General features: G+C 36.6%; 2 protein-coding genes and 1 pseudogene across 4 annotated transcripts; all 3 read left to right on the forward strand.

Moving 5' to 3' along the window:
• Positions 1 to 5,716: 5,716 nt before the first annotated feature.
• LOC147568661 (putative LRR receptor-like serine/threonine-protein kinase At1g06840) lies at positions 5,717 to 31,104 on the forward strand (annotated as a pseudogene). Its single transcript, XR_015231077.1, has 23 exons — positions 5,717 to 5,922; positions 6,299 to 6,406; positions 7,117 to 7,400; positions 9,057 to 9,153; positions 10,366 to 10,516; positions 17,899 to 17,970; positions 18,088 to 18,159; positions 19,210 to 19,353; positions 19,441 to 19,512; positions 19,634 to 19,705; positions 20,588 to 20,659; positions 21,394 to 21,462; positions 21,574 to 21,642; positions 21,853 to 21,924; positions 22,231 to 22,314; positions 22,420 to 22,488; positions 27,173 to 27,678; positions 28,287 to 28,436; positions 28,533 to 28,816; positions 29,286 to 29,337; positions 29,584 to 29,834; positions 30,268 to 30,402; positions 30,665 to 31,104. The product of XR_015231077.1 is annotated as a putative LRR receptor-like serine/threonine-protein kinase At1g06840 (transcript).
• A 3,290-nt stretch (positions 31,105 to 34,394) lies between these two features.
• Positions 34,395 to 44,672, forward strand: LOC147568662 (putative LRR receptor-like serine/threonine-protein kinase At1g06840). Of its 2 annotated transcripts, none has more exons than XM_086655061.1 (21): positions 34,395 to 34,776; positions 35,296 to 35,404; positions 35,690 to 35,840; positions 35,938 to 36,009; positions 36,149 to 36,220; positions 37,207 to 37,350; positions 37,438 to 37,509; positions 37,619 to 37,690; positions 37,845 to 37,919; positions 38,217 to 38,285; positions 38,670 to 38,738; positions 38,894 to 38,965; positions 39,086 to 39,172; positions 39,349 to 39,417; positions 40,388 to 40,902; positions 41,542 to 41,697; positions 41,829 to 42,112; positions 42,668 to 42,719; positions 42,840 to 43,090; positions 43,291 to 43,425; positions 44,056 to 44,672. In XM_086655061.1, the coding sequence occupies exons 2-21, from the start codon at positions 35,305 to 35,307 to the stop codon at positions 44,464 to 44,466; spliced, it is 2,928 nt and encodes a 975-aa protein (XP_086511187.1). In that variant the 5' UTR covers positions 34,395 to 34,776; positions 35,296 to 35,304; the 3' UTR covers positions 44,467 to 44,672. The 2 variants fall into 2 exon arrangements, with proteins under 2 accessions (XP_086511187.1, XP_086511188.1); XM_086655062.1 differs by having other exon boundaries at positions 34,395 to 34,480.
• Positions 44,673 to 45,765: 1,093 nt separating this feature from the next.
• LOC147568663 (large ribosomal subunit protein uL16-like) lies at positions 45,766 to 48,105 on the forward strand. The gene is made up of 4 exons (XM_086655063.1): positions 45,766 to 46,020; positions 46,847 to 47,348; positions 47,475 to 47,556; positions 47,772 to 48,105. The coding sequence occupies exons 1-4, from the start codon at positions 46,011 to 46,013 to the stop codon at positions 47,841 to 47,843; spliced, it is 666 nt and encodes a 221-aa protein (XP_086511189.1). The 5' UTR covers positions 45,766 to 46,010; the 3' UTR covers positions 47,844 to 48,105.
• The last annotated feature ends 7,217 nt before the right edge of the window (positions 48,106 to 55,322 follow it).

Below are 55,322 nucleotides of genomic sequence, written 5' to 3' on the forward strand. Positions count from 1 at the left end.
ACTTCACCTCCATTGCTTTCAAAACCCAAGCCAGGTCATGAGCACCTTTACATTTATTTGGCAGTATCTGAAACAGTTGTCAGTGTCGTCCTGGTGAGAGAACAAGAAGGTAAGAAACTCCCACTTTACTATGTCAGTAAGTCCTTACTTGACGCCGAGACTCGGTACAGTCAACTAGGGAAGTTGGCATTAGCTCTAGTGACAGCTGCTAGAAAATTGATACCGTACTTCCAATGTCATACACTTGTGGTCGTCACTGCCTTCCCAATAAAGAATGTCTTGCATAAGCCAGATATGTCTGAAAGCTTGACCAAATGGGTGGTCGAGCTAAGTGAGCATGACATCACATACCAACCAAGGACAAAGATCAAACCCCAGGTATTAGCTGACTTCATTGCCGATTTCACTCTTGACTCTCTAGTGCAGGCCCAGAATTAATTGCTCTGCCTCACTGAGCCAGATCCTCAAAAGTGGACCTTGTCCGTGGATGGGTCAAGCAATATGAATGGAGTTGGCATAGGTGTCATCTTGACCTCCCCACAGGGGGACATAACCCAGCAAGCAATAAGGTGCAAATTTAAGGCAACTAACAATGAGGTCGAGTACGAAGCTTTAATTACAGGTCTGACCTTGGCAAAAGAATTAGGGATCCAGAACCTTGATGTGAGGTCTGGCTCCCAGTTGGTGGTCAACCAACTTCAAAGTACGTACCAAACCAAAGATGTCAGGATGACAACCTACTTGGATCATGTCAAGGAAATACAAAAGCACTTCCAGAAGGTAAAGTATGAGCAGGTTACCCAGAATTAAAATGGATATGCAGATGCTTTGGCAAACCTTGGATCGTCCATTCAGACCAAGGTAGCACAGGACATACCCCTAGTTTTACTCCAATGACCAGCCGTCTGGAAAACCCCACAATCAGAAGTAGCAGCTACAAGTACCACTGACACCTGGATGACCCATATCATAAAGTACCTGACCATGGCAAGCTTCCCTCAGACAAAAATGAAGCCAGAAGACTAAAAACAAAGGAAGCGAGATTCTGCGTACTCGATGGTCAATTGCTCACGAGATCTTTCTCAAGCCCTTACCTCAAGTGCATTACTCCAGAAGAAGGTAAGTACGTTTTAAAAGAATTACACGAGGGAGAATGTGGGAACCATTCTAACGGTCGTAGTTTAGCCAATAGGGCTCTGACTGTCGGCTACTACTGGCCGACCATGAGGGTTGATTCAATTGATAATGCCAAACGGTGTGATAAATGTCAAAGGTTCGCACAAACTTCTCACCTACCTCCAGAAAAATTAAATTTTATTATGTCACCTTGGTCCTTCATGAAATGGGGCATGGACATAGTGGGGAAACTTCTCACTGCCCCGGGCCAAGGCGTATATATGTTGGCCATGACCGACTATTTTTCTAAGTGGATCGAAGTCGAGACCTTCCACCAGATAAAAGACAAAGAGGTCACGAGTTTTGTGTAGAAGTTTATAATTTGCAGGTTTGGGGTACCCAAGGAGATAGTCACCGACAATGGATCTCAATTAATTAGCTTCGCCTTCCAAGACTTTTGCAAGGACGGAGGTATAAAGCTCAGCTTTTCAACTCCAAGGTATCCTCAACCCAACGGCCAAGCCGAATCATCCAACAAAACAATCATGAACTCCCTAAAGAAGAAACTGGAAAAAGCTAAAGGAACTTGGGTAGACCAACTACCAGCAGTACTATGGGCTTATCGAACAACTGTACGGACGCCAACAGGTGAAACCATTTCTCATTAGTCTATGGTTCTGAAACTGTAATCCCAGATGAAACATGAGTCCCTGCCGCACGGTATTAATGAACCAAAGAAGAAAGCAATTGGGTCGAGCTTAACCACAACCTCGACACAGTTGATGAGCCAAGAGATAGGGCAGACATTAGAAACGTTGTCTACCAACAAAGAGCAGCCTCTCACTATAACAAAATGTCTGAATCAGATCCTTCAAAGTAGGGGATTGGGTACTCCGAAAGGTCTTTCAGAAAACTAAGAAGACAGGATCAGGTGATAGGCCTAAAATATATAGGTCTATTCCCACAAGTGTACAGGGTCAAGTTATAGTAAGTTCGTAAGTCCGTAAATCGTCTCAAGGGATAAGTAACTTCACCTTATATCTTAAATCAACACCTCATTTTGTAATTTTGATTAGATTTTGTGAAACTATTTAAAAAAAGGGATAATAAACTAAGAAGAATGAAAACAAGATGGGAAAGAAATCTAAGATTTTGATTCCACCAAATAAATTGACTCCCTAAAGCGTGCAATTAATTAACTAATCCTTTTTTCAATATAAATCAAAATCTAACATAATGAACTATTTAGATTTCGGAAGATATTCTTCATTAACACATTTCAAAATCATATATTTTAATTGACTATCATATAAAGACTATACTCCTTAACAATCATTTATCATCTAATTATGAAGCATGAAATATTTAATTATGAAGCATGAACAATGAAATGATCATATAATCTATATGAAATGACAATTAATAGACATTAAAGCTCAATAGAAGGATTTATTAATCAATAACATATTTCAAGAAAGATCAAATGTGGTTTCCTCTAAAACCCTAAATACAAGTTAGCTACTTATTAAATTTAGAGACATTTACATTGATAAAACAAATAATTTTTGGGTTCCTAGTCCAAAAATCTACATCTAAACACACATTTAGTCCACCCTAATATTAATATAGGATTTTAAGCCAAAATAATAATTATAATGGATATTTAGTCCAAATTGACTCATCTCTATAGAAAAAATAGATCTCTATCATTTCTATTTAATCATAATGCCCATTATAACCTTTTATATAAGGAAAAACTCACTTTTAAAAATCAATCCCAAAATTTTCTTTTTTTTTCAGATTTTTTCGATTGATTTCAAACTTACTATCTGTTTCGCAATATACACATTATTTAGGTATCGTTTGGCAACCAAAAGTATAAGTACTTTTACTTGTAGTAGAAGTTTTCTACTTTAGAAAAGTAAAAAAAATTCAAAAGTGTATTTGGCAAAAATGTTACTTATAAGTAAAAAAACGTCAAAAAGTTAGTTTGGTAATCCAATTTACTTTTGATAATTTTATTTTTCTTTTACTCATAGAGGTACTTGATTTTAATGAATTTATTTATGATTTCCACGATTACTCTTGTATACGAAGTGGTGGTGATATTGGTGGTAGTGGTGGTGGTGGTGGCGGTGCCTTGAAGGTATGGTTTTGAGATTTGGTGGTGGTTGAGGTATGATGGTGGTCGTTGAGGAATGATGGTGGCAGTGGTGGTGGTAGAGCTATGGTGATGGTAGTGGTGGAGGTATGATGATGGTGATGGTGGTGGAAGTACGATGGTGGTGGAAGTATGGTGGTGGTGGTGCGGTGGTTGAGATACGTGGTGGTGGTGGTGGTGGTGGACATATGGTGGTGGTGGTGGATAAGGTATGTGATTGGTAGTGATGGAGGTATGGTGGTGGATAAGATATGTAGGTGGTAATGATGGAGATTTGGTAGTGGATAAAATATGTGGGTGGTAGTGATGGAGGTATGGTGGTGGTGGTGAAGGTACGGTGGTGGTGGTGGTGGTGGTGAAAGTATGGTGGTGGTGAAGGTACGGTGGTGGTGGAGGTACGAAGGTGGTTGTAGTTAAGGTGCGGTGGAGGGGGTGTTGAAGTGGTGTTAGTGATGGAGGTATGGTGGTGGTGGAGGTGCGAAGATGGTGGTTAAGGTGTGGTAGTGGTGATTGAAGTATGGTGGCTGGGGAGGTGCAATTGTTGTTGAGGTGGTGGTGGAGGTACAATGGAATGGTAGAAGTTTAGTTGTGGTGGTGGAGCGGAGGTAAACGAAGAAAAAAATTTCGTCAAGTAAAATCTATGTATGTGTTGTACATAAGTTACTTTACTTTAAAGTCAGAAGCTAAAAATTTTAACTTCAAAAGAAAGTCAAATTTTAACTTAAGTAAAGTCAGAAATTTTCACGTTACCAAACTAAGTTTTTTTTTTACTTTTTACTTCAATAAGCAAAAAAGTTACTTATTTTAGTGTTGCCAAACACACCTTAGTATCAATTACGTATATCTATATAACAAATGATATAGGTTTTGGTGTCATGTCATAACTTTGGTTTATAAATCTCGATCGTCCAATTTTCTTTTGTAAATCATGACCCTTCATTTTAAAGAGTCTTTGAAATGATAGATATTTAACAGTCAAAATAACTACCCACTCCCTAAAATTTTTCTAACTCTTTTTCTCTCTTTCCTCTTTTCTCCCTCAAACAAATCAATATAATCTCGGTTATTATTTTAAATATATTTTTATTACTTCAATATTTGTATAAGACCAAAATTTGATAATTTTGTATAACATAAATATAGAAATTTCCGTGCCCTACGGGCACGGGCTATACCCTAGTTTCTACAACAAAACACATTTAGTAAGTTAAAGTATGTCTAGATGTCAAAGTTACAGTGTTTTTCTGTTCATTGATTATTGTTTTGTTTCATAAATAACGTGTTATTTATCGCTAAAGTTTCATACTTATTTCATTTTTTTAGGCTACGATTTTGGGGAATAAAAGTTATTCTCCGGGGAATAAAAAATTTAGCAAAAAATATTGAGTTGGGGGCGTATATTTTTTTAGTCAAAAAACCGACTTGATCAAACATTGCTCCCTAATCTTCATCTTCTCCCTATCTCTCCCTCATGTCTCTCTCTCCTATTGCTATCTTTCACTCACTGTATCTCACCATCTCTTTCCTGTTCTCTTACTCTTTCATTTTTTTTCTCTCTCTCTCTCTCTCTCTCTCTCTCTCTCTCTCTCTCTCTCTCTCTCTCTCTCTCTCTCTCTCTCTCTCTCTCTCTCTCTCTCTCTCTCTCTCTCTCTCTCTCTCTCTCTCTCTCTCTCTCTCTCTCTCTCTCTCTCTCTCTCCGTTGACATCAAAGTTGAAAAGATGAAAAATCTCATGGCTTGACCTAGCTACCTTGCAATTTCAGTAATGAAGCTTAAAGTGGGTAATTCAACATCTTCCAAATCCATTTTCTCTGAGAGAACGATCTACTCCACAGAATTCCCCAATTTTTCCTCAGAGATAATCAGGCAAAGACTTCTTTTTCACACATTGAACATTACCTTGAAATAACTCCCCCATGATTCACAAATTCTTGCAAAACAATGGGGGTTTCAGTTCAATCAAAGCATCATGACTCAACAATGGGGGGTTTCATATAGAAAATGATAATCAAAACCATATCAAATACCTCTATAATTCTAACGCATCCATTCAATGGCATCCGGAAAACATATGGATGAAATCCTCGCTCTCAAGGACAAGTTTGAAAGTATCATCTTCAAGCATACAACCAGACAGAACAATGGTCGGGCAGACAACTTAGCTAAATGGAGCAGGCAAAACCATTGTCGACGTTCTTGGCATTCTTTCCAGGATTTCGCTAATCTTTTCCGTTTTAGTGGTCCCTCATTGTATTTTTCATTCAACAAAAAAAAAGTAAAGTAGATTGTGCCCATAAAACTCCTCAGAGAGCAAAATCCTTCATTGGTGAACCAGTCAACCAAATAGCTGAATGTGCATGTTAGAATTCTCGCGTTGGTTAAGATTTTCTTGTTCTTTCGCGCCAACTACTTATAAGCTTCTTGTTGTTTGGCGCCAGAAATCGACAATCTGATTTTAATTTGAGTGACGAAGGAAGTAGCCCTATTTCTAACTTGGAGTGAAATCTGCTACTAACCATATGACGATTTCGCCATTAATGATCTTGGAAACCCTATTTCAACAACATATTAGATCATCTTCAACAGATAATGATCGAAATCAACTTCACAATCTCCTTTTCCTTCTGCTCTTTATGATTTTTATCAGTTGAGTTTTCTTTTTTTCTTTTTGTTTCTTGATTTCTTAATATAACTACTGCTATGGTTGTTTTGAATCAAATTGCGAGCTAGTGACGAACCCATTTAGGGTTTGAACTGCAACCAATTTAGGGTTTGTGAGGTTTTTGTGTTGTCTTTAGAATATCATAGAGATTTTCAGTTTTCTTTCTTATTTTTGGATTTCTTAATATAACTACTGGAATTGTTTTTTATTTATTTTTTAATCAAACTGCTAGCTAATGACAATCCATTTAGGGTTTGAACTGTAACTAATTTAGGGTTTATGAGGTTCTCAAGTTGACCTTAGTATATTTGAGAAATTCAAGTTATCATTTAAAATTACTAGATTTGTTTCGTTTATTAGGGATAAATATGCCAGGGGTGAGATGTGGGATATCAGGAACCACTCTTGCTATTTTCCTCTGTTGCTTTGCTCTGGTTTGGGTAGCTCAGGTGACTGACCCTTCAGAAGGTGAGTTTTAGTACCCTTGCTGATGGAAAATGAATACTCTTTAAATCTCAAGTATTAGATTTAGATATCAGTATAAATTCAGTGTTCCTGGAAAGAAAAATTTACATTAGTTCCACGATTTTAGGGCAAGATAGCAAGGTATCATAAAATACGATTTACTCTTTTTCTTCCAACTGCACCTGAGACTTTCGAAATTACCCAAAAATTTATTTTTTTTTTCTGGATTTATGTCATTGAACTTCAGAGATAAGGTCAGTCCGTCAGTCTAGATTTCTTTTTTTCTCGTGTAGTACTATTAGGTTGAAGAAATGAAAGACATGAGTACAAACACCAACATTAGAAACCTAACATGTAAGATGTCAACCTACTTATGTTTGATGATTTGTGTACATAAAATGTAGTTGATGCATTGCTAGCAATCAAGAGTAGTCTCATTGATCCCTTAAAGCGTCTCCGAAGTTGGGGAAAAGGGGATCCTTGTAATTTCAAGTGGCTAGGAGTTTTATGCTTTGACAAAGCTTGGAATGATGGGTACCTACATGTTGATGTAGTGTAAGATATACCTTTCTTGGCATTTTTCAACATGTAAAGTTCATAGAGAAGTTACTAATTTTAGGTTACAGACTAAACATATTTTTAACGTGTGACAATATTAGCTATTAAAGTAGTCTGTATTTCCATCTAAATCTGTTCTGATTACTTCCCCTAAGGATTAATGGTGCCAATTCGTATCATGGGTTTGAAAAGCTTCAGTTTTGATGAAATGGCCCTGGTGAGAAGCAATTTCAGTGAATTCACTCAGATCGGCCGAGGAGGTTATGGAACAGTTTATAGAGGTATTCTAGTAGATAAAACAGTTGTGGCTATAAAGCGTGCACAAGAAGAATCTCTACAGGGTCAAGAAGAATTCTTCACGGAGATAAAATTGTTGTCACGATTACATCATCGGAACCTAGTTTTTTTGCTTGGATACTGCCACGAAGAATGTGAGCAAGTATGTTCTCTTATATCTGTTCGCGAGTGTTAGATTATTCTTTTTTCCATTTCTATCTTGGTTTATCTTCTTAAATGATGCCTTTCGCTAGGCAATGGGTTAAACTGAGTACATTCTTGTGAAAACCCATGTCCTGATTAATCTCCTTAAGGTTAACAGTTAACTTATTCTTTAGTCTTAGAAGGAGAAAGATTAATATACTGAAGTGGTTGTGCTCCTACAACCGCATGGGGTGGTAAACCCCGGAAGTTTCCTTTACTCGCCTAAGCCATTGTGAGTCCTAAGCTTCTGTGTACATCTTGGTAGACATTAAAATGTATCAAACTGGAAAGGCCTCTACTTCCACAGCGAGAAACCAACATTAGCAATACATAAGAATGATCTTGATCTATGTTGCACGTGCCACATCTGTTAGCTGATGTGAAACCCTCTAAGTGAGTTAAATATTGGGATTTTCCTTGACAAGTAAAATTTCTTTACTAAACGCAGCCACATAAGTCATTCAGTTTTTTCTTCCAAATCAATGAGTAAAACTCCCAAAAAAAGTGTTTCTCTCCTAAGTTAAAGACCGGGTAGTTGGTGGTATCAGTTCATATCAGAGATAGTCACCCGAGCAGGGGAAGTCCCACCCCTTACTATACTCATAATATAAGGCTCTTTCGCGTTCTACTAAAAAAGAAAAATAATTAGTTTTGATTGTTGAACTCCTATTAGAAAGTACATATATAGATAGTCGTATCCATCCTATCATTTTTCAAGGTCTTTTTTTTTTGAAAGTAAGATTGAATATATAGAAAGAGAAAACTATACAGAGAAAAAATTAGGAGGCAAGGTGATCTAGGGGAACAGACTCCTCACATCATCCATGCCTCCCAATTGTTCACTAAATCAGCATAAGTTACATGTTTATATTTCTCATCGAACTTAATCCAGAGTAGGATAGTTCCCTTAATGTCGTCCACATCTACTGAAGTAGATAAATTCTCCTCTCTAAAGACCTTGTGGTTTCTATCCTTCCAGATATTTTCAAGGTCTTTGTACTCTTTCAACAAAAAAGTCTTTGAAAGAAGCTTGAATATTAAACAAAGAAAGAAAACCCAGTAGGAGTTAGTCAAATACTGATTTGATTTTGTTAAATTTTCTCTCAAATTTCATTTTCTCAAACTTTTTCTTCCTTCACCCACAATTATAATTCATCTTGATCTCTTGTTATTTTTATTATTATTCCTTTGATCATCTTTACAGAGTTCAATTACAATTTAGAGGCATCAATAAATTTCAATCGATTTGTTTGTTGAAGATCTGCTGGAGTTCCTCCAAATTATAGGGTCTTCGGAAGTAAGTATCTTGATTTGACTTGTTCAGTTCATTTATGAGGTGTTGATTGAGTAGGGTGTATCAATTTAGTGAGCTTATTGCTCTTCTGAATTGAATTCAATTACTAGTATCGGATGAGATTGTTAGGAGGATAGTAGTTAACTTTTAGATGAACTTGAGCTGTTTAATGAAGGATTTTTTATATTGATTCAAATTTTCAAAAAAAAATGAAGGATTTCCCCAAATTTTCTATTGTTATTTTTATGGTATTGGAGCTAAAATATTTGATAATTTGATAATCTTTTCTTTATTTTCATTGTGGTAATCTTTAATTTGCAGGACACTGAGATGCTGAGAGGAAAAGTCTGTCTTTTAGGATATGTTTTTGCTGTTTCATTTGTCATTGCAGCTTCCCAAACTACTGATCCTTCCGAAGGTAAATTGATATGCCTAATTTGTTTTCAATAGTCTTACTGTAAGAATAAAATAACCATAGTTGAGAGACATCAAATATCGACTTAAATTAAGGACGATAGATATTTGAATCATTGATGACCTATGTATCCCGATATATCATTTGCCTTGTGATATGGAGGTTTAGATGTCGATCTCTAAGAGGAAAGAAGGACATCCCAGGAAAAGTAGTTTTCCGAGAATGTTTGAGTTAAGAACACCGAACAAGCAAATGGGAACCACTGAAAGTAGTTAGCTATCGTGTGAGAAAATCGAGAGACAATTGTTGAATGGGATATGATACAAGCTTTGAGGTATAACTAGGATTCCCTATTGCAAATAGATGCCTGCATTAGGAACAGAGAAACATGCTGGACATATTCTATTTGGATATGAATACTCTACTTTTATACAGTGACAATTTCTATTTGGATGCGAATACTCTACTTTCTATCTCTATTCTGCTAGGAATTCTAAAGGAGATAGACAGGAAAATGATGGGATTTTCAAGGATTCCATTAACTGCCTTAACATAGAAGTGGAAGACATCTTAGGTCTTTTGTTTCATTGGAATAGGAATATTGGGTGCGCAAAACATTTGGCGTATCATGAGTTTATTTCGAGTTGGGATGATATAATGAAGTAGCAAGTCAGAGTTGTAAATCATCCCAATTCTTTTTGTATATTATTTCCCCCCATATTAATTCAAACTTTTCAAAAAAAAGAAAAAGAAAGAAAGTAGATCCATAAACTTTCGGCCGCTGGAAACTGAAGGAACAAATGGTTGGTGGTTTCCTCATCTTGTTTGCAAAGAATACATCGGCTCACTATTGGCATTCCTTTCTTCTTGAGGTTATCCACTGTGGGAAGTTTCTGAAGAACTGCTGCCCACACACTGAAGCTGACTCTAGGCAGGATTGGGCTTCTCCAAATCATCTCGATTATGCCTTGACTCAGAAGATCATCCTTCTGGTTGGATCTCCTATAAAAGTTCCTCACATTGATCGGATCTCCTTCCTTTGTCCTCCAAATAATAAATTCCTTATGTAAAGCCTATACACATGCCTATGTATTATTTCTAGATCTCTTGCATTCATCCTTTGACTTTTGGCCTAAGCAATAACATCTGGCCTCTTCTCGAAAGAAAAAAATACTATGAGATTCTCAAATGATCATTATTATTATTATCTTGCAGTAACTGCATTACGAGCTATTAGAAGTACCTTTATTGACCCTTATGAAAATCTTAAGAGCTGGAACAAGGGGGATCCATGTACGTCAAACTGGATTGGTATCTTGTGCCTTGGCAAAGCAGGACCTGACGGATACATGCACGTACAAATATTGTAAGTTCTTCCAACAGTGTTGTTCTTTTATAACAGTCAGCTTTCATTGGTTAAAGGTTCTGGTAGAGGAGAAATGTGCTTTTATAACACTCAGTCACAACAGCCCCCAATGTACTGGACTCTATCCTAACAGACGTACCTCGTTAGAGGTAGAAGACAAACCCAACAACAAGCAGATAAGGGTAACCCCCCATGAGCAGATAGATAAGTTTAAATTCAGCCCAACTCAATAGAAACTTTGATGCCACCACATTTTAACTTGTAAGTAGACCTTTACTTAAGACATCCCAGATAATGTAGCACAAGGGAACTCTTAAAACAACTGATATAGGAACTTGATTATCTACTAAAATTAACTGGAAAAACATGTAAATGAAGCAAAGGACAAAAATAAATAAATTCAGAAATTTGGTTCAAATCGATCAATAGATGAATACCACATGATAATAACATATTTGTAGGCCTTTATGTCTCGTCCGAAAGAGCACCTCATATTTAGAAACTAAAGAGTCCTTATCGGACCTGAACTTGATCCTAAGGAGTAAGGACTCCAATTTTATCTCTAACAGGTCCAAGTTTGCTCCCAGCCAAATGGATTATAACTAACAAGATATATTTTCTGATAAGCTACAGATCTTTATTAGGTAGATTTGGGCCTTCAAAGTTCCTGCATCACCAAACCTTAAACAAAGATAAGAATTAAAGCTAGCTGATAATAAAGGTAAATGTGAGACTCAAATCAAATATTCCTACCCAAGATACAAATCAAGGGGAATATTCTCATATATCTCCAAGATACAAATACATTAGAATTAGGATTATTTCTATATTTACGTTATTTATGTCCAACGATTGTATTACGTACTCTTCTGTTATAAATAAACATAGAGGTATATGGTTATCCTCAACCTAAATCTTTCATGGTTTGAGAGTTACAAAACTCTAAAGAGTACAGTTTCCATCCTAGTTTCCACTTAACCGGCGGCGGTAGCCGCTACCCTGACTACCGTCCGTCGGACCCATAGTTATTTTTTTTTTTCTCCTTTATTTTTTTAATTAACTTAGTTCATACTTCTTAATAAATTTAGTCAAGGTTTACCGTCGAAGTTTTTTTTGATGTTTTTTCAATAATTTTTAATGGTGGAGATTCTAGTTACCAATATTATAGTATTCGGTCGTGGATTTTAAAGGTTTTTGTTATCAAGAATGAAATTGCATCCACATTGGCAATTCTATTCTGTCTTGGAGTATATAAAAATGATGGATGGATTACTTATAACGGCAAGGGGATCCATGGATGTTTCCAGAGTTAAATGTCCAAGTAAGTTCAAAGTTAATTCAATTTTGGTGCACGATTGATATCCATAAAGGACAGTTTTTGTCGATCGCTAATATCAGCCGTCATTGTTGTCGTCGTTTGGAGTGCAAAGTAGTTGCCTCCCTGTTGGTGTTTTTGTTAGGTTTGTCTTCACAAGGCAGACGTCTCGTGAGCGTCTGAACCCAGAGTAGTTATGCTCACTAAGTGCAACCTTTCTCGTTGTTATTATATCAGGTTTATTCGTTATTACTGTCGTAATATTTCTACCGATCTACACCAAAAATAAAACTTGTTCACAACCAATTTAATGTCTGTCTTAATGAAGAACGTGTCAAAGAATCGTCTTGTCAAGTTACTTCCCAAATTAAACTTTCGGTCTGATCCTCGTTCAATTTGCGGGAAGGTAATAAGGGTAAATGTGGGACTCAAATCAAATATTCCTACCCAAGATACAAATCAAGGAAAATATTCTCATATATATCTCCAAGATACAATTACATTAGAATTAGGATTATTTCTATATTTACGTTATTTATTTTCAATGATTGTATTACTCTTCTATTATAAATAAACATGGAGGTATATAGCTTTCCTTAACCAAAACCGAAATCTTACAGCTGATAATGCTTCTTGAGCTCGATCCCGTCATCTTAGTGTGGGCTCCTGGTGGCATGTCTGCTAGCCCATGTGGCTCTTGGTGACCATTGTTAAATCCCGTTTGTTAATCTTCACATTAGTTGATATGTTTCCCTCAATGCAACAGGCTCCTAGTCTATCTTAGGACAAGAACTAATTATTCAGAACTTTAAAGGTTTCAAGATGTGAACATATATGCGGAAGCTTTATACGGAGGTTCACAGATAACAATAATTCAGGTATTTAACTAAAAATAATATCTTAAATAAAGATAAAATAAAATGATATAAAAGAAATGGGGATAATTTAGAGACGGGTCGGATTCTCCTTGCAATTGACAAGTTGGGGGTCAACCGACAAAGTTTGGCAGTGTACTCCTAATAGATGCCCTCTCTGCAAGAAGGATGAAGAATCGGTGTCCCATTTGTTTGTTCATTGCGAGTCGACCAACAAAGTTTGGCAATACTTTATTTCGAGTCTGATGTTAGCTCAGGTCCCAAATCTGTTGCTGGCTTGGCAAGGTACTAAATTGAAAAAGTTAATCATAAACTTAATTCCTAAAGCCATCATTTGGGCCATTTGGAAGGCCAGGAATGAGGTCATCTTCCGCGAAAAATATCGTTCAACAGAGCATGTCATCTTCTCTGCGAAGTGCTTCCTGTTCCATTGGAGCAGATCCATTCCGGTCGTTAAGATTTATCCTTTTGTGGATATGGTCGAGAATTGGGATGCTTTTATCTTCTTCTTGTAATGTTTTTTCGCTTTCTTAACCCTTAGGGGTTTGTAAATTCGTTTCCCTTTACTTAATTCAATCAAATTATTCAAAAAAAAAACAAGCTGGGGGTCAACCCTCCTTGGCATAAGCCTAAGCTGATACCTAGTTTACATATTTCAACACTAATTATTATTTGAATAACAAGGGAAGATATACTAGTTTTAACCTTAGCTTGCAATCTTGCATCATCATGTTGGATGGTACAAAGTAGTAATCTAGTCGGATGGGACTAAGAACAATGAGTAAAGTTGCATCATTACAAACATTAAAGCAACTGTTTGACTAAGAACAATGAGTAAAGTTGCATCATTATCGGTAAAGTGGTTTTTTCTGACTCTTTACACATCGAAAACGTTTATCATATTCCAAATTTCCAATTTAATTTGATTTCTGTACGACAGGTATGTAAATCGTTACATTGTCTTGCAACTTTCTCACCTTCTCAGTGCGTCTTTACGGACGCCTTGACAACTCGTCTGCTTGGACAAGCTGATGAGGTTGGCGATCTATATGTTTTACGCCATAAATCTTCAGCACTTACTCTCCATAAGTCGCTTGACCTTTGGCACAGACGATTGGGACATCCTAGTTTGGATCGTCTCAAACACTTATCTCAGGGTTTTGATTTTATTCGCTTTGACCACTCGCATGACTGCACAATTTGTCCTATGGCCAAGCAATCTAAATTGCCTTTTCATAAAAGTACTTCTGTTAGTACTTTTCCTTTTCAATTAGTTCATGCTGACATTTGGGGGACCTTTTCTTGTTCCTTCGCTCACAAATAAGCGATACTTTCTCACCTTAGTTGGTGATTATTCCAGATATACTTGGACATTTCTTTTGCAGTCTAAGTCCGAGACTAAGAAATATTTAGAATATTTCTTCAATTTCACAATTAAACAATATCAAAAGACTATTAAGTCCATTTCTTCTGATTCAGCAACCAACTCTACCTGCCCTATTCAGACTTTTCGTTCCTAAAACGGCACTGAATTTCTCACTAAGGACTTACAGTCTTGGTTTCAGTCGAATGGTATTATCCACCAACGCAGTTGCGTTCATACTCCACAACAAAATGGGGTCGTTGAACGCAAACATAGACACTTGTTGGATGTCGCTCGTGCCTTGCGATTTCAAGCTAATCTCCCCCTCAGTTTTTGGGGTGAGTGTTTAAAAACGGCAACTTAATTAATCAGATGCCAACTCTTATTCTATCACTTAAGTCACCTTATAAGGTTTTATATGATACTCCACCAGACTACTCGACCCTCCGTGTTTTCGGGTATCTGTGTTTTGCTAATAATGTCAAAGCTACTACTAAATTTGATATGCGAGCTAAACCAGAAATCTTTAGCGGGTACCCTTTTGGAAAGAAGGGTTACACCATTTATGACCTAGAGAGTAAAACCCTCTATGACTCTCGAAATGTAACATTTTTTGAAAACAAATTTTCTTTTGCGTCGGTTACTGCCGTTTCATCTGACTCGCACATTTTTACTCCTTTGAATATTTTGGATGACCCTGTGCCTTCTCGCAACACTTTCCAGTCTCCGTCGCGACACAATTTTTTTCCACCTCCACCTTTGGTCGAGTCTTCGCCCTCACCTTCGATTAATTCTCCTCGTTTGCCTTTATTGAGTCAGCGCCTCCTATTTCGGTTGAGCCTCTGACTTCATCTGACTCCAGCGAGGATTTATCTTCACCATCTCCTGTAGAGGTGCCTATGGCTTCTTTTGATAATGCATCTTCCCCAGACTTTTCTGCTTCCGCTTTTCCTCGACCTTCTGCCACTAATGACATTTCACCACTTGACTCCCCTGCCGAGGAACCTGATAATACTACACGACCCGTTCGTGCTAGGATTCCGCCTGCTTATTTGGCTGACTATATTGAATATTCTTTCTAGTTCAAAAACGACATCTTTGCACACTCCTTATCCACTGGTCGACTATATCAGTTTCGACCATTTTAGTCCTTCCCATAAGGCTTTTCTCACTTCCGTCATCACCACGGAAGAATCCAAATCTTACAAAATCGCCTCTGCATCTCCAGAATGGCGTGAGGCGATGACTAAAGAGATTTCAGCCCTCGAGACTAATAATACTTGGTCTCTGACTTCGTTGCCACCTGGCAAGAAACCCATTGGTTGTAAGTGGGTTTACAAAATTAAATATCGTTCGGATGGATCCATCGAACGTTAGAAGGCACGCCTCGTCGCCAAAGGGTATACCCAAGTTGAAGGTGTCGACTATCATGCTACTTTTGCTCCAGTTGCCAAATTGATAACTGTTCGTGTCCTCTTATCACTTGCATGTATCCAAGGATGGTTGTTGCATCAGTTAAATGTCAATAATGTTTTCCTCCAAGGAGACTTGGAAGAAGAAGTCTATATGACCATTCCTCCAGGTTTTAGCAGCAAAGGTGACACTAGAGTTTGTCGCTTGAACAAATCATTATATGGTTTGAAACAAGCTTCTAGGCAATGGTTTGCTAAATTTTCCTTTGGTTTAAAAGCCGAAGGTTTTTCTCAATAGGAAATTTGGCCAAAAATCCCTAAAAAATATGAGTTTTGGTTAAAAAAGATTTATCAACTTTTTATAGGCTTCAGCTCCCTATGGCATTTCTGTAAATAATCTAATATAGAGAAAAGACGAAACTGACCTTATTGCAAACTAGATTGCAAACCAGTTTGCAAACGAGAGTGCAAACCAGTTTGCAAACGAGATTGCAAATCAGTTTGCAAAGCTCTGCAAACTAGATTGCAAGCTTTGCAAGACAAATCAAATTTCAAAGTAGTGCAAACTAGTTTGCAAAACCAGATTGCAAAGCTCCGCAAACCAGATTGCAAAGTCATTGCAAGGCGAACCAGAATTCAAAGCAACGCAAACGGAATTGCAAAGCTCTGCAAACCAGATTGCGAATCAGTGCAAACCAGATTGCAAATCAGTGCAAACCAGATTGCAAAACAGTGCAAACCAGTTTGCAAAGCTCTGTAAATTAGATTGCAAATCAGTGCAAACCAGTTTGCAAAGCTTCGCAATTTAAGATTCTAAGGGCAATTTCGGCATTATAAATGGGGGTGCTTTTAGAATTGTCCTTCAAGACTATTTCCAAACTTTTATGGGGCCTAAAAGGACAAAAAGATAATTTGTCTTTTTGACAAAAAAAAAACATGAAACCCAATTTCCTCTTTCTCAATCTTCGTCCGACCATTCTCTTTTCAGTTATTTTAATGATCCGACTGCTATCTATTCTTGTCTATGTAGATGACATCATCATTACAGGCAATGATAACAAGGAAATTGACTCCCTTCGACAACGTCTCGAGAAACGATTTTCTCTTAAAAATCTCGGACGACTTTAATATTTTTTTAGGCCTAGAAGTATCTAGGTCCCCTAAGGGTATTTTCCTCTGTCAACGGAAATACACCTTAGACATTATCCGTGATTCTGGACTTCTCGAAGCCAAACCGAGTGTATTTCCTATGGAACAACATTTGACATTGTTACTTACAAATGGTACACCTTTAGACGACCCCACTTCTTTCCGAAGTCTGATTGGTTGACTTCTTTATGTCACTGTAACGAGGCCTGATATCGTCTTTTCAGTGAATTATTTAAGTCAATTTATGCAGCATCCCCGTTCAACGCATATGGATGCTGCGACTCGAGTGCTAAGATATTTAAAGGGGACTCGATCATGGGATCCTCCTTTCATCTTCTAGCTCTTTGGCACTTTCGGGTTTTGCTGACTCTGATTGGGCCAGCTGCCCCATTACACGTCGTTCTATCTCACAATGCTTGGTGCGAGTCCGTTGTCTTGGAAATCCAAGAAACAACCGACTGTCTCCCGATCATCTGCTGAGGCAGAATATCGTACTCTTGCTTTTCTTACAGGCGAGCTCCAATGGTTAAAATACCTTTTTCAGGACCTTCGGATTTCCATTCCAGAACCTTTTTTAGGTCTTCTGTGACAATAAGGCGGCTTTCCCTATAGCTGTAATTAGAATTACCATTCTTATATTTCTAAATAGGTTATTTTCCCTTCTTGTAAAAGTCTATAAGTACATAACCAATTATCAATAAAGAACACCTTTGATTCATCTCTAATTGTGCTGGACTTATAATTTTACACAAACATTAAAGCAACTGTTTTCCTTTAGATTAGAAATGATGCAGTGGCTAAAACCTAAGCTTCTGTGATCTTTTGTATAATTAGGACGCTGTAAAAGAACATTGTAACTTTTTTTGCCACAATCTTAGGTTACACTAATAACACCCAGGTAACATTGTATGTCCTTTATCTTATTTTAAATGGAAATACAATAGTGCACCCTATGGGAGAGACCTGTTGGAACAGGCCTAACATATGGAACATGTGAAGATCCCCTGGTTTTGAGCACTTCTGCGCCATTGACTGCTTTGCTGCCTTTAGGTGCCATCTCACTACCATCATATCCAAATAAAATTCACAATATATTTTGCAGTAAGCACAAAAATATTGTGTATATTTGTTCTTTAGAAGTCAATACTTCATATTGTTATTTGTGATGCTAACCATTACAGTCATATTATCTCCCTATAGAACAATAAAACTTTGGTTTGTAGTTTTTATCATGCCCAAATACTAATAGGCTAAATTTTCTTTTTCAGAGAGCTATTAAGCTTGAATCTTTCTGGAATTTTGGCACCTGAGTTTGGTAAACTATCTCAAATTGAAGTACTGTGAGTATTTAATTGGTAAAACTGCAAGAGTAGTTTGTTTCACCAATATTATTACGCCTAGCAATTTGCATTTTCATCACCTGCTAATTCCTATATCTGTTCATATTTGCCCTGAAGAGATTTAATGTGGAATCACATCACTGGCAGTATACCGAAGGAGATTGGAAATTTAGTATCACTGCGAGTCCTGTAAGTTGAATTTACACTGTATCTGGTAAAGATCAATTTTCCTATATAATGCTCCAATACCAGCCAAGAAAATTATATTGCTAAATTATGTTAGATGCATAAACTACTTTTCTTTTCTTTACTTGATGTATCTGCATCTGTTCAGTGGTGTCGCCTTTATAAATATCTTGAGCCATCGACCCATGAAGTTAATTTGGAGAAGTACTTTTTCTTTGGGTAGTCTCTTGTTATTTTTTTTTAAATTCTCTAGCACGGATTAGGTTTACATATTTGGAACTGACCATTTATTGATTAGGTATTTTCTCGTTTTTTTCGTCAGGTGAACCAATAGTTTTATGATTATGTCAGCACTCTAGATGCTTGCTTGACAAACCATTCCTCATATTCACTGATGTAGTACTTGCACACAAGGATCACACAGAATTCCCTTGATACAATGGATAAACAATCATAAACATAAGTCTGAGTTAACTGAACCGACTAAATATTACCAACAGAACCAATTATAAGAAGAATGCCGACATTCTTCCTGTCCATTTATGTTTTAAAAAGCATTCAAGGTGTACGCCTCGAGGTACGCCTCAAGGCGAGGCGACCACCTGATGTCTCGAGGCGTACGTATTTGAACCCGAGAATAAAACGTGTGCATCTAAAGTCACCTGTTATTTTTGAGTTGTTTGTCAACATAAAAACATTAGTATTTTGTTTATTAAACACTAGACGTTATATTATGGTAGTAAAGTAGAAAAACTATGTTATTTTTGTTACATAATTGATGTCATTTTCCTTGAAAAAGAAATAGTTTACGCCTTTTACGCATTAAGGCGTATGCCTCGAGGCGCCGCCCCGCCTTGAGGCGTAAAAACTTATTTTAGAGCACACACATAACAAAAACTAAAATTGATGGTATACATGGAGCACTTTGTAGCTAAAAATATTGTTAACGTGTATGCTTATTTTGCATTCTTGAGGGGTAGCTGGTTCGTTTTCATGTTGTAGTTTGCTTACCTTTTTATATATTAGATGCTGACTAGTCATTTTCTTGCACAGGCTTTTGAATGGAAATAAGCTCTCAGGTTCATTGCCAGACGAGATTGGCTACCTTGCTAACATACAACGTCTCCAAGTAGATCTGAACCAAATATCAGGACCAATACCCAAATCATTTGCAAACTTAACGAGCATGGCGCATCTGTAGGTGTCTTTTCAATCATTTTGCTCTAACTTCACAGTTTCCTACCATCTTGTCCATAATGTGTTTTGTCCTCATACTAATTTCAGCGGAATGACAAATAACTCACTTACTGGGCAAATTCCACCTGAACTTTTCAAACTACCCAACATCCTTCACATGTAAGGTCAACATATTACTATGCCTGCTGTATATTCGCCGATTTCAGTTGCTCTGAAATTTTTGTATCTGGTTGGGGTATGTTGTGATTCGATCATGCTTTTTGTTGTTGGATGTTCTTAGGTTCCTGGACAGCAACAACTTAACTGGGTATCTTCCGCCGGAGTTCTCGGAAACTTCAAGCTTGAGAATACTGTATGTTACTCCTTTAAAATGATAATATGCTTATTTATTTTGATATAACTTGATCTCTTCTCTTAGTCATAGTTGTTAATTTCCTTTGTGTTTCTAAGTATGTATCTTAACATTTATTGAACAAGTTGAAGACTAACTTTTTTTTGCTTGATTTGTTTTTCATCTTCTTTATCTAATAGAAATACCGAAACACAGGTAGATGAGTGTATTTACATAGAAGCCTACTAGTTAAGCTTTTCCATAGCGAACACAAATTTCTGCAAGATACCTGTTTGAGAGAGTAATGAGAAATTTCTGCAAGATCTAGAGAGCTTCAAATCAGGGACAGAGATGGCTTTACCTTGGCTAAAAATGAATTACAGTTTTGTTCTATCAAAGCTTTAAAATCTTGTTTTAAGCTTAACGTATTAATTTGTTGGAAGTCTGAGATGTCTTCCATGACATACACATGTTGAGACAACCAAGTCTACTTCATTGTGGTCAACCTCTATGTTGAGACAACCATATCTGCCTCATTGTGTATTTAAACGGTTCGAGTAACCTGCCTTTTTGCAATAGTATAACGATTACGTTGTTTGAAAAGACACAAACGTAGGTTGGGCTTTTGTTATGTATCATTGTATCAACCGGAGTACTGTTTGCAGTTTGCTACAAATCTTTGGCTTGAAAGCTCTAGCAGCTTCGTTTATATTTGTATGTAATTAAAACAGATGTCTTCCCACTACCATTATAACCGACATCCGTTGATTTTTCAGCTTCTATATGCCAATCATTTGATCTAGGCACTTGCATATCCGTTGACTAATTTGATGCTTAGATTGTTGAAAAGTTCATAATGATTTTCTCACTGATGTTTTGCTATCTCTTGTGTTGTCTGTGCAGACAACTTGATAATAATAATTTTGTTGGTGGTGAAGTTCCAGCTTCTTATGGTAGTACAAAACTACTGAAATTGTATATCAACTTCTCCTAAACCATTTACCTTTCGTGTTTCTTATTTTTATAGGAGGATCAGTTGTTCCTTTTAGTCTTACTCCATGTTTCCATTGGTAACTTTGTTAGACAAGTATGGAAATCTGTTCGTCTTACAAGAAAATACCAAGTGTGTAACTTTGGCAAGTACAATAATTAGTGCTCCCTATCTCCATTTGCCGGATAATTCAACAGCTTTAAGTCTTATGAAATTCTTTCATCATTATTAACCACTCATGAGCAAGTTCACAGAGTTGCTAATATCTGGCACCAATTTATTGCAATCTAGAGCTATTTGTTTGTGCACGCCAAGAAGCAACACTTTAAAATGATTGCCCACTATCTAGAGTCCTCAAGTGCTTAATATCTCAATACCCGATGATGCAAAAGCATCCCAAGTATTTTCTTGAAATTGTCCATTAGTAAACAATGAGAGAGAAAAGTCTAAGCTCTCCTTTGTTTGTTGTGAGGGGTTGAACATGATGTATGTTGACTATGTTCCTCTACTCTTTGGGGTTTGGCATAGTAGATCTTCTGGTAATGTGACAATTGGGTAAATGACTAAAAGGATTATTGGGTGCCAATTGCTAAATACTCTGCTTGTACGTTTACTTAAAAAGCTCGTACTAGAAGGGAACTATCCTCCCATAGATTATTCAACTGGGTGCTCTTCCTTCAAGAAACTATCTCACAATGTTATACTGGTACTTTAACAGGAGCCTGAGGAACTGCAGCTTACGGGGATCAGTTCCTGACCTAAGTGGGACTCCAAATCTTTACTATTTGTAAGTTCTATACTATTCTCCATTTCAACATATCCAAATGTTATGTTTTTTAATTCCTGAATCCTGATAACTACACACTGTAGTAACATGTTAAAATGATTCGTTTTACAGAGACCTTAGCTGGAATCAGCTTTCGGGATCCATTCCATCAAGCAAGCTTTCTGACAATTTAACAACCATGTGAGACATTTATTAAACAAAACGTTGTTGAATGATAAACAGTCAGGTCTCCTTTGCCATTATATCATCGATAGCGGTTTTGACTTCTTGAAGTACTGACAGACTAATGGAATTTGACCAATAAAAAAAAAGAGTTGATTCGTGTGATTTAAACTTTATTGGAAGTCAATTTCGGTCAAGAATTTATATTTAATCAGATTTCTTCTGCAGAGATATTTCGAACAACAATCTCAATGGATCGATTCCTACAAGTTTCTCAGAACTTCCTTATCTTCAGAAACTGTGAGATCTTTCTTCTGTTATATGGTTGTCTAGGCATCTATTGTAAATCTGTTACGACTTTGCATTCTTGGATTGAATGAAACTTAGGCTACTCGCCCATTGTATACGCTAAAAAGCAAAATTCGGAACAACCAAAATAGTGAGATGAACAAATACGGTGCCTAGTACGTGACAGTAATGTTCTTATTGGTGCTCCGTTGAGGAATATGAAACTGTATATTGGTTCAATCTAACGAGATAAGGACTGCGACTAGTAGTTGTGAAATTGTTGCACTGTCTGCAAAATGATATTCTTTCTTTCTGTAGGTTGCTAGAGAATAATTTTTTAAGTGGCTCCATTCCTACTGTTTGGCAGAACATGAGCTTCAGTGCATCTGCAGAACTTATTCTGTAAGATTTGTAAACAAATTTATTCAAGTGGTTTCGTAATAATTCATAAGCCGTCTAGAAGAATCCATGGTTCTGAACCCGTCTTTGTGCTCCATGAATATGCAGGGATTTCAGGAACAATTCACTCTCAACCATTACGGAAGGTCTCAAACCACCTAGAAATGTCACGTTAAGGTAAACTTGTATTACATTTACGAAGGAGTATCAGTGATATCCTTTTTATGATTACTTAAGTTAAGAGTTCATGCGCTGTTTTGTGTCGTGGGTTCTGTTTATTTTGCTATTTCATAGCCTAATAGTCCAGAGGCCCCAGTTTGGTTAAAACAAGAGTTGACAAAGGCCATCAAGTTTCTCATGCGTAATGGGCTTCTCTCTGTCCCTGCTGCTACTTGAATCACCTAACAACAACCTTTTATGAAGACGACTAAAAGAACAGTTGTATGGTTACATAACTCACATTATTTAAATTGATGGAACCTGGTCTGTGCTTTCTAGAATTCTGATTATTTTCCTTTTTACAGCCTTAATTTGACATCACAATATGATTGCTGAATATTGATGAGTATCTGCATACGGTTTTGAAGTTTCTCTTTATATAAAGTTTTTTCTAATTATCCATTACTTCTACGTAAATTTAGATTGTCTCCGTTGGCGTGGGCCCGTTTGGATTCATTCCTTGATTGGGCCCATTACCATCTTGTAATTAATTGAGAGTGAGCCTCACCCACTTTCTACTAGTCAAGACTATCTTGTCTTCTAGTTAGCACATGGGTGGGGCCCACCTCTAGAGAGAAAATGACATTCAAAGCTTTCTTTCTCTAGACAATTATCCCACATCTTCCAACTAGAGAAACTAAAGATCCTTCATAATAAGTTGCTTGACAAGTCATAGTAAAGCACATGGTGGAGTAAAGCAGGTTCCCACACACGTGCTCAGACATGCGAGGCAATTGGGCTTTTGGCCATTTGGTTCTTTGGGCACTTGGGCTACTTGGGCCTTTGGGCTACTTGAGCCTTTAGCACTTGGGCTACTTGGCCCTTTGGGCCGTGAGCCCGTGAACTCAGGTGCTTGGGAGCTTAAAGTGAAATTACTCTTTTGCCACGAAGAGTAGTTTCACTTTGACTAAAACTCGATTATGACTAAGTCGGTGGGATTAACCCAATCAGTCTTTGAGTTTATCTCAAACTGATTTCGTGGGTTTAATCTAAGAGTTTATCTCCTTACTTCTTTACCAATTTTCCTAGTCGGTTAGGGTTTCTCTAAAGCTATTTATACTGGCCGAAATCGAGAGAGAAAATACAACTCAATTTTCAGCTATCTTCCTCTCCTTGTCTGCTTAAGCTTTGAGTTCTGCAATCTCCATTACTATCTCTGTCAGTGCAGTCAGAGGCAGTAAAGTTGTGGTCAATCCTTGGTGAGTGAACGGAAACAGTAATTTGCACCAAGGTTACTCTGAAATCACTTTCAAGGCAATGGCCTCCATACCACGACACAGTGAAGAAAGTTATTACCGGTTTGTCTAATCCATTGATTTACCCAATATTTCCAATAATTTGAAAGTGATTTTCTGATCAATGGTTGTTGTTAATATCAAAACCCTATCGGATATGTCTAAGATGATCCCTCTTGACGGAACTAACTACAAGACATGGTCACAGAAGCTACTTATCTTCTTCAACTCGAAGTAGATATATTCTGTTCGAAACTTTATCTACTGGTTCTACAATCGACATTACCTCTATCAAGGATAGGTCTGCTGCTTCGAATGGTGATGTTGTCAAACAACAGAAAGACAACAAAATCATCTTCTGAATTACATGGATAACAAGTTATTCGACTTGTTTGTCAACTACAAGTCTGCTAAGGATATCTGGGATACCCTTGAAAAGAAATACGGAGCTGATGATGCTGGAAGAAAGAAATACATCGTAGGGAAGTGGTTGCAGTTCCAAATCAGCGATGAATCTTCAATCATGGATCAGGTTCATGTGTATGAGAACTTGGTTGCTGAAATACTTGCTGAAGGAATGAAGATGTGCGAAATTCTTCAAGCTAATGTTATGTTGGAGAAGTTTCCTCAATCCTGGAGTGACTACAGAAACCATCTGAAGCACAAGAAGGACATGTCCCTTCAGGAGCTAATCGTCACATGAGGACTGAAGAGGCAAATCGCCTCAAGGATAAGTTTGCTAACCTCTCTTTAAATTCTTCTGATGCTAACTTAGTTGAGCTTTTCCTTCTGGAAAGAAAGACAGGTCAAAGATTACTAAGAAGAAGAAGAAGAAGTCTAGTAAAAACAGAAGAACAAGATAGGAGGAGTTAAGTCCAACTCTACGATCCAGAAATTGAAGGGTCTATGCTATGTCTGTGGAAAAAACAGGACATAAAGCATACCAATGCAACCAGAGGAAGGACCAAAACTCAAACTCTGTTGTTGTGTTGAACATTGTTGAATCTGAAGAGATCATTGTTGCAGTAGCTGAGACCTGTTTGGTGGACTGCAAACATAAATGGGTGTATATTCTTTTGCATTATCACTCCACAAAGTACGAAGGGACACACTAAGCTGTTTCTTAATTTTTGCACAAAACACAGGAGATAATTCTAAATAATTTTTCATTGAATATATCCAAGTTACGCGGGAACAATCATCCAGAAAGGTAACAAAATAACGAATCCAGGGTTAGACAAAATAGGAGAAGGACCCCAAATATCAGAATGAACTAACTCAAAAAGAGTTGTTGCTCATTTATTGGCTCGGGATAAGAACTAAGACGATGATGTTTCCGCAAACTGACACGACTCACAATCTAAAGAAGATACCTTACTGCATTGCGGACAAATTGTCTTGAGTAAAGGAAGAGAGGGATGACCCAACTAACAATGAGCCTCAAATGGAGGAGTTATGCTTGAGTAAGCAGCAGAAGTTGGTAGCAATGTACCTAGAACGTAGAGACCTCCAGCTTCATGTCCTTTACCAATAATCTTCTTCTTCATAATATCCTGGAACAAACAATGATCAGGAAAAAACAATATGCAACAATTAAGTTTACGAGTAGTGACTGCGGACTGCCTGATATCAGATTAAAGGATAAATGCGGTAGATATAAGACAGACGACAAGGGGAGCAAAAGAAAAAGGTTGATGGTGCCACCGTGCCAGACCCACAAACACAAGATTGTGACCCATCAGCTAAAGTAACAGTTGAAGTGTGTGGTTGAAAAGTAAAAAAGAGATTATAATTACTTGTCATATGATCTGTGGCACCAGAATCAATGACCCATTTGGAGGATGAAGAATGAAGACATGTGTTTGGGTTTACCTAAATCAGCAATAGCAATGACTTAAGGAGGTGAAGACTTAAGTGACTCTTGATACTCTGTAAACCTGGAAAATTCATCACTTGAAACAAGAAATAGATTTGTCATAATTCTCATTAAAGAATGCAACATCGGCCATGTATTTTTGCTGATTTTATAGTGAAGCTTTCGACATTCAAATTTAGTATGGCCTGGTTTGTGACAATAGTTGCAGACGATGTTTCCAGATTCCTTCTTTTGATTTTCAGATTCTTGTGAGCCTCCTGCATTGGTTCCATTACTTGATCTCACGGATGCATAGTTACTACTTTTACTTACCAAAGCACCACTAAGCGGAGCAGGTGGAGTACTTTCCGTGCGAAGAACGCGGCTGAAAACATTTTGTAAAGATGTCATCTCAAATCCAGAGAGAATTTGTGAGTTTGCAGACTCAAAGTCAGAAGAGAGACCAGCAAGAAAACTCATGATAGCCACCTTCTCACGTTGTCTTTGTTGAACCTTCACATCAGGGCTAAAAGGCAACAACATATTAAGTTCCTCATATGTCTTGTTGAATGCCATAAAATAGTTTATGACTGATCTTGTTTCTCTGCATGATAAAGGCTTTACAAACCTCATGTATACGATAGAGATTCCCTTTCCGGGGGTACAAATAGTCCATTAGTTCTTTAACAAATTCGCAATGATTGATTAAGCCAATTACCTCACTATCAATGGAATTCCAAATTTGAAGAAACAAACGAGCGTCCTCTCAGAGCCATGTTTGTCTTGAACTCCCTTTCTCCATTGAATCCTCACTTAGAGGATCATCATCGAATGCTTATCTTTGTTTATACTACGAAGATAAAGACGAACAGTTTTACTCCAATCCATATAGTTGGAACCATTTAGCTTGTGATTTGTGATTTTTGACAGCACCGGCACTACATCCATTACAATAGAAGACTTATTTGTATCCATAACAGTGAAATAAAGTGAGAGGGCAACCAACACAACAAAGAAAGAAAGAGGGTGATATACGAAAACAATCTCAACTAGGCAGCAAATGAAAGATCGATGATTGGGCAGCAGGGAAAAACAATAACAACAGCAATATATAGCCTGATGTTTTGAAAGAAGACCCTAACTCTTGAAATAACTTGAAGAAATATTGCTAAACCCTAATGCTCTGAAAATAAACTTCGATGTTCTGGAAAAAAAGGGGAAAAATACCTTGATGCTCTAAGACCATGTTAGTAAGAACTTTGTATTTCTTCTTATTATAATTATCAATCAATATACACATACATATACACCGCTAGGAATCTACCTTAGGAAACACAGCTAGGGCTGTACCTTAGGAAACTATACAACTAGGAAAGACAATCTTAGAAATCTACATAATTAGGAAATAATTAGACAACTAATATGTGACTAATATCTAGCTAATATTTAGTATACAGCTAACAATTAGTATATGCCTCTTTCTCTTGAAAAAAAAACTTACCTAGTATCAGTAGTTTGAATTTGACCACCCCGTTCTACCTTGGTTTTTCAGGCTTCAGGGAAACCCAGTTTGCGACAGTGCCAATTCAAATATAGTACCATTTTGTGGGTCTGTAGCTGGAGGTGTTGATAAGCGTGCAAACATAACTGTCACCTCGCCTAATTGTGCTATTCGAGAATGTCCTTCTGATTACTCTTTTAAATATGCCCCAGTTTCTACAGGGCGCTGCTTTTGTGCAGCACTTCTTAACATTGACTATCAGCTGAAAAGTCCTAGCTTCTCATACTTTCCACCATACGAGAGCTCATTCATTGAGTACATGGCAGAAAATCTCAAATTGGAACCTTTTCAGATCTCTATCTATTCCTATGGCTGGAAGAACGGTCCTAGGCTGTGGATGAACTTGACGATTTATCTATTATTTGATAATCGCTCAATCCAAATAAATGAAAGTGAGGTTAGAGCAATTAGAAACATATTCACAACATGGGCATTTCCTTCTAGCGACCTTCTTGGTCCATACGATCTTCTCAACTATCCTGAATTACATTCCCGTGGTATGTTTCAAAATCTATATGGATATTATTGTTAATAGAGAAATACAGTATTTAGACTGAGAACTTTATTGAAGTAGTTAGTCGCACTATGATATATAATCTAGGCTTCAACCATTTCCTTCTTTCATTTTTAATGTCGTTAATGAATTTCTGAAAAGCACTTCATGTCAGAGATCGTAGCATTTTGAGGTGATAGTGTGTCCTTTGAATGACGTCTAGGATGTAACTGGCTTCGTGATAGAGTTTATTATTTCTTGAAAATACAATAAGATTGTCATGTAAAGCAAATTGAAGATATCACATCTTTTAATTAAAAAAAGAAAAAGAAAATACAATAAGATCATGATGTTACTGCTGAACCAAATATAGCTCAACTTATCAGGTAAAAGAATTCATGAAGTAGAATCTTTGTCGGTGGGTGAAATAACTGAAAAATTGAAGGAAAACCTTGCATGTTCTTAAGACGAAGTTTATTACTCGTTCTTATATTCCATAGAAAAATGTTCTGTGCATATAAGGACTTGAGTTAAATCTAAAAGCTTTGCTTTCCTTGTTGTCAAGTAAAAGCTGTCTTTCGCTGTTCATTATTAATGATTTTAGTGAAGCAGATTCCTCCAAGGTGGCTATAAGCAAAGGTGCATTGGCTGGCATTTTATTAGGGGCCATTGCTGGTACAGTAACAGTTACTGCAATCATTTCAATCCTTATTACCAGAAGATTATATAAGCATAAGTACTTGGTGTTAAGAAAACAACCATGTAAGTACCAACAACTACAACTGTATAAGATTCATGTGTACTCATTCTAGAAACCTCAACAGGTGGCTAAATGAAGTCCTTTTTTCTATTTTGCAGCTCCGAAAGTCTCCATCAAAACTGACGGTGTGAAAGACTTCAGTTTCAAAGAACTGATATTAGCCACAAACAGTTTCCACAGCTCAGGGGAAGTTGGCCAAGGGGGATACGGAAAGGTCTATAAAGGCATTTTAGCCAACAAGACTACTGTAGCCGTAAAACGTGCACAAGTTGGATCCTTCCAGGGAGAAAGAGAATTTCTTACGGAGATAGAATTGTTATCAAGGTTACATCACCGAAATCTGGTTGGGTTGGTTGGATACTGTGATGAACAAGGAGAGCAGGTACATTCTCTTGCTGTCTTGCATATCTTTACACTTAAGTGCTTCTGCATGGTCCACATTGAATGTAACACTTATATTGCTGGACTCATTGATCTTGATTCTTGACAATTTCTTAGTGCTGATCAAGATATTAGGTCCTTTTAATTACTGGATATTTTGTTTAAAGAAAATGTTAAATTTTCCAGATATAGTGTTAACCTAGAATGGTGTTTGTAAAATGCATTGGGTATGTTAAGATGAAAATCTAGGGTTTTACTTAAATGGCCGTTTTCTGTACATATTCCTAGGAAATTGGAGTGATGTTATTGTGGTGTAACGTTGTAACTAATAGTTGTTGTTCTGTGGCTCATGAATGATTCCTTAATTGAATGAAAACACTTCCAATTTTCTTCTTTTAGTAATGTGTCATTTCCATCTAGTATCGACTATAAATAATGAGCATCTGGTAATGTTATTGCTTCATTTTCAGATGCTGATTTACGAATTCATGCCAAACGGATCTTTGCGGGATTGCATTTCTGGTAATTCTGTTTACTTTGTTATGCTGTTCTCTTTTTCCAGGTTCTGTTATTTCCTTTTTGATAGGATTTCGAAGGGAAAAAGCCAATCTGCGAAGTTGTGTAAAGTCTTATGTACCAATTAATACACAAGATAGTGAATTTTCTTGTTATTCTTCTAAAAGCTTATTTGATCTTTTCACTTGGAGCACATAAACACATTGTTTGAGTTCTTCTCACTCTAAACAGATACCTCTTCTGTTGTGGCAGTTAAGTCAAAAGAAAGCCTGAACTTCTCCACAAGGTTACGTATTGCACTTGGTTCAGCTAAAGGGATTCTATACCTTCATACAGAGGCAGACCCACCAATATTCCATCGGGATATCAAAGCCAGTAACATACTTCTGGATTCCAAATTTACTGCTAAAGTTGCTGATTTTGGTCTCTCACGGCTTGCACCAGTTCCAAATGATGAAGGGGTTTTACCTGGTCATGTATCAACAGTTGTGAAGGGCACCCCGGTAAAGATGATTTGCTATAAGTTCTCTAAATGCTAGTAACCTTTTTCTGAAATTATATTATCAAAGAACAGAGTTAGGTTGAAAACCCATTTTCCTGTTGGTCTTGATTGAAACTTATAAAACAAGTCAAGATCTTCTTTTACGCTTTGGCTCCTGTTCAAACCATACAAACCAAGCACAAATCTTACATGCTATGTGCGAACTTGTGCAAACCCTGTTCTGTGCAAACCTTTCATAGGAGCTGAGGCCTAAAAGGACTGATGCATCAAAAAATGGCGGAGGGAGTTGAGGCCAATTTTTTCTATCTAGAATCTGTTGTTGGAACTTTTTATTTTCCTTTTTGTTCTTCACTTCCTTGGACATTAAAATATCTATATTTAGAGTTGCCTTTAAACTGTTTATATCTGAGAACCTATTAATGCATGTCATACAGGGCTATCTTGATCCAGAATACTTTTTAACTCGTAAGATGACAGACAAGAGTGATGTTTATAGCTTAGGAGTTGTATTTATGGAGCTTTTGACAGGGATGCCACCAATATCATCTGGTAAAAACGTCGTTCGTGAGGTAGTTACTTCCTATCTTTATCATTTAGTGTCTACTATTCCTATTACAGTCAAATATAACAAGATTCGACCCTACATTATTCTCGAAACCAGAAAAGGTCCCTATTTCTAGGTTACCCTTATATTGTCGAAGTTGTTGAATCACAGAATTCCTGAACTTATTTATTTGCCCACTGAAGAGATGTTTTATACTTGTGTTTCAGATTCAATATTTTTATTATCCATTATCATTTTCTCATTGTCATTTTTACTTTTTAATCCAGGTTAATTCAGCTTATAAGTCAGGTACTTTGTTCTCAATTATAGACAGCAAAATGGGTTCTTACCCAGCAGAATGCCTGGCAGAATTTATCGCACTAGCTATAAAGTGTTGCAAGGACAATCCACAGGACCGCCCCTCGATGTTGGAGATAGTTAGAGATCTAGAAAAGATGCTTTCAACAATTCAAGAATCTAGCAACACCTCGATAGAATCTGAATCTGATTATTCTAGGAAGCCGACGTTAGCAGCCTCTTCATCAGCATCATATGGAATGATATCGTATTCTGATATATACGGTCGTTAGTGGAGTTCTTCCAAATATTACGCCACGATGACACCTTTCACGGATATGGTCGTTAGTGGAGTTCTTAAATGATCACATGTAATTTATGGTATGGTCGTCACAGGTCGACTCATAGTGGCGGTGAAATCTGTCGTTTATTGACTTGTGTTAAAGACTAAAAATAAAATAAAGGTATGAAAGGACTTTCATGCCCCAAGCATATAACCTTGAGGGTCTTTCTATGGCCTTTAAGACCTAAAATATCTTTAATGATGGTAGTTACTATCTTATTCAATTCATGGATATATTCATGAAGAATCCATACCATATTTCTACTCCGGTGATAAATGAAGACTTTATCTTTCAAATGTATATTTCTATTATACTTAAATATAATTTACAAACACTTTGCTCGTACACTTGTAACTCACAACTTAAACACCATCTAGTTACACTCACAGTCATTTTTGATGAAATACACTCACAGTCATTAGGTATGTATTCTCACTTCTGCACAATTGCTACAAATAAGAGAACCTAGAATGTGTTAGATACGTTATAGTAAACGGTAATTCTATAGAAATAATACCCTCGAAAGAAATTTGTAGAAGATGAAAGTAAATTTGACATTTATAGTTCAACAATATTATAATGCTTATACAGATGAAGTATTATTGTCTTTTTTAGTTGTCTGCTTACCCCAAACCCGTGACATATAATAATGTAACGGGATGAGTTTTAGGTCCAAAATCTCAGGGTCAATGAGTTTAGAATCCAAAGATAATACTAAATAGAAAATAAATCCACTAGGAGTAATTTACATATCTAGCCTCTCTTTTCTCTACTATTACCTAACCTATCCCAGGTTAAATAAAATTACCCATATTAGAAGATATAAATAATTTTTTCAGTTTCATGAAAATAGTTCTTGAATAAGAAGTTTCTATCCCTACAAAAAATTGTCTTTTCCTTTTAAAGGAATGTTTCCCTAATCTTTTGACTAACAAAAAATCGACCATAACTCTCTCTTCTTCAGTTCACCGAGATAAAACCTAAAGAAATTGCAGAGAAAATTCATCCACACTTTTTAGTCTTCACCTGGAGAAAACAAGAAGATAATGGTGCTGAATGGATTATAGATCTTTTTTTTTATCATATTCTCGTTTTTTTTTTTCACGATAGGTTGTTGCACCATGCATGGTTTTGTTGTTCTTATTCTTAAAGCTAAGATATCAATCTTTTTCTTAAAAAAATTCTTTAGATCTTGTCCCATTGTTTCTCTCTCTACAGTCTTGTTTTCTCTAGAAAATTTGCATGAAAATTACTTATACATTTTGCAAATTTTTTGTATTTTCATAGCATTATCTTGATTCTAACAACATATTTACGTTTTATAATATTCTGACTTACCCAAAAAATTCATTTACGTTTTGTAATTTTGAATGAGCGAGTTTCTTTGCAGTCGGCAACGCCCTCAAATTTCTTGTAGCACTTTATTGATTTTGCATAAATTGTGAAAATTTTAACAACATTTTCTGAACTCTAACAAAAAATAATATATTTTACAAACATAACATCGTTACTCTCAAAATGACTTTATCGACAACTGTACAGATTTTTTGTGAAGTTTTACATTTCGACTCTTTTACGTTTTTTTTATTTTATCATTCCATGAATTACAAGCACTTGTTTGAACACTAATATATTTTACAAAGTTATAGGCGAGATTGTGGTTGTATGTGATTTTTCACGTGGATGAACTTGTGGTCGAAGATAACTATAAGCCTTTTTCACACGGGATGTTAATCAAAGATTTATCAATGCAATCGCAAAGGATGAGGGTTGAATCGACTTGGATGTTTCTGGATGAATTGTAGGATAAATGGAAAAAAAAAAGCTTGAAGTTATTAGTTCTTGTAATGAATTATATTGTAATTGATTATGTTTTAATGAGTTTCTCTTAATTTTAATTACTCTAAATTTTAGTACAAATATCGTCAAAGATGTTAAAAATGTTGAGAGTTAATGGAAATGCTAGAAGATATTACAAGAATGCTGCAAATACCACAACGATGTCGACAATATTCCAAGAATGCTGAGAGTTAATGGAAATGCTAGAAGATATTACAAGAATGCTGCAAATACCACAACGATGTCGACAATATTCTTTGTTTGTCCAACTAATTTATGTTTGTAAAAATATGATTGATTTTTCAGAGTTTAGAAGATGTTGGTAGAGTTGCCAAAATTCATAAGAAAATAAAAGAAATGCTAGAAGAAAATTATGTAAATTTTTTAACAAAGCATATGATGTTGTTCAAATCAATAAAATGCTACAAAAATTAGGGGTGAGCAGCGGTCGGTTTTTTTTCGATTTTGGTTCGAGCCGGAGCCGAACCAATAAGTGGCGGTTTGACTAAATCATCGGCCGAAGTCGAGCCGATCATTCGGCCGGCCGACATGGTTCGACTCGGTTTGGTTCGGTTCGGTTGATCGGTTTAACCGAACACAATTTATAGAAAATGTCAAACTAATATTATTCATTTCATTGGATATACAGAAAATAAAAATTAAGAGTCCATCGTACTTTTCCACCATTACATATACGGAAAATAATAATTAAAAATTCTTCGTACTTTTCTACCATTATAAACAAAAAAAGAAGTAGAAGTGCGAATGCAAAATCTATATTTTTAAGTTATTAACTAAGAATGAGTTATGATACATAGAACATTAGTGAAGACTTACCTGTAAAAACCTTTTAATCAAGTTGAATAGGTTGTGGTTGACGAAGCCGATAACAACAACTACGAAGGAGGACAAATTTAGACTTGGAAGATTTGATTATGGTTTTCCTAATTTTTTTGTCTTATTAACTTTACAAAATTGTTATTCCCTCTTTCCAAAGAGTTCGGTCGGTTCGGCTTGGGCGGTTTCTAGAAACCCAAGCCGAGGCCAAACCAAGTCAATTTGGGTTTTTCGGTGTTTCGGCCGGATCGAGTCGAACGGTGATCGGTTCGGTCCAAAAATCGATCGTTGCGGTTCGACTTGATTTGGTTTGGCCTATTGGTTCGGTTTTTGCTCACCCCTAACAAAAATAATGAAAATCTCAGCAGAATATATATTAGTTTACATGCATATTTTAGATGAAAACAAGATTGAATTTTTTCTAAGATATAATTGGGTTGTTAAAATACTGAGAATGAATTTGAGACAAAAACTACTGATTCGGTATGTTTGTCTTGACAACTATAAATTTTGGATATAAATATTGAGAATGAAATCTCGTTTTTTAAGACAAAAACTACTGATTCGGTATGTTTGTCTTGACAACTATAAATTTTGGATATAAATATTGAGAATGAATTTGACAAATATTTACAAAAGGGCAATAACAGGAGAATATTACCCCCTATTTATTGATTTAGGAGTAGATACAAGACTAATTACCTTCCAAAAGCAAAATACCTAGTAATGGAAACGGTCAACAAAATCGAGCCAAATGCGCACGTTAGCATTCTCGCGTTCGTTAAGGTTTTGCCCTTTTTCTTTCGCGAGAACTATTTATAAGCTTCTTATTCTTTGGCGCCAGAAATCGACAATCTGATTTAAATTTGAGTGACGAAGGAAGAAGCCCGATTTCCGCACCAAACAAATCCATTTCTAACTTGGAGTGAAATCTGCTACTAACCATATGACGATTCCGCCATTAATGATCTTGGAAATCCTAATCCAACAACATATAAGATCATCGTTATCATCTTCAACATATAATGATCGAAATCAACTTCACAATCTCATTTTCCTTCTGTTGTTTGTCATTTTCATCAGTTGAGTTTAATTCGTCGATTGATTATGAGATTCTTTGGTCTTTTTGGTTTTTAATTGTAATTAATTAGGGTTTTATGGAAATCTTCAGTCATGTTCGGGGGCATGTCAAACATTCTCAGTTTTCTTTCTCGTTTTGTTTCTTGATAGAACTATTGGGATGGTTGTTTTGATTCAAATTGCGAGCTAGTGACAAATCCATTTAGGGTTTGAACTGCAACTAGTTTAGGATTTATGAGATTTTTGTGTTATCTTTAGTATATCCAAGAGATTTTCAGTTTCTTATTTGTTGATTTCGTATTATAACTACTGGGATGGTTGTTTTGAATCAAATGCGAGCTAGTGACAAATCCATTTAGGGTTTGAACTGTAACTAATGTAGGGGTTATGAGGTTCTTGAGTTTTCTTTAGAATATTTGACAGATTCAAAGGTGTTCTTGTTTTTTAATTTATTAGTATAGTATGTTGAGAATTTGAAATGTTTCCTTTTAAAATTAAAAGTATGTTTGTTTTTATATTAGGGATAAGATATGTCAGGAGTGAGATTTCGGATATCAGGTACCACTCTTGTTGTTTTCCTCTGTTGCTTTGCTCTGGTTTCGGTAGCTCAGGTTACTGACCCTTCAGAAGGTGAGTTTTAGTACCCTTGCTAATTAGTCCATTTATTTTATTTAAGTTATACATAAAGGATAAAGATTTGGGAAAATGAATACTCTTTATATCTCCGGATTTACGCCGTTGAACTGCAGAAAACTCGGAGATAAGTTCGTTTTAGAGTTTTTGTTCTCATGTAGTACTTCTAGGTTGAAGAAATGAATGACTTAAGTACGAACACCAAAATTACGAACCTAACATGTAACGATGGAACTTCGTGATTGCTAATTATGTTTCATGATTTATGTACATAAAATGTAGTTGATGCATTGCTAGCAGTCAAGAGTAGTCTCATTGATCCCTTAAAGCGTCTCCGAAGTTGGGGAAAAGGGGATCCTTGTAATTCGAAGTGGGTAGGAATTTTGTGCTTTAACACAGCTAGAAATGATGGGTACTTACATGTTGATGAAGTGTAAGATTTACCTTTCCTCTATATAATTTTATAGTGTTCCTTTCCTTTTATGTTTCCCTCTTGCTTTCGTTGTAACGATTTTGTTCTTCTCATTCAGGCAGCTGCTTAATATGAATCTTTCTGGAACTTTAGCCCCTGAGATTGGACAACTTTTACATGCAAGAATAATGTTAGCAGTTACATTTTTTTGAATTTCATAAGTAATTAAATGAGCATATCCAATCACCTTTTATAGTTCAAGTGAAGAATAAAACTTTTTAGGGGACTTCTGCTGACATTTCCTCTGTCTTTGTTCCTTTCTCCTGAAGAGACTTCTTGTGGAACAACATCGCTGGCACTATACCACAGGAAATTGGGAATATGACTTCGTTGGAACTTCTGTAAGTCAGACTTAACTCGTTCGTTCTTGTAAAATGTTGTGATCACCTCCCAAAAGTTATATAACTAACATCTCGTTAGCCGTTGTTGGTTTATAGAGATATTTGCTCCCAAAATTCGTGCATATTGTGTTGTCTTTAATAAGGAGTTTTAGCAATATATACTTGCAAATTAGATCTATTATCCGGAGTATGATCTTAGTGAATCATCACTGACCTAGAATTCTTACTTGTGAATGACCTACACCATTGTAATTGCGTGTTTCCATTTGAGATTTGAAAGTTGATGACAGCACTAATTATATGCATTTCTTTGTCGTATAGTCAACTTTTCTATGCTAGAACTAAAGGTTGAAACTAGGACCTGCAAAACCAAATATCGAAAGTCAGAATTTGCAATACCGCCTTCTTTATATGTCATTTCTTTCGATTTACAAGGAAGTCTGTCTTTTTTTTCACTATAAGTGGATGAAGCTGCTTAGCAATGAAATTGATATAATTTGAGAGTTGTTTCTGAAATAAACAATGACTGTAAAAGAAGGAAATATAATTTGGAAACGGCCACTAGGAATTGCATATTATGCTATGTTGAACTCGAAGTAAGGTATTACTCCATTCTGAGCCATGCAGACAATCACTAAATTGCAAAACAATGAAATATTCAAGGTTTTGACAATCATTCTATTCTCTTAACTTTTATTTTCTGAAATCTCGCCTTCATTCTTTTATTTTTCAGCTTATATTTATTTTTCATTTGAATGAGTAAGAGGGCAAAGTCATTATGAAAAACCCTTCAATCAAACGGCTGTACTTAGAGGAAACCTCAAAATACGGCAAAGAGGGGGGGGGGGGGGGGGGCTATATTCCATTTGGTTCTCCCCTTACAATTGATATTCTATAAGATTTGTTCCTAATCCTGTCTTTCTGATTTTTCTTTTCTCACTTTAACTTTATTCTTAAAACATTAATACTCTAATTATGCATTGCAGGCTCCTGAGCGGAAACAAATTATCAGGGTATTTACCTGAAGAGATAGGTTACCTTCCCAACCTTGACAGAATCCAATTGGACTCAAACCGTTTATCAGGCCCAATTCCAAAATCATGGGCAAACTTGAACAAAACTAAGCACTTGTAAGTGGTGTCATGAGGAGAAGTTTCTTGCTGCTGAAGTATTTTAGTTAGCTTGTGTGGTTGTATGGACTAACATATGTTTTGCAGTCACATGAACAATAACTCGTTTAGCGGTCAAATTCCACCAGAGCTTTCCAAATTACCTAATGTTGCTCACTTGTAAGTTATTTTTTTGTTCTTTAACTAGTAACCTTCAGTATTGCATGGAGAATGTTGGTGTTACTCTGCTTCTGCTTTCCACTATTAACCAAATTACTGGTTATTGCAGCCTTTTCGACAATAACAACTTATCGGGGTATCTTCCACCAGAGTTTTCTATGATTTCAACCTTGCTTATACTGTATGTGTCTCTTGCTTCGACGTGTTCTGATTTGTTGGTTTCTATTTGTACATTTTGTATATGCATCTTTGGTACCTATTATTGACTTCACTGAAATATGTCAAACTATTTTATTAGTATTTATGTTTCTCTTAGTTCTTCACTCTTCTTGCAGACAACTCGATAACAATCAATTCAAGGGAAGTGAAATCCCAGCTTCTTACGGGAATCTACCGAGGCTAGTGAAATTGTAAGTGTGCCAAATTGTATAAATGTGTCATCGCTGAGCATTTATTTCCAAGATAGTAAAATCTGGAAAGAGACGGAGGTCCGCTGTGTATATGTTGTTTGCATGGGTGCGTACACGACCATTTCCATTTTGATATTTTCCACTGACCATGTTGAACTCCTCTCTGCTTCAATTTCCATATTACATAGTATATATGAGATACTGAAGATACAGTTCACACGACTTGGCATAAGACTATAAGCTATTAGTATTCTGGACCAGAAGATGTCATATTAATTAATTCCTTTGACTTAACAGGAGTCTTAGAAACTGTAGCTTGCAAGGATCTGTACCGGACTTGAGCATGGTTCCCACTCTCCACTATATGTAAGTCTCTTTAACTACTTAAAAATTCTATGAGGTTCTAACATTTACTTATTATGCATTCTTTTTATTTGTCACCTAAAAATCATGCCTTCTACACATGATAGTCATTTTCATTTGATGTTATATTTTCTTTTGCTCGATTAGAAGTTGTAACGAGTAAGAGATGCGGTGAGTTGTTGGAATTTTTATGTCTATATCGAAGAAAGTACCTCCAGAATCTGTAATTGCTTCAAATTTTATCGGGGCATTTTATGGGCTGTAAAGAACATAAGCCATAGAAATAGATTTCCAACAGTTGCATTCTTAAAGAACAGTGTCAGTATAGATTACTGGTTCTGTTTATTGGTCTGATCATATGTTTGGTCTCTCCTGTATATGTTACAGAGATCTTAGCTATAACAAGCTTACTGGGGCGATACCGTCAAACAAGTTGTCTGGTAATATCACTACTATGTAAGCAAAATCAGTGACAAAGCATCACATTGGTTGGACTAAATTTTTGAGTTGTCTTGTCTTCTTTATTAAACTACCATGTTTACCTGCGTATGTTCCGCGAATCTGATTGGAAAGATTTCAAGCTTATCTATAGTAATTTATTTGGTATGCAGCATATTGTCGGACAACAATCTCAATGGATCTATACCCTCAAATTTCTCGGGACTTCCTTTACTCCAGAAATTGTGAGGAAATCTCTTTCTTGCTCTTGGCATTTTTTAACATGTGAACTTCATACAGAAGTGATTAACCTGTGGTTACAGACTGAACATATTCGATTATTACATAACCCTTTCCTCTAACAGGTCAGTCGAGAACAATATGCTCAGCGATACTGTCCCTTCCAACATTTGGCAGAATAGGACATTCAGCCCATCGGAAAGACTTGTGATGTAAGAACTTAAGCATAACAACATGTTAATGTTCTTATTTTATAAAAAATTGGATTACTCTCTTAAGGTGCTTAATTCTGCCTCTATGTGCTCATGAGTTCAGAATAGTATCAACCCTCTATTAATTGATATGAATTGATTATTAATAAATTTGATTTGAAACTTCGAACTTGCAGAGACTTCCGGAACAATGCACTTTCAAAAATATCTGGTGCTCTTAAGCCTCCCGAAAAAGTCACTATAAGGTATGGTTAAAGCTCATTAACATAGCTATTAAACTTTCTTCTCACCTTCTAGTATTAATGTGTCTGCTAATTCAGGATGTGAATGTGAATCTTAAAATGAATAAACCCGTAGAGTTTACCTTGATTTAGTTGCCAGCCCCTTCGGGACAACTTTGCTGTTAGTTACTCTGTAAGGTCAAATTTGAGGAACGATCATCCCTCTATATAGGCTACATTACTTAAAAGAAGTCAGATTTGTGATGCATTTCTATCATGATTGTGTCTTGTAATCCCATGGGTTATCTCAATGCCTGGTGGTGGTACAGCCTGTTTAGCTTGTATTTTTTATATTTGCCTAAGGGAATTTTTGTAAGTTCTTAGCCATCTAAAAGAGGTGTTCTAATTGGGTTAGTCATTGGCATCCACCTGAAACCTAAATGAAGGAATACACAATAGCGTCTCAAATTGTGGAAGTTACGTATTGAAGTTTGCCGAAGTACACTTGTTATTCCTATTGGAGTTTTATAATGTTTTGGAGTCTTATTCATAGAGATCTCGATATAAGGAGTTCCTAGTACAGATTTGGTTAAATTTTTTGCTTATAGAAACTTCGGAGTTTGAGATTTCCTGTGAGAATTGTTTTTATTTGATAACTTCAATATACTGCACACTTCAGTTGATTCTTTCGTGTACTTGCTTAAATCACTTACTGGCCTCAAATATGTACTCCGGTTGCTTGGATACTGTCTCTCAACCCTCTGATTGCTCTTAGTACTCTCACGTGGACTATATATTGGATATTTACGAGTACTATATTGTGAGGATGTAGCAATAAAAATTTGGCTAGAACATATATATGGTTGGGAACATGTGGTTCAGAGCCCACTTATGATTGCTATATGGAACTTATATAGAACATTTAGAGTTTATCCTTTTAATGGCTTTATGAATCTTTCTCTAATCCAATTAAGTGTGCTTCTTGAAAATCCAGGCTTCAAGGCAACCCTGTCTGTAGCAGGAAAAATGAACTCAATATAGCCCAGTTCTGTGGATCTAATACTGATATTAATAAATCATCTAATAGCCCAAACAAATCCGAAGTTGCTTGTTCAATGCAATCATGCCCTTCAGAGAATTTCTTCGAATATGTCCCAGCCTCACCTGTTCCATGCTTTTGTGCTGCACCTATCAGAGTTGGATACCGGTTGAAAAGTCCAAGTATTTCGGACTTCCCCCCATATCGTGACTTATTTGAGGCATACATGGCCACTGCTCTTGACGTGGGTCGATATCAACTGTATATTGATTCATTTATCTGGGAAGAAGGTCCCAGGCTAAGGATGCACCTGAAGTTGTTTCCCATGTTTAATAATCATTCCAGTACGTTTAACTCAAGCGAGATTCAACGAATTAGAAGCATATTTACAACATGGACACTGGCGAGAAGCAATCTCTTTGGACCATATGAACTACTCAACTTCACTCTCCTCGGACCTTATTCAAATGGTATGTTTTTTTTATGTACAGGTGGATTTTGGAAGACATCTATCTCTATCCTTGAAGTTTGAATGAGTTCAACTGTCTTCCTTTTTCCTATACACCGAAATGTCAGGAAGCAACTTTGCGTAGGAGCATTTTTACACATTAATACATTCTATCAGTTCCTTCTCAAATGAAAACATTGATGGAGATATTTTCCTGCTTCTGTACACCTTTTCTCATCTCATCTAGCTTTAGATGTTCAAACATTACGTCCCTAATTAATTCGTCATGAAATGCTTTCTTCAAGAGTTCCAACTAAAAATCAAAGGTTTTCTTCCGCTAAACAAAAAATCACATCTGAAAACGGAAAAGGAAAAGGTAAAATAGTTGGATGTTTAGAGTGTTATATAATTCAGAGAACAGTTTCTTTGTTTAGCTTGAAACAGAGTAACCAACATAATTTTTGGTACCTTGTGAGACGGCGTTACTAAGGAATTAGCCTTTAGGTGCACCTTTCTCTTCTTGTGATTTTGTTTCCTGTAAGCTTGAGAATAGCTCCCTTACTATCAGGTCAAATTCGATAATAATCTACCAAAATTTTGCCCCAAAACCAGTCCATCTATTTGGAAAGTAATGTGCTAATGGTACCATTTGTTGTTGCAGTTGTTCTCGAGTCCTCCAAAACTGGGATAAGCAAAGGTGGATTAGCTGGTATCATATTAGGGGTTGTTGCTTCTGCTGTTACAGCCTCTATCATGCTGGCAGTTTGTATCACGAAAAGACAGGGAAGAAGTCATACAGAGTCAAGAAAGCACAGAAGCAAGTGTTTGGCCGTTCTTCACTCATGAAGTTTTTTTCTGCTAAATATGTTATACGCGATTGTTTATGTTTGTGACAGTATTAGCTATTAAGACATTCCATCTAAACTTGTTCTGATTACTTCTCCTTAGGATCAACAATGCCAATTCATATCACGGGTTTGAAAAGCTTCAGTTTTGATGAAATGGCCCTGGCGACAAGCAATTTCAGTGAATCCACTCAGGTTGGGCGAGGAGGTTATGGAAAAGTATATAGAGGTATTCTAGCGGATAAAACAGTTGTGGCTATAAAGCGTGCCCAAGAAGAATCCCTACAGGGTCAAAAGGAATTCTTCACGGAGATAGAACTGTTGTCACGATTACATCATCGGAACCTAGTCTCTTTGCTTGGATACTGTCATGAAGACGAGGAGCAAGTATGTTCTCTTATATCTGTTCTTGAGTGTTACATTGTTCCTTTTCCCATCTCTATCTTGGTTTATCTTCTCAAATGAAGCCATGGCTAGGCATGTTTTAAACTGAGAACATTCTTGTGAAAACCCATGTCCTGATTAAGCAGCTCAGCAAGGTTAAATTATTCTTTTGTCTTAGAAGGAGAAAGAATAATGTGTTGAAGGGGTAGTAAGCCCCTACAACTGCATGGGGTGGTTAACCCCCGAAGTTTGCTCTGCTCACAAAAGCCATTGTGAGTCCTAAGCTTTCAAGTACCTCTTGGTAGACTCTTAAATCTACCAAACTGGAAAGGCGTCTATTTCCACTACTGAGGAACCAACACTAGCAGTACAAAAGAATCTTCATCTATGTTACACGTGCCACGTATGTTAGCCAATGTGAAACCCCTCCGCTTGAGTGACTCGAATTTTGGGATTTTCCTTGCCAAGTAAAATTTCTTTACTTAACACCGCCATATAATTCATTCAATTTTTAACAAGGGAAATGGATTGTGGGTTCTGTCTTTGATTTATTTGCAGATGTTAATTTATGAGTTCATGCCTAATGGCACACTGCGTGACTGTCTTTCTGGTAAGTTGGTTGTATCATCTTTGTGGTTTTCCCTCTAATCTTGCCTCTCTCATTTATAGCTATTAATTCTTGTTGGATTTTGATGTATTATAGTTGTTTTTTGTGTTTCTTATTTGGCAGCTAAAGTTAAAGAACCTTTTAGTTTTGCAATGAGGTTACGTATAGCATTAGGTTCAGCCAAGGGTATTCTTTATCTCCATACAGAAGCAGATCCACCCATTTTCCACCGAGATATCAAAGCTACCAACATATTGTTAGATTCTAAATATACTGCCAAAGTTGCTGATTTTGGACTCTCCCGACTTGCACCAGTTCCAGATGGTGAGGGGGTTGTGCCTGGCCATGTATCCACGATCGTGAAGGGAACCCCAGTAAGTTCATTTCTTCCACAATATTTGGATGCAAAATTTCCAAAAGAAAAGCGTTTGGTTACATCATTTTCACGAATGAGTTTCAAGATACAATGCTGAAAGCAAAAGAAAATTTATTTCTAAAAAGAATATCTATTTATTGCAAGATCGCAATTTCTCAAAATGTAGCTTAAATTTCTCATTTATCATCTTCCATGCAGGGCTACCTTGATCCCGAATACTTCTTAACACGCAATTTAACAGACAAGAGTGATGTATACAGCCTTGGGGTAGTATTTCTAGAGCTTTTGACTGGAATGCAACCAATTACGCATGGTAAAAACATCATCCGCGAGGTATTTACATTATGTCCATCTTGTCCAATTTTAATCTCTTTTCGTGGACGAAGTTTCATATTGAGAAAATCTGTATGCTGACTTGTCACTGTTGATGGTTCATATCACCTATCTGTAATACCATGGCGCCGTAACTCAAATTTTTTGTCAGGCCGACTCAGTCTGGCTTATTTTTATGATTAAAAACTCAACTCTAGCCTTACATCAGGTGAGCAGGAGAGGTTTCTTTTTCTTTATGCAGAGGTTGAGCCCATAGACTAGGCGGTCTTTTATGTTTTATTTGAATTATTTAATGAAGAAATATTGTTCAAGGCGAGTGACTAAGTATAGGTTTTGTTCAAGATGACATGCCACTATTTCTTTTAGGCCTCCCTGTGCAAACCCGTGCAAACTATATGCAAATCTTACACAATGTATGAACTGCTCAAACCTTACTCGTTGCAAAACCGTGCAAACCTTACATATCAAGTCTAAAAAAATTAATGGATCATTTTTTACCACATAGAATGGTCGAGGGAGTTTCGCCAAATTTCCGTTGTTTTTTATAAATATGATGAATTAATCTCCTCAAGCTTAAACATAATCACTGAAATATTGTCGTTGTTCTTTCGTTTTTGTTTTTGGTTCTAGGTGAAGACAGCATATGAATCTGGAATTTACTTTGCAGTGATTGATAACCGAATGGGAGGTTATCATCCACAATGTGTTGACAAGTTCATGAAATTAGCTCTGAGATGTTGCCATGAACAAACAGATTCAAGACCTTCAATGTCGGAGGTGGTAAGGGAACTAGAAAGTATTTGCCATCTGATGTCAGAATTGGAAACTCTGTCATTTGATATAATGGCTAACGAGATCGACGAAGCAACAGAGATAGCGCCATTGCGGTCTTCCTCTATGTCAAGAGCCGAAAACTTATATTCTGGAGAAGTGAGCACGTCATCTTCGTTGTTCTCTACTTCTAGGCCTCCAATCACGTCTACTGATGTATCTGGAAGTGACCTTCAGAGTGATGTTGAGCCTACGATTCATCCTCGCTGACACAATATTTCTCGAACTTATATATATATAATGCAGGTGTGGTTTTGTAGATGTTAAGACAATCAGTTGTCGTTCGTAAATAATCAGTTTTTACTGCGAGTTCTGTAGTATTACCCTGACAAAGTGAATTTTGTGTTTGAATATGAATAGAATTTGAAAGGTGTGAAGTGAAATAAATAGTAGAAGGTTGATGGGTTTACTGAAAATTGTTCTTGTATGGACCTAGGTTAGAACCAGTTAGGTTTAGAATGTAAGGTTTTCAGTCCCATTAGTGGGTGTCTGTGACAGTGGAAAGATTGCGAAAGGTATTCTTGGTTTAGATTTCACGTGTTATAACTACTAAGTACCGGAAAAAAAGACGACTATTTTGTAGATTTCGTTCCAGTTTTGCGTATTTGATCATGGCCAGCGCTTTGGGGAAAACTAAATAGTTTCCCGGGTGTGAAATTTTAAAGGGAATATGTAGAATTTTAGAAATTTTTCGGGGAAATAAATTTTAAGGGGAAATAAAAAAAAAAACACTCCACCTCACCTCACTCTTTGTCTTCTCCGATTAGGTCGCCGGCCGGAAAATTTTCCGGTCGGCAACCATGAAAAAAAAAATTCACACACTCTCTCTCTCTCTCTCTAGAGAACTTCCGTCAAATTTTTTTGGGTCGCAGACCTAATTAATCCTCAAACTAACGATTGGAATATGCAGATTATCAATTATTATTTCGATGATATTACAGTTCATGCTATCACAGGGATGAAAATTGCATCTAGAACACACCAGGATAGATTAATTTGGTGTCCTACGGACAGCGGAAAATTCTCACCAAAGTCTTATTACACCGAGATCAAAGTACTACCAAACCTTAGTGAAAAAGCACAAAATTTTCCATGGAAGCAGTTTTGGAAGATGAAGGAGATGAAACCAAACACACAAATATTCATATGGAAACTTATACATGATGGATTAGCTAACCTCAGTAACATAGGGAGAAGAATCGATGATATACCTCAATCATGTCGGATGTGTGAGTTAAATGAACCAGAGTCCTTAGAGCATCTCTTTGGTTCCTGTCCAAAGTTCCAACAGCTATTGAGTTTGGCTGGAGAAGATAACCCAAACCATATGAGTATAAACCCAATAGATCGACTCAAGCTTATACTCGAATCACTGAATCCAAGATTTTAGAGTTGATGTCAATACTATCAACCACTTGGACAACCTAGATTTTAGAGTTGATGTCAATACTATTTGGAGGTCGGGTCATCCAGTGTGGAACTATATCAGTTTGGGTCCGGATCAAGTATGGGGTATACGGGTACCATTTGACATCCTAAGTCGGATGACGAATGGGCCGACGTACAAACAAACGGCGTAAGAGTGTTCACACTTACACCAGTCAAATAAATCGTCGCCGTTAACGTGTTAGGGTTTACAAAAAGCATTTCTACAGCCCTATATAAATGAACTAACACCCCTCAACCCTCATTTGATTGTTTCATCTCCTCCGAAAACCCTAATTTTGCCGGGAGAAGACCAGAACTTGTCAGCCATGGGTAGAAGTGAGTTCGTCTTATCTTCTTATCGATTTTTACTCTTCCTTATATTTCTGTTAGTAGATCTTGATGATCTTGTTTAGGTTTCCTCTGTTCAATCCGTTTCGATATCGTTAATATTCGTTCGTCTTTGTTTCCATTCAAAGAGAACGACGATTTACCTTGTTAAGACTTGAGATTTGTTCATTGTTGTGTTGAAATCGATTTGCCTAGATGATTACGTGTATTATTTATTCAGCTAAATGTTCTAGGCTAATTCGGAAAAATATCAATCTCTGATAAATAAAAGTAAAGGTGATCGATTTATATCGATAATGGATAGGTTTATTGATCGTTTTGTTGGTTAGTCTGAAGATGTAAAAAGGTTGATGTGTCTTATAGGCATGATAGGGTTCATATTCTAGGCTTTCAGTGCAAACTTTACCTTTCTATTTTGTCATACTTGTGTATTTTAGGGTTTACTATTCAGATTGCACTTTGGATCTTGAGGTTGATTTTGGGAATCATCATTTATGTGTGAAATAATAAAATTCTGATATGATACATCATGTGTTCTCTCTTCTTTGATTATGATTGATTACGATTTGAAGCATTTTAGTATTCTATTAGCTAAGGTAGTTAATTGGCGAATTTCAAGTCATCCCATTATTTAGTCGTTTGCATGATCTGGCTTGTCTAGATGGAAGTATAGGCTTCTGAAAGTGGTATTTGAGATGACATTTTTGTCTGAATATCCATGGGTTTTGAGTTGTAAAAATTTTTATGTTCTTCAAGGAGCAATTTGCTGGGTGTTATGACTGTTATCTAATTTTGATGTCTTTGCAATTGGCAGGACCTGCAAGGTGTTATAGGCAGATTAAGAACAAGCCTTACCCAAAATCGAGGTACTGTCGTGGTGTACCTGATCCAAAGATCAGAATTTACGATGTGGGTATGAAGAGGAAAGGAGTTGATGAATTCCCCTTCTGTGTTCACTTGGTAAGTTGGGAGAAGGAAAATGTTTCGAGTGAGGCCTTGGAAGCTGCTCGAATTGCATGTAACAAGTACATGACTAAGTTTGCAGGGAAGGATGCCTTCCATTTGAGAGTCAGGGTACATCCTTTCCATGTTCTCCGTATCAACAAGATGCTTTCATGTGCTGGAGCTGATAGACTCCAGACTGGTATGAGGGGAGCTTTTGGCAAACCCCAAGGTGTTTGTGCTAGGGTTAGCATTGGTCAAGTTCTCTTGTCTGTTCGCTGCAAGGACAACAATGGTAACAGTGCACAAGAGGCTCTTCGTCGTGCCAAATTCAAATTCCCTGGACGCCAAAAGATCATTGTCAGTAGGAAATGGTATGTATTCTGCCAAAACAAGCACTACCCCACTACATGGGTTTTAATAACTACATCCATTTATATATATACCTCGTATGGATGGGTAAATTGCAGGTGCTGATTGATATTCTGATTATTTTTCAGGGGATTCACCAAGTACAGCCGAAGTGATTACGTGAAGTGGAAGGCTGAAAACAGAATCGTTTCAGATGGTGTCAATGCCAAGGTCTGTTTTTGCAACTTAGGTTTCATCTTTTTCGCATTTTGTTTATAGAATGAAGTTGTTCTACCTGAAAAGGACCATGATTAAATAATCACCCAACATCCTACAAAGTGTCCTTTACTAAAATCATGGCTTTGATGAATCCTGGCCGAACTACTAGGCAATATGTTTGTTATGCTGAAACGAGAATACTAATGAAGGTAATTTTAAATATGCAGCTTCTTGGATGTCATGGACGATTAGCAAACCGTCAGCCTGGACAAGCTTTCTTGGATGCAGTCGGTGCATAGAAGAAAGAACTCTTCTGCTGGTGAGAGAAGAAAGAAGATTATATCAATTAGTTGCTTCCTAGTTCTTGTTAAAACTTCATTTTCATGTTCTTAAGTTTTTGGATCATGGTCTGTACTTTTACAGTTAAAGAAAGGCAGGAGTTCACTGCTCTTTCATTTCTAAGACGTATGCAGCAGATCTATTTTTGTTATGGTTTTAGGAAAAAATGTTTGTCGACTTCGTTATCTTTTATTCATTATTTCTCTATTAGGGTTTGCTGCATGTAGGACATAGTATTAGACAAATTTGGAAGTCTACTACAATCACAGCTGAAAAATCTCCGTTTCCGATTAAACAAAATAATTACCTCTTGTTTAGAAACCTAAGAACAACCGGTGTGTACTTTTCTTTCTTTTGCTATCTCTTTACGTACGGAGGCATCAAGTAAGAAAAATCAGTTGGCAGTTTTACTGCTTAAATTATCTGACTGACTCAGTTGGGTTTTCGAACTCGGATTGGGTTGGCAACTCTACATACTAGTACTTTCTCTTTTTAGAGGAGTCTGGGGGTAACTTGGGGGCTTTTTTGTGTCAGTCTTTGAAAATCTAGTACTTTCTTCGAAGGTTTTAGTTTCCTTTTTTCATCTTATCTTGGCGAGGTTATGTTTGTCTGTGTCTCTAAAACAAATTCAGATCGGTTTGTTCCTGCAACACAAGAATCGGTTGGCTATTGTGAGTCCCTGGGGTCAGAGCTGGATGCGATGCGGACGGTTCACATCTTTCTTATATGTGGTTACTAGATTTGAATTTATTTAGTTGCCGATGGTGATGATGTTTTTTCAGAATCAGAGACATGCAAAATGAAGGCAAAGATGAAAATAAGAAAGAACGGGAAGAAATATGGTTTAAACACTAAAAAGTTATGAAGTAAAAAAAAAAGGGAAAGTTAGTGAACGAGTCTTACCGAGTTTAGATCAACTAGATATGCAATTATTTAGTTGTCGATGCTCGTAATGATATTTCGTCAAAGTCAAAGACATGCAAGATGAAGAAGAAGATGAAACTAAGAAAAAGGAAATAACATGTGAACAATAAAGAAAATGAAAACAAGAAAAAAGATTCGAGAATTTACCAACTTAATTGACTTTATATCGATTTAGTTTTGAACAGAATCAAGAGAAGAGTATGACAATATGTACATGTATCGAACAAAAACAATGAAACAAGATGGAGATCTTGTTTATATTCGTTACAGTTATTCATAAAGGGAACCCGAAAGGAATAGATCTTAATGTTTCGTTTCGTTTCGTTTGGAATGTGGTGGCTTAACGAGACTAAAGAAGAGGGGAAGAAGCGTTAAGAAGATTTAAAGATGAGAGAGAGGGTGAAGAGGGGGTTATATGGTTCAACCGCTTAGATCAAAAGAGAAGAAAGATGAAAAAAAAAAGTGATTAGGTTTAGGTGCTGTTTGTTTTTCTATATTTTCAGATCTGAAATCTGAATTGGATCCTAATTCAGATTTCAGATGTTTGTTTTTTGGATTTAAGAAATTCTGAAATTCTGGCTGAATTTGGCCAAGGTCTGAATTGGCTGAATAAAGGCCCTTACATTTCAGACTTTAAACAAGTCTGAAAAGTGAACCAAGAATCTGAAAAATTACAAAAGACAGCATATACCCTTGAAAAACTTTAAATTACAGAATCATATACATCTTCTTCCCTTCTTCAGAAACACAACACCACCACCACCAGGAACAGACCACCGCCACCACTACCACCACACATTCACCACATACCACCACACAACAGAACCACCACCACCATCAGATCAAAACACCTTACCAAACAGCAAATAACCACCACACAACAGAACCACCACCACCAGATCAGAACACCCTACCAAACAGCAAATAACCACCACACCATTTTTGTTGGAAGGAAAAGTGGGGAAATAAAGTGAATTAGAGATGAATTTCCATCCTCTGTAACTAGGGTTTGAGAAGAAGGTTGAGGAGGGATGGCTTTAGGGCCTTTATTGCTACCTTTTCTGGTATAAACTTTACTCTCATTCCATCTATTTTTCTCCCGAGATCCATCTTTACCTTCACCAACCGAAGGCCCAGAAGCCATACATAAAATTCAAGAACCCCTAAATCTCGATCTACTTCACGAACAAAACAAAAAAAGTGAACGAAACCCTAGAATTTTGCCAGTAGGGAAACTAATCGGTTTCAGACTAGGGTTTTTGCTGAAACCCTAAAAGAAAATCAGGAAGAATCGCTCGAATTCTGTAGTTTGAAGTGGTCGGCTGCAAGAATAATCGAAGTTTAACCCTAGAGAACATATCATGAAGTGAAAATGAGAAACTCTGAAAATATCAACAAGGAAACACGATAAGTAAAGGGTATCACTAAGTTTCTTACCACTAGAGAAATTTAGTGAATAAATTTAGGGTATCAACAAGGAAATAAAGTGAGAAAGAGATGAAAGAAGGATATGGGGTTAGAGGGTGACTGTTGAAAGAGAAAGAGATGAGGTAAGGATTTAGGGTTTTTTTATTTATTCAGATGAGAAAATAGAAATTAGGTTTTCTTTCTTTTTTTGGTCAAAAATACCAACGAAGGGTATAAATGTCATTATCCTAATTCAGACCTCATGATTCAGATTCAAAAATCAAACATCAAACTTGTATTCAGATTCAGCTAAATTCAGATTCAGCAAATTCAGTTAAGCCAATTCAGATTCAGCAAATTCAGATTCAGACATTTATAAAAAAACAAACAGCACCTTAGTTTTATAACCTTATAAAGAGAAACCCCAAGGGTGGAACTCTAACGGTTCATATAAAACCAAAGAGATCTAAGGGTCGTAACTATTTCAGACATATGGGCGGGTAAACCAATGAAGACCTTGGGGATTAGGACATCCACACTCAAAATACCAGCAAGGCTTACAAAGGCACCAGCAAATAGAGCCAAAGACACTCGAGCAGCTGAACAGATTGCACATCCCTATTAAAAATATACAATGAATAACTAAAATTCCAAGATAAACAAATGGGTAGAAATTAATCAGGAATAGAAGGGTAAGCAGGTGGTGTTGTTTCTCTCTTTCAAACTCAGAATCAAAATCAGAAGTGGTCAAACTTCACGTGTGTATCTGTGTGTGTGTGTGTGTTTAACTCGTCCGAATAGCTGACTTCTGTCATTGAGTCTTCGGTCAGAAAAAAACTAAGTCTGAACTAAGATCCCCAGTGTTTCAAGTAACCCAAAACGATTATTGCATCTCTTACTAAAACAGGTTCGGACTACTCAGATTCAGATTAGTCCCAGTCGGGAGAGTCAAATATGACAATAAAGAGAAACAAACAACAACCGAAATGGAAATAATACCTTTCTGATGGCAGCAGTGGTGTTTCCCGCATCATCTAGAGCATCAGTCCTTTCTCGGATCCTGTGACTGATTGGACCTTATGCAACCGGACTCCAAAATGAGAAAATTACTTACAGCTGAGTTCCTCTGTTCACCCTCAGGAATGTTATTTTCAACCTTTCTACAAGATCCAAGGAAGAGGAAAACAAGAATTGTGAAAGCAACCATAATACCCTAACACATACTCACATTTTGAATTTAACACAAGAATCAGTGAAGAATTAAACTTAAGAAAGAGGAAAAAAAATTTAAAGATTACAACATAAAAATCAGTGAACTAGACCAAATCTAACAAACAATGAATTATAACACCATGAATTATCAAATCGATCAAATCTAACAAACAATGAATTACAAAACTCAAACCAAACAGTTCAACAATGAATTATCCAAAACAGTTCAACCCGCTCAAGTTGTAATGATATTCTAAAATTAAGTTTCTTAAAGCCAATACTGTTCAAAATTTCACAAAACTACTAATCTTCACGTGAGTTTGGCTATATCGCTCCTCAATTCTTGTTCATCTTTCACCATTTGTTTCTCCTCGGCAGATAATACATCGTATTTGTTAGTGTTGTTCTTTCTTTAACTTTCAATTTGATGATCCTTCAAATTCTTCTTGGCCTCTTTGCTCTCCTTCTTGGATTCCTTTTTCAAATCTTCAAGATCCTTTAGACTGACCAAACCATCTTTGTAAAACTGGATGTTCTCGGTAAATCCTTGAACCAGCTCTGTCAAGCGAATGTTCATTTCTAGTTTTCGTTGCTCATTGTCCTCCATTGAAAGTTGATGTGAAACGATAGTACGCAACTCTGGCCGTATGTATTTTGCAATCTTTTCCTAAACAATGCATTTAAAATACTTTAACAATTCCACCTCCTAAAAATCTCGGCCATTTTAACTAGACAATTAGAACAAATCCTATAGATAAGTACTCAGCTAGTCAATCTGACAGATTTACTTAAAAAATGAGTAAATTCTAGCTGGAGATTTCGAAAATACTGAAAACTAATAAAAGGAACCTGGTTCCTCGTATTTAAAAGGTTTAGAGTTTCAAGTAACATTGAATGTTTCCACTTTTTCTTAGCACACATTCCATTTGTTTGTTGTTTTAAAATTTAAACTGTAATGTAGTGGAAGGCTTTTTAAAACAACACTATGTTGCCAAAAGCTGAATAATAAAATAGAGCTCAAAACATAACTCACCAAATCAATGCCAATTCTACAACCAGGAGTCAAAACGTCATTTATCCATTCACTTGTTGTAGGGACTCCATTCACTTGACATCAACCTTTCGTTGTTCATTGTCCTCCAATAAGAAAAATCGAGATGTGATTTACCACTTAATTATACATTGGTGTTCCATCGAACCTACGGGTGCGGTAGATTACGTGGCCTGACTTCTCCTGTCGAGTATACATCTACACGTGCATGTTCCAATTTGTCTACGCCGATATGTCTATTTTCACATCTACGCCGTCGATAGATCACGTAGTCTAACTTCCCGTGTCGAGCATACATCTACACGTGCATGTTCCAATATGTCTGTTTTCACATCATGTGGGGTCAAGAGAGTATCAGTTATTTGAAATTATCTACGGATTTCGTATGAAATCGTGTACTGATTTCAAATCACAGGTATTCACATGTCACCAAAAGGTGTGAAAATAGACATATTGGAACATGCACGTGTAGATGTATGCTTAACACGGGAAGTTAGACTACGTGATCAATCGACGACGTAGATGTGAAAATAGATATATCGGCGTAGACATATTAGAACATGCACGTGTAAATGTACGCTCGACAGGAGAAGTCAGACCACGTGATCTACCGCGCCCTTAGGTTCGATGGAACACCAATGTATAATCAAGTGCTAGATCACATCTCGATTTTACGGCTTTCACGCATTCTCCGAGTATGCGTGTACCGTGGTGTTTGTGAAAACGTCGTTTGACATGTTAGATCGAGCTTACACAAAGAAGTGCATACACAATTGTGCCCACATTCACACTTTTTGCGCGACATGTGGTTACTTGTAATTTGAAATCAGTACATGATTTCAAATTACAGGTACCCGCGTGACCCCAAAAGGTGTGAAAGTGGCCACCATTGTGTATGCACTTCTTCGTCCAAGCTCGATCTAACATGTCAAACGACGTGATCACAAATACCACGGTACACGCATACTCGGAGAATGCGTGAAAGCACTTTTCGAACCTTACCGATTCTATTTACATTTAAACTTTCCAAATGGAGGCCCGTAAACTAAAATGTTACTTTCAACCTTCCCTACAAGATCCAAGAAAGAGAAAAACAAGAATTGTGAAAGCAACCATAATACCCTAACACATACTCACATTCTGAATATAACACAAAAATCAGTGAAGAATTAAACTGAAGAAAGAAGAAAAAAAATTAAAGATTACAACATAAAAATCAGTAAACTAGACCAAATCTTACAAACAATAAATCATAACACCATAAATTATCAAATCGATTCAATATAACAAACAATGAATTACAAAACTCATACTAAACAGTTCAACAATTAATTATCCAAAACAGTTCAACCAACTCAAGTTGTAATGATATTCTAAAATTAACTTTCTTAAAGCCAATACTGTTCAAAATTTCACAAAACTACTAATCTTCACGTGAGTTTGGCTATACTGCTCCTCAATTTGTGTTCATCTTTCACCATTTGTTTCTCCTCGGCAGATAATTCATTATATTTGTTAGTGTTGTTCTTTCTTTAACATTCAATTTGATGATCCTTCAAATTCTTCTTGGCCTTTTTGCTCTCCTTCTTAGATTCCTTTTTCAAATCTTCAAGATCCTTTAGACTGACCAAACCATCTTTGTAAAACTGGATATTCTCGGTAAATCCTTGAACCAGCTCTGTCAAGCGAATGTTCATTTCTAGTCTTCGTTGCTTATTGTCCTCCATTGAAAGTTGATGTGAAACGATAGTACGCAACTCTGGCCGTATGTATTTTGCAATCTTTTCTTAAACAATGCATTTAAAATACTTTAACAATTCCACCTCCTCAAAATCTCGGCCATTTTAACTAGACAATTAGAACAAATCCTATAGATAAGTACTCAGCTAGTCAATCTGACAGATTTACTTACAAAATGAGTAAATTCTAGCTGGAGATTTCGAAAATACTGAAAACTAATAAAAGGAACCTGGTTCCTCGTATTTAAAAGGTGTAGAGTTTCAAGTAACATGGAATGTTTCCACTTTTTCTTAGCACACATTCCATTTGTTTGCTGTTTTAAAATTTAAACTGTAATGTAGTGGAAGGTTTTTTAAAACAGGACTATGTTGCCAAAAGCTGAATAATAAAATGGTGCTCAAACATAACTCACCAAATCAATGCCAATTCTACAACCAGGAGTCAAAACATCATTTATCTATTCACTTGTTGTAGGGACTCCATTCACTTGACATCAACCTTTCGTTGCTCATTGTCCTCCAATAAGAAAAATCGAGATGTGATTTACCACTTAATTATACATTGGTGTTCCATCGAACCTACGGGTGCGGTAGATCACGTGGTCTGACTTCTCCTGTCGAGTATACATCTACACGTGCATGTTCCAATTTGTCTACGCCGATATGTCTATTTTCACATCTACGCCGTCGATAGATCACGTAGTCTAACTTCCCGTGTCGAGCATACATCTACACGTGCATGTTCCAATGTGTCTGTTTTCACATCAAGTGGGGTCAAGAGAGTACAGTTATTTGAAATTATGTACGGATTTCGTATGAAATCGTTTACTGATTTCAAATCACAGGTATTCACATGTCGCCAAAAGGTGTGAAAATAGACATATTGGAACATGCACGTGTAGATGTATGCTTGACACGGGAAGTTAGACTACGGATCTATCGACGACGTAGATGTCAAAATAGACATATCGGCATAGACATATTGGAACATGCACGTGTAGATGTATGCTCGACAGGAGAAGTCAGACCACGTGATCTACCGCGCCCTTAGGTTCGATGGAACACCAATGTATAATCAAGTGCTAGATCACATCTCGATTTTACGG

Source organism: Eschscholzia californica, unplaced genomic scaffold (assembly GCF_041429995.1).
Source record: "Eschscholzia californica isolate CP2 unplaced genomic scaffold, dmEscCali1.0.p SCAF_1, whole genome shotgun sequence".
Lineage (NCBI taxonomy): Eukaryota > Viridiplantae > Streptophyta > Magnoliopsida > Ranunculales > Papaveraceae > Eschscholzia > Eschscholzia californica.

Excerpts from the sequence above, each read along its gene's own strand:
- LOC147568662 (XM_086655061.1), top strand. The coding sequence starts at position 35,305 with ATGTCAGGAGTGAGATTTCGGATATCAGGTACCACTCTTGTTGTTTTC. Across the intron at positions 35,405-35,689 it reads GGTTACTGACCCTTCAGAAG|TTGATGCATTGCTAGCAGTC; the intron begins GTGAGTTTTAGT and ends CATAAAATGTAG. Across the intron at positions 38,739-38,893 it reads TCTGGTAATATCACTACTAT|CATATTGTCGGACAACAATC; the intron begins GTAAGCAAAATC and ends TTTGGTATGCAG.
- LOC147568663 (XM_086655063.1), top strand. Across the intron at positions 47,349-47,474 it reads ATCATTGTCAGTAGGAAATG|GGGATTCACCAAGTACAGCC; the intron begins GTATGTATTCTG and ends ATTATTTTTCAG. Across the intron at positions 47,557-47,771 it reads CAGATGGTGTCAATGCCAAG|CTTCTTGGATGTCATGGACG; the intron begins GTCTGTTTTTGC and ends TTAAATATGCAG.